Source organism: Miscanthus floridulus, chromosome 13 (genome assembly GCF_019320115.1).
Source record: "Miscanthus floridulus cultivar M001 chromosome 13, ASM1932011v1, whole genome shotgun sequence".
Lineage (NCBI taxonomy): Eukaryota > Viridiplantae > Streptophyta > Magnoliopsida > Poales > Poaceae > Miscanthus > Miscanthus floridulus.
Genome location: NC_089592.1, coordinates 6622402 through 6694490, shown reverse-complemented (window position 1 = coordinate 6694490; position 72089 = coordinate 6622402). Strand labels below are relative to the sequence as shown.

The window sequence follows — 72089 nt, the reverse complement described above, 5'->3', positions numbered from 1 at the left end:
CAGCGCAATCGGCGGCCTCCACCTCCACCCTCCTCGCGCGCACGCACAGCAACTCCTCCTGCCGCCCCGCCGCCCTCCTCCTCCTCCACGACTCCCTGCCCCGTGGTCCCGCTTCGGTCGCCGCCCGAGGAGCACAGGACTCCCTTCCGCCGCAGCCGCGCCGAGGGAGCACAAGCCTGCCCAGGAGACCCCTCCCTGCCTCCGTCGCCGCTCCGTCCGAGGCGGACAATCCCGCCCGCCCACCCGGCCCCTCCCTGCCTGCGCTGCCAGGTCGCGCTCTCCCCCTCTCGGCCTCTCCGGTTCTCCCCCAGTTTGTTCGTTTGGGTTCGACGTCCTTTCCTTCCAGAAGACGCGGTTGGTCGATTGATTGATTGCGTCCTTCCTTAGGAGCACCCGCAGTCGTGGTCGACCCATCGGAGAGAAGGATAGCCACCGACCTCTCGGCCCCGCCCTTGGCTGCCACCGCCATCGCCGCCTCCACGGCCATCACCACCCCGCCCTCGGCCGCCATCGACATCTCCACGGCCTACTTAGTGGCCGCCGCACCGTCCTCCCTCCGCCGTTGCGCACGTTGAGCCGGAGGTCGGAGATCTGCTTCGTTGAGCCGGAGCCGGAGGTCGGAGGTCAGCCTCCGCCTAGGAATCGGCAGCAGCAGCCAGCAGGTGCAAATCCGCCGTTTTTTTATTCAGCAACTCAGAATCTTACATCGTTTCTTCCCTCTCTCTCCTCAATTGCCTCTTGCAGTGGTTGATTCGATTCCTTGTGCCACTGATAAGCCCTAAATAAACCCAGCTAGCTTCCTTTTGATTGAATGTATCCCCGTTGTCGGAGGAGTTGGGGTTTCGGCAAATTTAACCCGTCCTTTCTCGACATTCGATTAGAGTTACAATAATAGCTGCGCATTTCATTGTTGCATACATGGTGCCCCAACCCATCTGCCCATTGTTCTGTTAGATTACTCTTTTTATGCACGCAGCGTTGGTCCATCACTGTTGAAGTGCTAGTGCAATTTTTTGGGTCCACTTATAGACAGTTAAACCCAGGCAGTGTTGTGCACGCTTGATTTTACCCGCATGAAAGGTCATGAACGCTGAAACGGTTTAAAGAAAACTATAAAAGTGAAACAAGTCAGAGGTGGAGAAAGACAAACTATGGCCTTGAAACTCATGGATGCATGATAATGTCACGTTATTACTTATTTAAGTTAACACGCCAAATTTTCTCTGTTTGACATTGAGTATTTGCTGACTGGGGCATCTTGAGAAAAATCGAGAGTTGGGCATGGTTAGATGATGCTAATATATGGTTTTCCCTGATGGGTCCTCGTAAACCAATTGGGCATTGCCCCAACTTTCCTGGATTTTATTTGTCCGTTCTGCTGTAGTCCCTGTATCCATTGTTGTCGTTGAGTACTTTTGCTGCGGTTTAGTTAGTTATGTCACTGCCAGTTGTCCTCCATCTTGAACTCCAACGTTACTCACACGTGATGTTGCACCATATTTTCCTGCATCTACTGCTTCCAATCCTTGTAAATTATTGGTTCCATTAAAGGCTCTTTGCATTGTGGCATTCATTTGGTAGTTGTGTATTTAGTTCAAATTTATATTAAGTTCCAGTACATTCTGGTTGAATACCCCATCCTAACTCTACAGGCCCTAAGGATTTTTATTTCCTTTTATACTTGTCTGATTCTATGTTTGCCCTCATTGCTGCTTCCTAAACGTGCAATATTCCTTTCAGGCTTTCAGTGACACTTTAAGTTCAAGATAGACTGCTGTAGACCGCAACGGCCACACAGATGATTGATGATGAGGCCAACTTCGGCAACATCCTTGATGCCTCAGAAGAAGTTCAGGCTACTGCAAAGTTCCGTCCCAAGCAACGGCCCAAACCCCGAAAAACAGCTCTGTCATCCAGATCTGCAGCGCCTAATCCTCCTGAAGAAACTGGAGATGGGAAAGTAGGAGCCTTAAATCAAGTCAATTCTTCTAAAAAGCTCACCAGACAAGAAAGGACATCCTTGACGTGCCCTGGTAGCGAGTCAGTTGATACTGTTGCTGGTTCTCAAGGTACTCTCGACACACCATCGGAAGATGCGATGACAGTTCCCCTGGGTCCTCTGGCTGGTGCTTCTGCTGCAGATAGGATTTCTCAAGATGGTGAGCACAATGATGATCCTTCTAAGTTAGCTATACACCAAGAAAACTCAATTGCTTCAGATATCAATGTGTCACCTAACAGTTCATGTGGCAATGCTGTTGATGATATAGTTGAATTTGGGGACATGTGTGATGCACAAGATGAAGAGGAAAGAGTTCCAAAGTTCCAGCCAAAGGCACAGACGAAGCTCCTTAAGGAAACAGCCAAATCTCGGAAGACTAACCAAAAGGTGGAAGCTTCCACTGTAGATGTGGTTACACAAAATGGAAAGGGCAATAATATTCAGACAAGACTCCATGACGATCAGGTACAGGATCCTAGAAGTCATGAAAGTGTGCAGATCCCAGATTCTGAAGGACTATTGGCAACTGATAATATTAAAAGTTGCAATTTAGCTAACCTCGACAGTGTCCTTGAGGAGTCAGTTCAAGAGGAAACAATAGCTAAGTTTCGTCCTAAATTGCAACCGAAGCCTGGGAAGGCTTCATCCAAGGTTGTTGTGACTCAAAATAATGTTGCTGCTGTTGCTCCAATGGTTGGAGTTTGTCTCGGCAACAATGATGTGTGCAGAGAACCTAAAGATCAAGAAACCATCACCGGTCCAGCTGCTTGGTCACCACAGGTTACATCTAGGAGGTTTCATTAAATTATTTTATGGCATTTCATATAATAGCAAAAAAGTTTTTACTTAATCAACTGCTATTGATAAAGTTTACTTAATGAACTGCTATTGATATTATAGGCTGTGCATGCTACTGTTGATGTAGACTATCACAACGAAGTAATTAATCCTCCTACCGATGGTACTCAATCAATGGTTGGCAAAGTCCCAGGTAACAGCTTTTACTGGTGGAACTTCTTTCTTTCGATGTACTGTGTATTCTATACTTTAAATGATTGCGGTGCGGGTGACCTCGTTGTTCTTTATATTTGACTATTTGAGGGCTATTTTTCATGGACGAAACATCTCACTAGAGTAAATGGAATTGAAAATACTTTTGTTAGATATGTGCTTATTGTTGCAATAATACTTGAGTATGAGCTTTGAGCTCTGTCATGCAGGCTTGTGTTTATGCACAGATGGTCAGGTCAATGATCACTAGTGCTATTTTTAAAGCCATGATTTGCATCTGTGCTGTTTTTAGACACCAGTGTTTTTTTGAAACACTTTTTTGAGGTTTAAACTAACTGTTTATTTAAATAATAGTTTCCTTCACTTGCTACCCAAATATTTAAGGATCAAGTCTATTTTACTCTCTGAAATTTCCATAAGTATGCATAGCCCCTTAACTATTTAACTAGATATCCTAGTGGACCACTTATTAAACTCTCTTTTTTCTCAAACATTTCATTAAGTTTAAGGAAAAAAGATATAACCAAGAGGGCATAAAGACCCTTGCTACCCACACATACAGTGATACAATCTACCATAGGATCGTCACGCACTCATAGATGCATATGACTAGCTCGCGCAGGAAAGGGACTAAGAGTCCAAGGTGAGCGACTTTAGGAGTAGCTCGCCTAGTCCCAGGCACCAGCTGAACACCACAGAGCACTCTCCTACTCTCCTTTGCCACTGTCTGTAAGACCAGTGAGACGCATGTGCTTCTTCTAACCAAGAATCAAATATGTATTTTGATTTCTCAGGACATGACAAAAAAAAGTCCAAACGCAATGAGACCTAGGTTCTAGTAGGTCAGCACAGGTGGCCTACGTGGTGTGGTGGGATTGTGTCGCTTAGTACCTACATGTCTGTCTTGGGCAGCACTGGTTTAATCTGGTGCGGTCTGTGGGTTCTCCCTGTACCTCTATACATAAATCCTCATGTTGTAACACTATAATATCAATTGTGCTTAGATACGTCAAAATGTAATTATATTTATAAGGATCAATTTCCAGTTAATTTTGTCCTTCCTTCATAGTTTGCTTAATCTAGCTAAGGAACCAAGAGATAAAGTATCACATGTTCCTTTACTATCAGTTGAAGCTTTTTCGAATTGAGTGATATTATCTGCATAGCCCTTATTCATATTGGGATGTATAGAAATAATTTTTGTTATCATGGTTAATAGTTCTGTACGAATTACCGGGGAATTAAGTTGATGAGCCATACTATGAAGCTATGGGAGAGAGTTATCGAGCATCGCTTGAGAGCAATAACGCGGGTCTCTATGAACCAATCTGGTTTCATGCCCGGAAGGTCAACCATGGAAGCCATTTTCTTAGTAAGACAAGTTATGGAGCGGTATAGGGAGAAGAAGAAGGACCTACACATGGTTTTTATTGACTTGGAGAAAGCTTATGATAAAATACCAAGGAATGTTATGTGGTGGGCTTTGGACAAACATAAAGTCCCAATGAAGTACGTCGGGCTCATTAAGGACATGTACAACAATGTTGTGACTAGAGTTCGAACAAGTGATGGAGACACGGATGACTTTCCGATTAGGATAGGACTACATCAAGGGTCAGCTTTGAGCCCTTATTTGTTTGCTTTAGTGATGGATGAGGTCATAAGGGACATACAAGGGGACATCCCTTGGTGTATGCTTTTCGCGGACGATGTAGTGCTAGTTGATGAAAGCCGGATAGGAGTGAATCAGAAACTGGAGTTATGGCGGGAGACTTTGGAGTCCAAAGGTTTTAGACTCGGTAGAACTAAAACTGAGTATATGAGATGTGACTTCGGTACTACTACTCGGGAGGAGGAAGATGTTAGTTTGGAAGGTCAAGTAGTGCCTAGGAAGGATACCTTTCGATATTTAGGATCAATGCTACAGAGGGACGGGGATATTGATGAAGATGTTAGCCATAGAATCAAAGCAGGGTGGATGAAGTGGCGGCAAGCGTCTGGTGTCCTATGTGACAAAAGGGTACCACAGAAGCTAAAAGGCAAGTTTTATAGGACGGCGATTAGACCTGCTATGTTGTATGGTGCAGAATGTTGGCCTACGAAAAGACAACATGTTCAACAGCTAAGTGTCGCGGAAATGCGTATGTTGCGTTGGATTTGCGGTCATACAAGAAGGGATCGAGTTCGGAACGATGATATACGTGAGAGATTAGGGGTAGCGCCAATTGAAGAAAAGCTTGTCCAACATCGGTTGAGATGGTTTGGACATGTGCGACGGAGACCTCCAGATGCACCGGTGCGTAGTGGAATCCTAAGTCAGGATAGTAACGTGAAGAGAGGCAGAGGAAGACCGAAGTTGACTTGGGTAGAGGCAATAAAAGGAGACTTGAAAGGATGGAATATACCCAAAGACTTAGCCTTAGATAGGAGTGCTTGGAAGACAGCTATTCACGTGCCTAAACCTTGATTGCTTCTGATGGGTTTCAACTCTAGCCTACCCCAACTTGTTTGGGACTTAAAGGCTTTGTTGTTGTTGTTGTTGTTGATGGTTAATAGTTCGCCTTTCATTGGGTAATATCCTCGGTACTTGTATTCTCATAAAGAGCAAAAATATTCATTACAGCTGTACTCACTTTTAAGTCTCAACCTACTGTAGGAAGAGAAAAGGGAAAATCAAAATCTGTATCTTTTGCTCTATCGGATGCTTCTGGGGTAGCTACTCCTACAGATACCAATTCTGAGATGGGTAACATCGGCAATTCCTGTAGTGACAAATTGACTGATGAAAATTTAAGTAACCCATCTCAGCAGATGACTGAAAAGGTCAGTATATTTCTGCTTAGAAGATGTAATGATCTATATTTACATGACTACTACAAGGTTTCTCATTACTCTCTTTTTCTTCTTTCAGCATTCTATTACCGAGGACCAATATTCAAATGATCAGGACCATGAAAGGGAGCCACTAGATCATACTGTTGAACAGCAACCAAATTTGGATGTTGGAGAAATAGCATCATCTATGAAACTACGTTGCAGGAAAAAGTTGCAAAAAGTTGGGACACCTAATCACACTGTTGATGACTATTTTGATGAAGACTGTGTTGAACCTTCATTAGCTGAAGAAGATAATGATAGTGGTGATGATTACACTACTGGTAATAAGCGTAAGGCTAGGAAAAAGTCAAGGGATGGTGTAGAAGAGTCACAACAGCAGAAAGTTCAAAAAAATAAAAGCAAGGTGTCTTCACGGGGCCGCAAAAGAACCTTGAAGGATGAATTGGCAGCGAAGCCTGAGAAGAAGCTAACCCACAGAATTCGTCAGAGGACACCAAAAGGTTGGTGGCTAAAAAAAAAGTATCAAAGCTTCACTTTTGCATAATGTGAGTTTTCACTCTTGTATATTGGGTATTTATTTTTTTAGAGATTGAGACTTTACTGGAAAGTGAGAAGATAGATCCCATGAAGCTAAGTGCAGCACATCTCAGGTTGTTACAAGAAGCTAGAGCGCGTGTTAATGTGAGTTTTGTGGCAATTTTTATTGTTATATTTGTTTTTTTTTTTTTGCTAATTCTCATGATTTTCTTGACGACTTCAGCCAAAAGAGACTCCATCTGGGCCATCCTCTAATACAGGGTATACTTCTTTTTTCTTCTATTTCTCTATGTATGATATCATCTAACCAAAGTAGATTTGGGGCATTTGGGTGGGCATAAATGAACATATTGGACCAGTGTACCACTCCCTACTTTCCAATTTTCCATCCAGATATGTCATCTAGCAAAATTATTTTTGCTAGCATGTTTAGATGTTTATTTTTTCAAAGGGGATATTTTTGTATTTCATACTCTCTCCATTCCAAATTATAAGATGTTTTGGCTTTTCTAGATTCATAACTTTTGCTATGCATCTAGATATAGTGAGTATAAGCTATTTCAAGATGAGATTGATGTTGCTCTTGCTGGTTCCAGAGTCATTATTTGCATTCTCAGTTTTTTGGACTGCATCAAAGCTTCTATCACACTCTGCTAGTGCTATGTATTCCATTCCTGACATTTTATTTCATATAATATACACCTGTTGAATAGCCAAGACCCTTCCGAAAGCAACTTCTGATTGTTTTGGCAGCATAAAATCCTTTTTATGCTATGTATTCCATTCCTGACATTTTATTTCACACCTGAAAATGCAGCTTAAAAGCCATGATTTTTTTTAAATGGCTGATTGGTTTGTCTGAATTTAAGTTGAAGATTAAAATATCTAAAACATCCTTGATCAAAATTTAAAATCTAAAGGTTCAAACTGAGTACTATAGTTTCAATTTTTTATTTGCATTTATTCGATTCTTTCGTTAATATGTTATCTTATGCACAGAAGCTTTGAACTAGAAGATATGTTGGACTACAGAGATGAGGAAGCTAGGTTCTTTGACAACGATGGAACAGAGAACCATGTACAAAATGCAACAAAATTGAACTACCAATCCTACATGAACAAACCAGCCCGAGGAAAATGGTCCAAATCAGATACTGACTTGTTTTACGAGGTTTATTTTTCTTTAGAAATTAAGCGCTTGGAATGCTATATGTAATTTCATATGACCTTAGATCTGATCTTCTGCTAATATGTTATTGTATTAATTTTGGACCAGGGTCTTCGACAATTTGGTAGCGATTTTGCAATGATACAACAATTATTCCCTGATAAGACTCGCCATCAGGTGCGGCAAAAATTTAAATCTGAGGAGAAAAAAAATCCATTGCTAGTCCATGATGCTATAATTCATCGCTCAGGAGGTGAGATGTCGCTTAATGAGTGGGTCAACCTGCATTTTTTTTCTAATCTTTCATCTAGCTTAGTGCTTGTCATTTACCAATTTCACTTTTCTCTGCAGATAATTTGTATTTCAAAAAGGTAATTAAGCAGCTCAACATTGAAGATGTTGTGCTGCCAGAGATTAACAATACACAAAAACAAGATGGTGCATCAAGTGAAAGAGGCCCTGGAAATGAGGTTTTTCTTGAACAGACATACATTATGTTAAGTTTATCTAATTAGATTTATAACTTATTTTCTTCGTTTCTAGAAGGTACTGGATGATTTCAACGAGGAGGAAAATAGTTCAAATTGGTCGAACGAAGAGCACGGCGGACAGATGGCTGATGTGCAAGAAGAGCATGATCTTGGAAATGGTGGTGATGATGATGATCTTGGGGATGTTTTTGATTGGTACTAGTTAATCACGGCTGGAATTAGGACTCATGATACTACAATTATGATTCTGCTAATGTCTTTAGGTATGAACATGGTTTGTGAACTTCTTTTAATCATAGTAATACAAATATATGAAGGGTGGGCCTGGTGCAAGCGGTAGAGTCTTACTGCCTGTGACCGGAAGGTTCCGGGTTCGAGTCGTGGTCTTCTCGCATTGCACAGGCGAGGGTAAGACTTGCCACTGACACCCTTCCCTAGACCCCGCACAGAGCGGGAGCTCTCTGCACTGGGTACGCCCTTTATAGTAATACAAATATATACTGATTTGAACAGCGCTGTTGCCAGGTTGAACTATACAAACTATTTCATTTTAGCTTGAGTATCTTTGGGATTTTAGTTTCTTCAATTCTGTGTTTGCGCTTTAGTTCCCTAGGTTGCTAGTACTCCCTCCATTTCAAATTGTAAGTCGTTCTGGCTTTTCTAAGTATATTGCTTTTGCTATGCACCTATGTATGTAGAAGAGCCAGGACGACTTACAATTTGGAACAGTATATTGTGTATAGCTCATCTTTCCTAGAAAAAACTATTTCCCAGCATTTGTTGTTTGTGCTGATGAATTTCCCCCCATACATTCCCCTATGGTTTCCATCATTGACATCCTTTGCTGTGTTTTCAATGAATAACAGATTCCACTTGATGTGTTTGTAGAGTCGGCACCATGCTGTTTATTATCAATTTATATTTCATTGACAATTGCTAGGTACATTGGTGGCTGGTCATGTTGTTTTGATTAGATCCTAGCGAGACTTTGTCGTGGGTTCTAGTCATTATTTTTTGTACTTGGATTGCCTCATAAGTAAATGGATGCATAAATTTTTGAAGGGCTCAGTGGGGGAATGGATGCATAAATGGGCTCTGTGCAATCATTATACCCCCAAAGAGGAACACAATGTGCACATACTGCCTTCTACGGCTTCCTGCAATCCTTAATTTTTAAGCAGGTAGATTCTTACATGTTTTTTTTTCTTTTCTGGATCAGGTACCTGACTTGCTGACTTTTGTGTTGTCACCATCCAAGTTGATTGCTAAGTAGAGGAAGTGACAGCCAATACTCCTTTTTTGTGTAGCGCTAAGAGTCAGATGGAAGGGGGCCCACATTTTTACAGCCAAAAATCTGTGAAATGGATAGTGTCCAATTGGATCAGCACATTCTTGGTGATTACTATCAGTAATAGTGGTTGGAACAGATGTGTTCTGGTTGTCAAGTGTTGCAAGCTGATGGGGAGTGCGTGCAACGAGTAGTTGATATCATCTGACGCTGGCATGTTAGATACGTCATATTTTAATTTGTACTTCAGTTTTTTATTACCTCCCACACAAATGTAGTGCTGATGGATGTTAGATACGTCATATTTCTCTTTATAGCAACTTCGATTTCCATGCTCTGTGACTTGGATATTGGTTTCTTTGAAAAGTAGTATCGGTTTCTGTAAAACCTTATTTGGCATCTCTTTGGTAGCTATCCTCCTGAGCAAGAATGCAAGAACAGTTTTGTCTCTTCGTATGGAATTGAGTGTTGTCTGATGCCTCTTTACTTAAGTTTACTAGTGCGTGGTGCCGAAGCTTGAACCCGTTGCATATATCCTTTATGTATCAACCCACCCTTTACATAACATAACACAGCAAATTTGTAATTGTAGTTCTAACAGAAAATCCGAGCTTTGGCACATGAATATATAGCACTCGAATTTTGATTTCTGTTTTCTAGTTATAGAAAGAAGTGACAAAAAACCAACTGATTTGGAATAGTGACTTGCAACACTCTGTTCCCATGAACATTATAGAGATTGATTGACGCGTCGTCTAATATCACCATTAAATTCTGAAATAAATCTAAAAAATACCAGTGTATTGGTATCAAATTGAATTCGGGTGAACATTGGGACAAGTGGTTTGTCAACCTCGCTCTTTGTTCCAGGAGGAAAGATGATGTGTGGCTACCGATTGTCGCCATTCACGCCACCATCCATCATGATCGATGCATGGTTAGACTGGCATTGCCTTCCTAGCCTATGGACTCTGGTTGTTTCTCCTTCCGTGTCTGGTTCTATGCTTGTCCACCGACGATACTGGTTCGGGGATTTTTTTTAAATAATATTTTTAATGAATAATTCTAAATCTAGTATTTGCTTAAAAAGAATTACAAATCTAGTAGCCTGTCAGCTGCTAGATAGCCGACCAATGGCCTATGGCCGACAGGTCCCTATCGGCCGTCCCGGAGGGGGCTGGCTAGTACGGTAAAGTGGGCCATATTGGGTCCAGTCGACTATCCGCTGATCGATAGGTCGTAAAATATCTACCTGCCCCGTCTTCCTCCTTCCCTCTCCCTCGCGCTCGCTCCCTCTCTCCTAGCTGCGCCGCCGGCCGCCGTTGCTTGGCCGCCCTACCATGCTGGCGGCTGCGCCCCCCCCCCCCCCCCCCCCCCCCCCCCCCCGCAGGCGCGCGGCGCCTGCTCGACCGGCACTGTGCAGGTAAGTTTTTTTAAAAAATTTATATTTCAGTTTTGTAGTTAGTTTATTTAGATTTTGTTAGCTTAGTTTGTTTAGTTAGATATGGTTAGGGTTAGACTAATTAGTATATTTAGTTTGTAGCCCTACTTTGGGTTCGATTTACTTAGGGTTAGTTGTGCCAACGTTATTTTTAGTTAGCAAGTTTTGATTTATTTAGGGATCAGATATGCAGTTTTTCGTGTTACTTTTGATTACGGCTAGATTAGTTAGTAGTTTGCTGTTAGGGTTAGTTTTGTTTTAGTTTATTTTGTTTAGTTAGAGTAAGTTTGCATGGTACTTCATTTAACTGACACGATACTTTGCACGATGTGACCAGGAATGTCGACCGATTTAGTCCCTTCCAGAATTTACCAAGGCAACGGTGAAATCAGATATGGGACATCGGGGTAGACCTTAGCGAGTTTTAGGACTGACGCAGAACTGAATTCACCGCTAGATTATAGCCGGAAACAAGTTTTAGCCTGGCTGCATAAATACTTAGGTGTTCCACCCTCCCAGCGTTTCAGGATTAGTATGTTGGTGCCTAAAAAGCGGGAGAATGGATGGAGGCCATGTACCAAGGGTACTTGCGTTGGTTCCCCAAAGCCACACGCGTCCGTTGCTTCCCCGTGCCGGCAGAGGCCGCCCCACACGAGGCTGAGATCACCGACACGTTCGCGATGGAGCCACCAGATGCTTTCCATGCACTGGTAAGTAAATTTGTAAACTTCTTTGTCCTTTCGTTACTTTACCAATGGGTCACAACAATTCATGCAACAATACATGCCTGATTTGCAGACAGATATCTGCAGCAACGTGGGCAACGAGCTGCTTTGGTATGCCCAGCGGTTTGAACATAACCCCCCAACGGTTGGTCGGATAGAGTTGGATGCCGCCCTTCAACGACTGGGGCAACGTTGCTTGGCGGGAGTACGTCGGGCATCGTGTCGCCACACCACGGACATAGTTGGTCACGTCCAGCAGAGTGACCCTGCAGCGCCACCTCCACCTCTACCTCCAGTCGTAGGATCTGGAGGACGTGCTTGTTCTTTGCACCCGACGGTTGGAGTCCTAGGTACTTCTGCGACGACCTTCTGATTTCTTCATGCATTATGTACGTAACATGCTTTACGTGACCTTACAATTTTTTGGTAGGTGGACGCGCTTCTTGCAGTGACTACACGATGGGTACTAGCAGCTTCGCGACCTTTTACACTAACGACACTCCTCCTTGGTTCGCCGATGAGGCCGGGGCCTCACAGCTTTCAGGCGCACCATTGCCAACTCAGCCGACTCAGGAGGGTACTCAGCCTACAAGTCAACCCCGCCGGCATGCCAGCGCCATCCTCTAGACCAGCTCACTTACCCTACGATGCAGATTCATCACCGAGGAGCACAGGCCATCAAACGTGGGCCTTGTGCTGGTTGACCTGTATTAGTCATATGATTGTATGGTTGCATCGATGTGAACTAATGTACTCCTGGATTTCTGATGCCTGTAACCATATTAGTCGCTTTACAACCATTTAATGGAGGCAACGCTCCAATAACTTATGACGTCTGCATTGAGGCAAAGGACAATTCAACAGACAAACGACATTGCCTTTGTAGGCTCGTACCATTTTCAGGGACAAACGACGTAGTTTTCGCATGGAATAGTGTAATTGGGAGCTGGATACCCGACATGCTCGTGGGCCACTGGAGTAACGACTGGCCTATCGGCCTGCCGAATGCCGATAGGGCATGTCGGCCACCTAGCAACCGACAAGTCTGCTATCAGGACCGGCATCCAGTGGCCGACAAGGTCCCTGTCGGCGGTCCAGTGGCCGATAGGGTGCCATATCTATAATTTTTGTATAACATCTACTAGATTTGCAATTATTCATTAAAGAAATATTATTTAAATTTTTTTCCCTTGAATCACCCTAAGCATAGAGGTAAGTAGGAGAGGGAGCCAGGCTCCTCGAGGTGTCGGTGGGGCGAAGCGGTGTCGTTGGGGCTGGCCCGAAGCTTTTAAACTTTGAAGAAATAGTTTTACAGGAATGAAACACAACTCTCATCCATGACAGATGTCCACAACGGTTACTTCCTGGACCAAGAGATCGAATGCCTCTTGACTTTTAAATCAGACGACCCATCACGTTTTTCTTATATCATTTGACTTTCCGCTGGTTTCAAAACGTTCCAGAGCAATTATCGCACTACATTAAACGTTGACAGACCAATTCACGATATATGTTTTCTTTCTTCGTTGAAGAAGAAGAAGAGGAGGAGGAGGAGGAGAAGGCATGGCTGCAGCACGTCTTTGGCACACGCATGCAGCTGGACGGACCTGGACCGATCAGGATAACAATACTCAGGCTGCTGAAGAGTATTCAGACACCGCCACGTCCACGTAGTGCAAGTGCGGCTCCTCCGGCGCTCAGAGGCCGGGACTAGTGGTTTGCTGGCAGGCAGCGCCGGTGTCTGCTAGTACTCCAGCACATCTCCTGCAACGGCCGGGTCGCGTCGACCGTGTGTCTGTGCGAGCAGGGTGGCCGTCGCGCTGCTCCCTGCTCGACCACGACCAGGACGGCAGCAGGACTTCCGCTACTACAGACTCAAGTGGAGACGTGCAATGGGAAAGCAGAGAGCAGAGGCCACGCCGCCGGGGCACAGGGCATGCCGTCCACCGACACCGTGGCTACAGTGTACAGTCAGTCAGCGTCCAGCGGCGCCTGCCGAATGCGGACAGGCCTGTCGGTAGTCCAGGACCAGCCGCTCGGTGATGCGCCGCGCCATGGGGCATCACAACTGGAGGTGAGTGTCGACTGATGTTTGAGCTCGAAAACTAGGTGAGTGCTTCCAAAGTGTTTGTCGAAATGCCTCATAGCCAGCAGAAATGCTAGTTAGCATTTTTGTTCCCCCTCCTTGATTTCTGGGGTTGCTTTCGTCTTAAATCACTACTGCTTCCAATTGGAGAATACTTCAATCGGTAAACTGGCAGAGGCATAGCCAGTAAAATGAAGCCGGCGTACAACTGACAGCGAGAACTGACGATTGCCTGTTAGAAACTAAGCATTGCAGGTTTTCACTGCGTCTTGGGTAGCTTGTCCATGTACAAGTGGACCAACCTAAGTTGAAGGCAACAAATTAATTACATCTTGTTCCAAATAAGTCCATTAAATGGTGCTATTTATAGAAATGTAGTTATTCAAAATTTGACATAACAAAAGAGGACTGTAGTCAGAGTTCTGGGGACCCTGCCTCAGTCCATATGCATCGCAAATAGGACCAAAATAAATATTAGTTTAAGGGTTCTTCAGACAAAGGCGCAACAACACATTGCGACGCTCAGCGTTTACAGGTTCCAGACAACATTCAGCTCAGCTTCTTAGGTCGAAGCCCTTACTGTAGTCATATATCTGTGCACATAACATTTGATAGGGATAAGCAAAACCAACCATTTCAACAGTAGCCGGTAATAAATACCAATAATACATCTAACGTGGTAGACTAGCTGATGATAGAAACTCTCGCTGTAAGCTAGAGTAGTTATAGCTGCGCTGAGGTGCTGCATTAGCCCCATTGTTCGATTCAACAGAGAAGGATTGCCGGCGAGAGGCTAAAGCTCTTCTTGTCACCATTGGCTGAATGTGTATTGCTCGTTTCCTGTATCAACATGGGAAGAGTTCATCCTTTCTGCTAGTAAAAGCTGTAGTGTTATGACTACTTGCTTCATTGTCGGCCTTTCTTCACCTCGCAGCCTCAAGCACATCTCCGCAAGGGATGCGACCTTTTCAATCTCGTCCTCTGTTGCTTCCTCAAGAACTTCAGCAGCTATTATCCCTGTGGTCGGCCTCGTCACGATCTCTGAAAGGAAGTAGTTACACAGGTTCTGCTTCGTTCCTGATTCAGTTGTAAAAACTGGTGGTTTTCTCAGAAGAAGCTCTAGAAGTACCACGCCGAAGCTGTAAACATCACTCTTCTCATTTAGCTTCCCAGTTTGGTAATATTCTGGATCCAAGTAACCAAAGGTGCCCTGCACATTGGTACTGACATGGGTTTGATCAATTGGGGCAGATCTTGAAGCGCCAAAATCGGAAACTTTAGCAGTATAGTTTCCATCTAGGAGTATGTTAGAGGACTTCACATCGCGGTGGAAGATTGATATCGAGGCAGCAGAGTGGAGATAGTACAGGGCTCCTGCAGCTTCTGTGGCAATCCTTAGACAATCATTCCACGGTAAGGAGGATCCACTACTTGAAGAATCAGCATGAAGAGTTTCAAACAAAGAACCATTTGGAATGAAATCGTATACTAGTAAGGGGACCTCACTTTCAAGACAACACCCAAAGAGTTTCACAATGTTTCTGTGATTTATCTGAGAGAGGATTGCAACCTCGTTGATGAAATCATTGATTTCACCATCCTTGATAAGCTTGGACTTCTTGATAGCCACCACATGTTGATCAGATAAGATACCTTCGTATACTGTGCCATGTCCTCCATGACCAAGAATACGTGCGGGATCAAAGTTATTTGTTGCGTTTTCTATCTCTTCTAAGGAAAAAATCTTTGTATTCTCACTTGCATTTTCGTCTGATGATATTAGTTGCTCTAAGAGAAGGCCTTGGTTCTTTCGGAAATACTTCCTTCTTAGTTTCTTCTGGGCATTTCTTTTCCATCTTCTAATGAGCACTACTGCACTTAAGCCTAGAAGAAGAATGCCAAGACCACAGCTCAGCCCAATTATGATACCTACAAGAATAATGCCCCAGTTTGCATATATTAAGACCACATTGTCTGGTGCAGAAATGACAAATATGGCACTCACCGGCGGACCCAGGATCTGAGACCAGGGTCTGGTAAAAAAATTTCATGTGTAATACTATAAAATCCAAACAAAAAGTTCGGCAAACATAGCTATAAATTAACCAAATTACGATAATACATTTAAAATGTTCAAAACTTACATAAATACTCCATACCGGTAAAGAAAGTCGTTTAGTATATGATTTAGCATACCCAGGAGTGATTAATTAAGGGGTATTTTTTCCTGTTTTCCCTTATTAAATAAGGTTGCGGGTATTGCCTATACAATCAACTTTCGTAGCTGGACTAGTAAGCGTGTTGCAGCCCGAGGCACGAGGTCTCCGGTTCGATCCCTCTCGGGCGCGTTATTTTTTTTGAAGAGCTCGTGGATTTGCGGTGTCTTCGGCCTAGACTGAGACGAGAGTGACCGTGGACCAGTTTCTGAAAAGTAGTAATAGAATTTTAGGCCAAATTTGTGGGTAGTCCTGGGCCTACCCATGCTACCTGCTGGGTCCGCCACTGATGGCACTCACCTAACATGAAGTTTTTCTTTGATGCTGGAGTGCACTGATTTGCACCTATATCATAAATCGTGTGGCGAGGACACTCAGTGCAAGTGAAGTTTCCTATGGTATTAAGACAAACTACACTTCTGCAAATGCCTGGCGACAGCTGACACTCATCAATATCTGTAGCCATATTCGCATATAAGGTGACATAAAACTTGCAAAAAGAATATGTAATTTTGTTACGAAATGACGCAAAAATATCATGGCTATACATATTACATAATAGGTCAAAGGGGGAGGTGTGGGAGGGAGTACCATAACATCCATCTTGGATGTACGGATTTCCTTTAAAACCTGGTAAGCATTTGCATCTGTAACCAACATATCCTTCTGAGGAGCTTATAACACTGAGGCAAGTGCTATGGTTACTCACACAAGCATATCCAGACGCATTCTGTTTTGCCAGTTGGCAGGTTAGATTAGCAACCGCCCACTGCAAAGAGGCTGATTCCAAAGGATCCACAAATAGGCCAGGTTCAGCCTCATCCAAAAGATCACTCCGCCAAAACCCCCACGCGCAAGTTAGCCTTATGTCACGTCCACCATCCCTGGGCTCGTCTCTGGAGACTGCCATGCGGGGGCGCACGGGGCTCGAGCTCGATCCTCCACCATGGCCTTACCCTCCATGGATGACGACGCGGCCCCGCAATAAGGCCGGGTCCGCAAGCCAGAGGAGGAAGCCCTCTGCCCCACATATCAGAGAGAAGAGGGGGGATTGTGACTCACAAAGGGGGCAGTTGGATCTGGAGAAGCACGAGGACGAGGTGGTGGTCGAGTTTTTCGGCCAACTCTGGGCCATTGACTCTCCGCCGCCTCGCCGTAACCCTAGACCACAAGCTCCCTCCACCAATCTCCTGAGTGCTGACAGTTTGTTCTGGATCCGGCGAGAGTTGGTGGATTCGAGGAGTTTCTCGTCCGCGGATTGCTACCCGGTGCAGAAATCGGATCGGTTGGTGAAGCCACCGGTGAAGGTCAGTTTCGCAAGGGACATTTGGGGGAGAGGGGGTGAGAAGGAGACCTTTGCTGAGGTGCTTCAGAAGAAGAAGATGGAGGAGGGGGGAAGATGGGTTTGGCAGCCTGAGCCACGGCGTCCGCCCCTTCAAAGGCCGGCTCGTCCTCCACCGCCACCACACAACGACCACAGGGGTCCGACCCAGCAGGGGAGGCAGGACCTCGGATGGAGGCAGCAAGGTGCTACTCGCCCACCTCCACCACCCCGTCCGCAACAACATCCACCGCAGCAGCTGCGACAACCACAGCAACCTCCACCTCGGAGAACACCTGCACAGGGGCGTGGACAAGGTACTCTGATTCTTCATCCGCCTTTCAGCATAGATCCCAGATATAGGAAGCTTACTTGTTATAACTGTGGAGAGCCTGGGCATTTTGTGGGTACTTGTACTCGTCCTAAGGTTTGCTTTATCTGTGGAGTTCCGGGGCACCATATGAATGTTTGTCCAAAATGGAAATCAGATCACCTTGTTGCAGCGTATGTGGGTAGTTCTAGTCTGGGGCTTGGTTTTTATCATTTAGATGTGCCAAGTGTGGAATCTACTCAATGGCTGAATCTGACTAATTGTGGAGTGGTTGGAGTTAAGAAGGGACAGATTACCTTGGCTGAATTGGAAGTGGAGTTATCTGACATATATAGTAAGGATTGGCCTTGGCAAATCAGAGAACTAGAACCTGGGAGATTTTTGGTGAGATTTCCTCCTCATAAGAGGGTTAGTGACATAAAGAATTACCCTTCCTTTAATCTGAGGAAGGATGGGGTTCAAGTGGAGGTGCTTGAATGGATTGGTGATTTGAAACCACACAGTGAATTGGAGGAGGTATGGGTTGAGATAAGAGGCATACCACCTAGATACTGTCATTGGAAAGTTTTTGCTCAAATAGCTTCTGGGTTTGTCTTACTGACTGAGGTTGATTGGTCCACAGTTTTCAAGACCTTTTATGAGGTCATCAGAGTTAAAGTGGCATGTAGGAATGGGATGAAAATTCCTAGGCAAAGGTTATATGAGATGGGGATGAAGCTGTATGTTATTGAGCTGATAGTGGAAGATGGAGCTGATGAAGGTAAAGCTGCTGATGACAAGGATAATGATGATGGTGGGGGTGATGATAAAGGCAACCCGGGTAATGATGATGAGACAGATGACTTGTATGACTCTGATGAAGAGATGAACCATCTGTCCAAGCCTGCTGAAGACACAAAGCAAAGGACACCAAAAACTTCTATGACCAAGAGTATAGGAAGCAAGACAGTTAATATGGAGGTGAGGACAGAAGATGCAATGAATCAGGAGTGTATTATGGTGCAGATGATGTCAGATCAAGCTAAGCAGTTAACTGCTCAGGATGCATTAAGGGTGCTGCAACCGAGTTATACTGATGTGACTCAGAGGGAAGATCTTTGCTTGAATATGAGGGACAGATTTAAGTCTGTAAGGAAGAACAATTTACAGACTGATTTGGGGTGTGTGAATTCAACTCAGTTTTCTGAAGAAAAATTTTAGAGCTCCCTTGAGGGATGTTCTGGTGTGAAGAGTTATGAGAAGGAAGAGTTTCAGAGTAACCTTGAGGGATGTGCTGAGATGGATGAATATGAAACACCAGTAACTATCCAGGTGAAGGAGTCTGAGTGTAAGATAGTTGGTAACAAGCTTTTGAGTTTGCTGAATGAGGAGTCACATCATTCCAAGTGGGAGGAATTTAGAAGAATGGCTAAGCAAGATATTGCAACTGAGGAATGCTCATCTCTGTTAAGAAAAATGGAGCTGGAAGTTTCTGAGGAGGAGGTGGAAGCCAGTGATACTGAACATATGGAAGAAGGTGAAGAATTGTCTAGTCTGCAAGAAGAGGGATTGTTTCAGAAGGAGTTGAATAGGGAAGCTATAACAATTAAGGAGCAGCTGATCAACAAGTGCCAGAAAAGGAAAAACAAGTGGGGCCCAACTCTTAGATGCCCCAGATCCAGAAGACAGCCGGAGGATGGGCGCACTATGTTGGAGAAAGCTCAGGATTTTAAGAAAATTAAGAATCTGGAGACAGGTACTAAACACAAATCTTCTTTTGCTTTTGAAAGCACTACGAATTTACTTCAAAAAGCTAGTATTGCTAATATATCTCTGGGTATTGATACCTGTAATCAATTAAAAAAATAGAGTTATTGAAGCAGAAAGAGTTAGCTAATAGAAGGGAGTTTGAGGAAAGTAGACCTGAGACTACTTTACCTGCAAATCTTGATAGTGTTTTAGTTTGTGAGGATTTCCCTCCACTAGTTTGTATTTCTGACCCTCTAAAGGATCAGTTAGATGGGAAGGAACAGTCTTGGGTGCGAGTAGCTTCTAAAAGCTGTGATAAGAGTCCATTTAAGTTGAAAAATGATAGGAGCTCTATGGAATATTAGAGGTCTTAATAAAGAAGGCCGGTTGCAATGTATCATGGATTTTGTTAAAGAGAATCAGTTAGATTTTGTTGGCTTTCAAGAAACAAAAAAAGAGACTTTTCAGGATTCTTTTCTAAAATATGTGTAAAAAGACTTTAACTGGAATTACCTCCCTGCGTAGGGTACAGCTGGTGGTATCCTTGTTGGCTTTAGTGAAAGAAAGTTTGAGGTCTTGGCCTGGAAGATAGGAGTGTACAGTGTAGCTGCAATAGTTAGAAATTGTCATGACAATTTTGTGTGGAGACTGATTACGGTCTATGGTTCACCTTATGATGAAGGGAAACAAGAGTTCATTAATGAACTTGAAACTTTACTTGATAATTGGGATGGTCCTACTGTGATAGGTGGAGATTTTAATTTAGTCTGTAATGTTAGAGATAAAAGTAATGGAGTCATTAACCACAAATGGGCTGATCTGTTCATAGACTGGGTTAACAAGTTTGGTTTGATTGAACTAAAACCTTCATCTAGAGCGTTTATCTGGACAAATAATCAAGAGCAGCCTATTTTGGCTGCTATTGACAAAATTTTCTGCACAACCAATTTTGAACTTAAGGTTCCTTTTGCCTCTGTGTCTACTAGATCTAGAGCAAGCAGTGATCATGTTCCTCTTATCCTTAATTTTGGCTTGGAGGAGAGAAGGAAACCTAGTATGTTTAGATTTGAGAAGTGGTGGTTACAACAGCCTGATTTCAAGGAGCTTATTGCAAATTTATGGAACACTTCTTGTGCTTTCACAGACCCGTTAGATATTTGGCAGTTTAAAATTAGATTGGTTAGAAAGAAGGTTAAGGGGTGGGCAGTAAATATTAATGCACAGGTTAGAAAACAAAAGTTAGAACTCCTTAAGGAGTATGATCTGCTAGACTTGAAATATGAGAACTTTGATATTACTGAGATGGAAAGAAACAGGATGAAGGAGATTGTTAAAAACCTAGAATCTATTTGGAAGTTAGAGGAGATTAAAGCTAGACAGAGAGCAAGGGATAGAAATGTTAAAGAGGGAGATAGAAACACATCATATTTTCAAGCTGTGGCAAATCAAAGAAATAGGAAAAAACGCATTTCTGGGTTGGAAGGCCCTGATGGTTGGATAGAGGATAATAAAGGCATGCTTGAGCATGCTGTTGATTTTTACAGAAATTTATTTGGTAAAGAAGAAGATAGTGGAGTTAAATTAGGACAAGATTTCTGGGGAGTAGATGAGAAAGTGACTGCCTTGGAAAATGAGCTGTTAGAGGCTCCTTTTACTGAAAATGAAGTTAGAGAGGTTGTTTTTAGCTCTTATGTTGAAGGAGCCCCAGGCCCTGATGGCTTCTCTTTCCTTTTTTATCAAGTCTTTTGGGATCTAATTAAGGGGGGTTTTATGAAGCTTATAAGAGTGTTTGAACAAGGGGATCTGAATCTTGACAGGTTGAATTACACCATGATAACATTGATCCCTAAAGAACCTGAGGCTAAGGTGCTGAAGAAATTCAGGCCGATTAGCCTAATTAACTGTAGTTTTAAAATTTTCTCCAAATTGTTGAATAATAGAATGGTGAGAGTAGCGGATAGGTTAGTGGCGAACAACCAAACTGCCTTCATTAAAGGAAGGTTTATTTTGGAGAGTGTTGTGGCTGCACATGAAATTATTCATGAGATCCATAAAAGAAAACAGGAAGGTGTGGTGTTGAAACTAGACTATGAAAAAGCTTATGATAGGGTCAGCTGGTCTTTCCTTGAGGAGATGTTTGAGACTAGGGGTTTTGGTGGAAGATGGAGAGGCTGGCTTAGACATGTTGTTAGAGGAGGTTCTATTTGTATTTGTATTAATGATGAGAATAGTATCTTTTTTAAGTCTGGGAAGGGCCTGAGGCAGGGAGACCCTTTATCCCCTTTGCTTTTCAACTTAGTAGCTGACGTTTTTTCTAGAATGCTTATGAAAGCAGCTAGGCATGGACTGATTACTGGGTTATTACCACAAGTGGTAGAGGGTGGTATCATCAGCTTGCAATATGCTGATGATACACTGCTTTTCTTAGAAAATAATCTAGGGAAAGCTTGTAATTTGAAATGGCTTCTAGTTTGCTTTGAGCAAATGTCAGGCATGAAGATTAATTATGATAAGAGTGATTTGTTGACGGTGGGTTTAGAAGAGGATCAGGCTAATGAGTTTGCTAGACTTTTCTGTTGCAAAAAAGGTGAATTTCCCATTAAATACTTGGGAGTTCCCCTTCATTATAATAAGCTTAAAAGGAAAGACCTACAACCTGTGGTAGATAAGATTATCAAAAGGATAGCTGGTTGGAGGGGTAGGCTTCTGTCTTATGCTGGGAGGATGGTTTTGTTAAAAGCTTGTCTGACTAGTATTCCAATTTACTTGATGTCCATTATAAAGTTCCCTAAGTGGGCTATCAAAATGATTAACTCTCAGATGGGACATTTTCTGTGGAATAACTCTGATGATAGGCATAAGTATCACCTAGCCAGCTGGCAGTTAGTGGCTCAAAAGAAAGAAGGAGGAGGGCTAGGTATCCCAGATCTGAGGAGCTTAAATTTAGCTTTGTTAGCTTCATGGATCTTTAGATATCATCTGCATAAGAACGCTATTTGGGTTAAAATTGTAGATTTTAAGTATAATACCAATGATCCGAACATTTTTTGCCGCCCAGATCTTGGATCCTCCCCTTTTTGGAAAGGGGTCCTCTGGGCAGCCCAAGCAGCTCATATGGGTGTCAGATGGGTAGTAGGGAATGGGAGAAAGGTAAGGTTTTGGGAAGATCAATGGGTAGGAAATACAAGTTTGGCCATTATGTTCTGGCCTTTGTATGTCATTAATGAACAGCATGGTAAGGCTTTAAGCCAGGTCTGGGATGGGCATGAGCTTATGCTCACTTTTAGAAGGAATGTTTCTGAGGCTCTTAGGAACATGTGGTGGGAACTATGTGGTGTGGTTGAGGATACCATCCTCAACGATGAAGAGGATCAGATAGTGTGGAGTTATACCTCTCATGGCGCTTACGCTGTCCAATCCTTGTATGCTAGGATTAATTGTAGAGGTGTGTTTCCGGTTTATATTCACGCCATATGGAAGCTTGTGATTCCACCTAGAGTACAGTTCTTTCTGTGGTTGCTCTCGCATAATAGAATTCTTACGAGGGACAACTTGCAAAAAAGAAGGGATGTTTTGGATCCCACTTGCCTATTTTGTAGTGAACAGGAATCCATTCGGCATGTTTTCTTTGAATGCTGTGTAGCTGTGAATGTGTGGAGTTTGGTTGCTGAGGTGTTAGGGGAGAATATCGGTGCTGATTATGAGTCTGTAGCTAAGTTGTGGGTTGCGAATAAGAAACATATGGTTACTAATGTGATTTCATCTGCTGTTTTGTGGTCCTTATGGAAGTTAAGAAATGAAATTTGCTTTCAGGGGGTGTTTTGGCTAGGTACAAAGATGGTGCTGATCAGGATCGCAAAGATGCTAAGAGGCTGGCTCCCAATGTTCAAGCAGGACACTGGAGTGTTGCTGGAGGACAGAATACTCAGGCTAGAAGAAGTGTCGAGGCGCCCGGCACAGATCAATTGGAAGGAGGAGTTGGCAGCGGACCTGGAAACCATGGTGGACTCAGTGAGGAGGGACCTGGAGAGAAAAGCGAGCCAGCCACCAGGGGACTGTTGGGATGGGGAAAAGAGATAAAGGTTGGAGACATTGGCATTGCAATCTTCGGCTCTGGGCTCCATAAATGTGATTCAGTCTGAGGAGACGCAAGAGAAGATGTGTAATAATTAGTGCGAGTGTTCTTTGGGTGCTCGTCTTTGACGTTTTGGCCATTAGGCTTTTCGTTTTGTCTTAGAACTGTAACTCTGGCGGGCGCGCCTGATACGCTGTGCTGAACGATGTGGAGTGCTTTATGCAAATAAAGCAGGGGAAACCTTTCATCTAAAAAAAAATAGGCCAGGTTCATTAGAATATATCTGCAAATCCAGTTCCGTAGTCAAATATTCCCAACTTAAGTTGAATTTCATGCTGACAAGGCCCTCACTCACATCTATGTATGTCACTTGAAGCTGGTCATTGTATTGAAGGACAGAATGTGCCGGGTCTGAGCAGTTGAGTTGGAAAAGTCTCCTTGCAGAGCAACCTTCTTCTAGGCCAAAAGGAAACGGGACAGTAATGTTCCCACAGTGGTGAGAACAATTCTCCTTTAGTGCTTTCGGATTATATCCTGTTTACATGAAGAAATTTAAGTTGCTGAAGTGATAAATATTAACATACGCAAGAGTTGATAGTCCTATCAGACAAATTAAAAGAACCATGCAATTTTGTGAAGCTGAATTGAATAACTATAGAAAAAGCAAACTATTTTTTCAACGAAGTGATTAATTTGACAGATAATAGAACAATGAAACAATTAGGGAAGGTGATCAAAATAAATCACTGGGCATTGCATATATGAAATCACCTTTATCATTCATGCAGCCATCATAGATATAAGGATTTCCCTCGTATCCATTGTTGCACTGGCAGGCATAACCATGATCCAAGAACATCTGCGTCCTGCAACCACTGTGTTCACTAACACAAGCTGAGTTCCTCCTGTCTTCATTGTTGCTGGGGCATCTTGTATCGTCAGTGATGCTCCACTCAATGGGAGTCTTAACAGTTATATTGATTCTATCCCATAGGATGCTCAAACTAGAGACTTTTTCAGTCCCCCTACCCCTTTTGTGAAGCACAAACTGAAATTCAAGAGCTCGAACAGGTATGTCAGCGAATATGAAGGTGCAACCACCCCCATCAGGATCCTGCCTGCGCATACAACATCTCTGCAATCGTTTTGTTGGGGCAGTTAACCGTGCTGATGACTTTAAAGGAACCTGTGTATTGATCTTTTAAGAGCACATCCAGGTCGCAGCCAACGATGCAAAGATCCAACATCACCACAATAGCAAAAGAATTTCCTGGAGCCTTCAGTGACATGTTGTAGACATCAACACCAGGCTTTATGGGGATTACTTGAGAAAAGGAGGCTCCAAAACTGTTGTAACCAAAATCATCAATACTAGTATAAACTTTGGTACCGTCGTGTAAGAATAGTTGAGGGGGCTGAGCGGTGCTGTTGCAGAAGAGCCTGAAGTCAGGACCCCTGAAGCAACGATCATCAGGTCCTATGCCAAATGGGTACTCAAAGCTCAGGTTGCCGCAGCTTGTTTGGCAGCCAGCAAGCGTGGCAGCTGAGGGAAGGCTGGTGTAATTGGAAGAAGTTGTATGGGCTCCATGGCCCTGTAGAGATCTAGCTCTAACCTTCTGACCATGGCCTTGTGGGTGATCAGATGGCTAAGAGACTCTGTTCTAGGACTCTCTCTGCTCCTTGCTACTGCTGAGGTCCCTGCTACTGCCGTCCATAAGGATGCAAGTACGAGCAAATCCAACATGGTGTTGGAGCAGTCCATCTCTCAATGTGATGAGCTCAACTAGGAGAGAAGTTTGAGAACTGAGCGTGTATTTGGACATAGTATAAACACATCACAGAGTCTTCGCACTGGTCATGGTGGCCTCTATTTTGACCGAGCATAGACCAAAGACAACCACGTGTCAATTTCAGGCTAGCAGCCAGGCACATTCCACACGGCAGCTGAGGAAAACACGATTTTTTTAAAATAATATTTTTTATTAGTTAATTGAAAATCTAGAAGCTGTTGCACAAAAATAGCAAGTATAGCATCGCGTTGGCTGCTGACAAGGAACTTGTTGGGTACTCAGAAGCCGACAGGTCTATGTGCCAACCACGCCCACCGGGACAGCCTGTCGGCGCCGATAGCAATCCTATCGGTAGTTGGATAGCTGACAGGCCTAGTCAGCTCCTAGTTGGCAGGCCAATCGGCCCCTAGTAGCCGATTACTCTATTTCATGATGTTGCTTCTTTTGCGGACACAACCATCACCTGATATGCTCCTCTTTTTCAGACATAACCTTCACTTGACACAAAACTAACTTTAGCACTTTTCAAGCAACAACTTTGCTCTCCTTTTCTGGACATAACCTGATCAACCATAACTTCAGTACTATTCAAGGAACACAAAACCTTTTGAAGGAACAAACACATTCTAATGTTAACCCAACACGCTACATGGACCAAACCTGCAATAATAAATGGCATGTGTGGAACTCTTGGTAGCTTAGGTAACTAGTCCCACCGCTAATACTAGCATGTCTTAGAGAAATTAAACGAAGCACGACTTGCAATGGCATGTGTGGAACTCAGTACTTCTAATGTTCAGAGCTCCACCACTAGTCCTCACATGCCTTAGGGAATATAACTTTGTGAGTCTATTACATTTTTCCTACTGGGTGTAGTGTGGTTGTTTCCCCTTACTCTCACACCTTGAAGATTGTTCTGCTGCACCCTTCTTCCTGTCACTCTTGTTCTTGAGAGTTGCCTCACGAGCTTGAAACTCTTCCTCCTGATGCTTGATTGCTGCTTCACGTAGACTTAACTGCTCCCGCCTCCTTGCAAGCTCATCCATCTTGCCCTTCAGACGGATTTGATACACCCTCAATCACCGCTGTCGGGGACCTAATACCGGGATACCCAATGAGGTGGGACTGATAACCATCAAACGTTGACACTTCCAGTCAGACAAGAACGCTTCTACGCTTCTTGCCCGAACGACGGAAGATTGGTTCCGCCTCGCCCGACCCCCGAGGGCTGGACTCCGCCTCGACCGACGGCTAAGGGCTGACTCCGCCTCGTCCGACGGCTAGGGGCTGGCTCCGCCTAACCCGACATCCGAGGGTGGGCTCCGCCTCGCCCGACCCCTGAGGGCTGGACTCCGCCTCGCCTGACATCCGAGGGCGGGCTCCGCCTCGCCCGACGGCTAGGGGCTGGCTCCCCTCGCCCGACGTCCGAGGGCGGGCTCCGCCTCACCCGACATCCGAGGGCCTAAGGGCTAGCTCCGCCTCGTCCGACGTCCGAGGGTGGGCTCCGCCTTACCCGACGGTTGCACCCTGCTCCTTCATGAAGACGAGCACAGGGTACGGCAGGACATTCGAGTCAACCATGATATCGAGGGCCATGCCCTGTGCGCCTGCAGGAAGGTACCATCAGAATATGATGGGACGGGTGCTTTAAGCCCTTTCCATCATAACAGTGCCCGAATAGTGTTGTGGGCGTCGACTTTTGTTCCACAGTGTAGTAGGCGCCGCCTTCAGCCCTCGGGCGTGGATACTAACACAGGCATATGACAGCCACTATGGTCCAAGATGGAACCCACATCATCTACAGTGATGGACGTATGGTCACTACCCTGATTACTCCCCGAGGGGTCACAGCTCGGCTCTCCGGCACATCGCACCGTCCACCGGCGTAGGATGGGACGAACCCACTTGCTAAAAGGGGCCTAGGCATGGCCTACGAGGATCAGCAAACACGCCACCTCTGACACGGTCTGCCATGTTAAGCAGGGCAGGCACAGGGAAAAAGGAAGACCCGGCTCCCTCGAAGGACCTTCTATACCTTCGGTATTTTCCTCTTTCTCCCATCTGTAACCCCTGCTCCCCCCTTGGTCTATAAAAGGGAGGGCAGGGCCCCCACTAAGGGGATCGACTTTAGACGGATAAGTTCAACACACACGACACTTCACATACAGCTGAGCAGCGACCAAGCTCTCGGCGACCTTTTCGACCATTCCATCAGAGACTTAGGACCCGTCCCTCTCTCGACTGTTTGTACTCCCTACTACGAACATTTTTCGGTACTAATAACACGAGCAGCAGCAGACTGGACGTAGGGACGTTCAGCCCGAACCAGTATAAACCTCGTGTCCTTTAGTGCACCATCCGGGCCTAACGCGCAACAATTACAAATTTACTAGCCGGTGTTTGTTCGAAACACCGACAACCGCTCTTGCTCATGTCACATCTGTCGTTCTAACTCACAAGCCTGAGTCATCTTGACAAAGTATTGTCCTTTGTTTTCCACCTCCATTGGGCGTGAGGGTGGCCATGCCGGCGGCACCCGATCCACCCATTCAATGTACTTGCAAGGCTACATGTGTAGATGTAGATGACATGAATCAGGTTGAGAGATGATAATGAGAAATAAAGGATTTAGTGATCATCGTTACCATGAAGTCATCATCCAGATCGGGACATGTGAAGTACCTACACTTGTATTTGTCTCGTAGAAGTCGATCCATCCAGACGCACAAGATCGTCCTAAAGACGCAATGGCACTTTGGCCGCTCATGCCAATCCGACACTCCAAATGGGTCAGACTTCCATGAAGACATGGTTGTGCAATAGAAGTTTGATGGCTTGAGGAGATGTAGTATGGAAGGCATATGAGGCCTTTATGTAGATAGGTTATTTGGTGCAGTGGGCATAGTCCATGGAGAGGACGACATGGGAATCTTACCGCTTTCAGGATTGCAGTGAAGCAATAAATCACCCTATGTAGACTTTTCAGAAGTTGTAGTCTTGTAATAAATTTAGACCCTAGCCTTTTCAGAGATTGGACCATTCAATGTAATTGGTACAACGTTCCACGAAATAAGTGCTACAACATAGCCTTTTCAGAGGCTAGTCATCATAATTTCTGAAACAACAAGCTATGGTGTATTGCAGGAATTATAGAAACACAAAGTACAAACTACAGATTCAAAGACAAGTGGTTTGTCAACCTCGCTCTTTGTTCCAAGAGGATGGATGATGTTGGCTACCGATTGCCGCCATTCACGCCACCATCGATCATGATCGATGCATGGTTAGACTGACATTGTCTTCCTAACCTCTGGACTCTGGTTGTTTCTCCTTCCATGTCTAGCTCTATGCTTGTCCACTGATGATACTGACTCGGACTGCTCTCCCCAATGCACAGCACAGGATGGGCAAAGAACATCAAGTGGCGAAAAACAAGATGGCTGTTGGTCTGGCATTGTTTGATTTCTAAAGCCTTCATGTAAAAACATTACTAACTAAAATGTTTAATTCATCCATAATTAGTGATACACTACAGCAGTCATACTAAAACAATAAAACCGGCAATGTCATACAAAGCATGGAATTAGAAAAATTTTCTATTGTAGTTCAAACTTGACATGGTAATTAGAACCATAAAAGTAGTGTATATTTAACATGGAAATCAATATGAAGTACAGCTTTAACACATTTTAGTTGTGGCATCTTTTTTAATGGAAGGGCATTCTCTCCCCCCCCCCCTCTCTCTCTGTATTTGCATTTGAATGGACGTTTCACTCTGTTTGTTTTTATGTGACTTATTAGGCATAAGACAACACTATAAAATCAAGAGTCCCCAATTAGATAATCTCTCCACTGTTTGCAGCAATGTGTAATGAACTATTATTGTCAATGTAATTAGACTTTTCAGTCACCAAAAGCCCTAGAATTTAAGCTGCAAATCCTTCTCCTAAACTGCTAGTTCAGTAGATGAGTAGAATTGGTAAGGAGTAATAGAAAGCAAATAAAGAGATGGATGCTCTTGACGTCATACAAAGCTGTTCAGGCTATGAATAGATCTAGCCCCAACAACAGTGAATGAAACATGCTTTTTTTGTTTTTCATTTTATATTTTTGCAAAGTAGTGTCCCTATGCTGTATCTATATTATTGTACTTTTTTTTTGCATGGCATCATGAGTGAGTCATCTGGTCCTATTTTCATATACTCTTTTTACCGTATTCCCCTTTAAAATTTCAAGCGTTACTCTGCGCTCTAAGTGACTTTAATCATGCGCAGGTAACAAGGGGAAGCCTAAGATTCCATTTGTTGAGCAGGGAAGAGCAGATTGGGAGCGGGGTGCTGACTAATGCAGGTGACATATCGTTGCTGACTGATCATTCTTTCCTTTTTTTCTACTGTTATGCTGATCATTTCTGTTTAGCCATTAAATAACTAGTCTGCCTTTTGTACAAAACTAGTTTTTTTGACATCGGCACCTTGCCTCTATTTGATCTGTATTTTTGCCCGTTACACAAACAATGCGCGTGCATAAAAAATGAAAAACAGAGCTATGTATTTTTCTGCAAATATCCCGGGGGTGGGGGTGGGGCCGTGGGTTGCAAATGAACACAAACACTAGACTTGCTTTTTTAGAATACATATATTATCTATTTAGGAAGACATTGTTGTCCAATGAATGATACTTAAGTTGCCTACAAAAATGCAATCCACTACAGTATTACCAGCAGCAACCTGCTCATCACCAATAGAGGTTGTCAGTCACCGGCTGTCAACGTTAGCACGAGCGACGACGAGGACGTGCATGTTTAGAGGATAGATTCTTAGTTAAAGCCTCCCACATGTGATAATGACTTCATTTCTCCCAATGGTAATTTTGTCTTTGCACGCACACACACCCATCCATCGCTAACAGATGATCCAATGCACTTGCGCTGATGGAAGCCTCTAGAAGCCGGCCTTATCACAAGGCTCCCTGTATTAATTGTCTCTCACTTATCTCCTCTCTTTCTCTCCTCTACCATGCGCTTGCTAGACACCCCCTCCACCTCTGTCTCCGTCGTTGTGGACAATGAGGACGTTAGTGTCGTGCATGTCTACGGCTTCGGCTGCTCCATGGAGTGGTGCATCCACATCTCCCTCTTCTACAAGGCAGCGACACCCTTCCACTTCATGCCCCCCGAGGCGGCCCCACTTAGTCACCCTATGCTCCGCCTCTCCATTGTCAGCACAAAGGTCTAAAATTTAGGCGATAGCTCAGGCATGAGGAGAAATTAAGGCCGATAGCTCATGAGGAGAAATGGGTGCAGGTAGTTCTAAAATTTAGGTGAGCAAGGTTAGCTGTAAAGGCGAGATCGGAGAGTGCATATGTGGCCCCTCTCAGTCGCTCGGAGGAGGACCTAGGATAGTGACACGGTGAGGAGCACCACACCAGCCGGATCCAAGGTCATGGAGCAGCCCAGAGCGCACAGCTACGCCATGCAAGTCTACTCCTGCAGCGCGACGCGAGGCTTACACTTGAACCGTGCGTCCACCTGGTCTAGCAACTCGTCAGCGGTGCCTTAGACCTCCGCGCTGACAATGGAGAGGCGGAGCACGGGGTGACTAAGTGGGGCCGCCTCGAGGGCATGAAGTGGAGGGGCATCGCAGCCTTGTATAGAAGAGGGAGATGTGGATGCACCACTCCATGGGGCAGCCGTCGAAGTCGTAGACACGCACGACGCTAACGTCTTCGCTGTCCACCATGGCGGAGATGGAGGTGGAGGGGGTGTCTAGCGAGCGCATCGTAGGGGAGAGAGAGGGAGGAGATAAGTGAGAGACAATTAATACCGGGGGCTTGTGATAAGGCCGGCTTCCAGAGGCTTCCATCAGTGCAAGTGCATTGGATCTCATCTGTTAGCTATAGATGGATGTGTGCACATGTAAAGACAAAATTACCGTCGGGAGAAATGAAGTTAATTCCTTTTCTTTTATTCATTTTGTAGTCTCACTATCGCTTACATTTTATGGATTTGAATAAATGAACTCATTGATTTTAGTTAATCCAAATTTTACACCTCATTACTGAATTAGTATGCGTTATGTTCAACATCTATTATGAATTTGTTAAAAGTATATTCTTATTGATTCAACAATTTATGAACCGTATGCACTAACTGTTACATGAAGTTTTATAGTTTTATTACAAGTTGAAATAGAATGTTCTGAAAGAATTAGTAATAGAAACATGAACATTTGATATCATTTTGTTGGATTAGTCCTAAATAAAATTAAACCATGGCTCGAAAGAATAACTTATGGTTTCAAATAAGTTTAAAACATGCACATATGGTCCCTCTCAAACCAGATCAGGTTTTGCTTAAGCTAAAAATTGCACGCTAAATATTTTGAAGTATAGATTATTTTGTGGTTTTTTGGCTCGTGGCTGATTTTTACACCCGTCTATTTCAGTTTTTATGCATAACTAGATTCTTTTAATCATGCCCAGATTTTTATACTTATGGTTCACTCCTGAAATCCCTGGAGTGGTGTCTCAACGAAATGTGTAACCTCGAATCTTGACTTATATTGCACTACGCAGTCCATTTCATTTTAGAAATTTTAGTTTAGGGCCCGTTTGGCATGGCTCCGGCTCGTGAAAAAACAGCTCTGGCTCGTATGGAAAAGCAGTCTTTTTTTACTTTGGCTTATTTTGTACGAAAACGTTTGGCAAAACGACTTCTCCTAGTGTAAAGAAGATGTGAAATGTCCAAAATACCCTTATATTTTTTCTTTTTTCTCTTTATTTTTCTTTCTTTCTTTCTTTTCTTTTTCTTTCCTTCTCCCTTCTTTTCTTCTCCTTATCGGAACGGCCTCACTCCTTACCGGCACCCACTCCCTCCATCCATCTCTCTCTCTCTCTCTCTCTCTCTCTCTCTCTCTCTCTCTCTCGGGTGTAGCAGGAGGCCGGCGGGGCGAAGCTCGAGGCCGGCCCACCGAGCAGGGAGGGGCCGACAGTGGGGCGGAGCTGGAGCTCGAGGCCGGCGGGGTGGAGCAGGGAGAGGTCGGCGGTGGGGCGGAGCGGAGCAGGGAGAAGCTGGCGGTGGGGCGGAACTCGAGGCCGACGGAGTGGAGCATGGAGAAGCCGGCAGGGCGGAGTTCAAGGCCGACGGGGCGGCGTAGGGAGGCGGCGTCGGGGAGGAGAGCAAGCCGGGACAGGATGAGTGACAGCCGGCCGAAATCAGTATTTCGCGTGGGAGGAACTGAGTCACCAGGTTTTGCGGGGCTTTCGCTTCTTGCCGCAAGCCGTCCTCCAGAGCTTCGCCCGAAGCCATCGAGGAGCCGCGCAAAGCCTGCAAGGGGCCTTAGTATCTACACTGTATTTCAGTTACTGGCAATACTTCGGCTCCTAGAAAGCATGTTTGAGTGCTCGGTAATTTTGTAGCAGCAGCAGCAGCAGTTCTGCAAAACATCAGCTGTCGTCATGTTTCTCTCTACAGTTTTTAGTTTACCAGCAGCAGTTCAGTGGACCGAAATTGATGTGCTTATGTGATCATTCCTTGCTCTCACTAAGATTTAATCAATTTTTATTCACTAGCTAGCTGCTGTAACTCGGCCTGCATTTTTTTAGTTTCAGTCTGCATTTTTTTTAGTTTCAGTCAGTGTTCTTAGCCTTTAGTGCCCAAAATTTCAGTTTTTCACTTCTCCCATCACATCATTTTGTGATGTGAACATTAAGTAGTAATAACTATTGCACGTTTTGTTGTAAATCTCTTTCTAGTTAGCCATGATCGGACAAAGTTGTCTACATGTACAGTGTCCGGATTGCACAATCTGGCTTAATTTGATAAAGTGATGTCAAGAATCAGTTGGTACTATGCATCATATAGCAATATGGAAATTGAAATAGCTTGGTCAGTGTACTAAAAAAATAGTTCAAAGTACAAAATTGTTTCTTTCAGGGATCAAACAATATGTTCTAACGAACACTAAATTCCCTAGTAAGAATAGGCTAAATTACAGTGATGTACCTTTAAACAAAAAGAGTTGGTCAGTGATCGACAAATATTGTTCATTTGACTAGTAAGAATAGGCTAAATTGCCTATTTAGGAAGGCATTGTTGCCAAACGATTGACACTTAAATTGCTTAATAAAATGCAATCTACTACAGCATTAGCAGCAGCAACCTAGGCTCCAGGAACAATGATGTCTTCTCAAATAGGCAACTTAAGATTTTTATTTTTTTAATATATGCATCTTTTTTTTTTGTATCCATCCAGCAACAAATTTATGACACATGTTATCCTCTTTTTAACATGAAGGAGGCCATGTACAGATAGGCAAGATGTAGGCCATGGACAGAGAAGACGTGAAAATGTGTGCTTTCCTAGGGACTAGATGTATAGTATTATGCTCTAGAAAACTGCAGATGCAAATGTGTACTTTTCTGAATACATTGTCCTTTTTTGAACTTAATACATGCAGTACCTAAAAGCGTATGTTTGGGGCTGATTTGCTTTTTTCCCATAAACTGTGGTCGGTATTTGGGCTTGGGCCGCGCAAGCCGTGAGTAGTCTAGTTTAGAGCAAGGTTAATAATACAGCTGGCTTGTTGGCTGTAAGGTTTCTTGCAGCCTTTTCTCAGTCCACTCATACAGTAGTTAGCTCTTTACAGTTAATACATGGCCCACGTGTCTCTCTCACATACTTTCTTAGTTCTTGTGCCCAAGCCGGCTGTAAACTTACAGCCCGCTTCTCCTCTCTCTCCTCCACCTCAACATTTAGTCAGCTTACAGCCTGCTATTATACTTGCCGTTACATACGGCGGGTATAGTTTTCTTCCGCGCGTTAACAAGCCAGCGTGATTAGCATCCTTGCTGAAAAAGAAATATAATAATTGCACTTTACTAGAAATGGCAAGGCCGGCTGGTCTATATTACGGCCGGCCGTGCGTTAGTTGCCTCCCTTAAAAATAAGGTGTTTAAAAAGCTGCTTTAACCAACCTATAGTCTTGTTGTTGCTCAGGGTAGTCCCAATGAAAAAAATTAGTAGTTTCTATAACATAGGATACTGTACAAAAAAGTACTGCTTTTCAACCCATGGTTTCTATGAGTAATAATTATTTTCTCTTTCTCTCTCCCAACTCTATCTTCTTCCTCGAATGGGAGTGCGACACGAGCTCCCTAGAAACTGGTGGTTTCTCCCCAATGACGATTTCATGGTTTCTTGGTGCATTGGGTCAAGAATAGACCTGATTTCTTCATGAAGAAACAATTTCTATGACTTTTGCTCTCTTTCTTCATTAATTATGTTGCCGTGTCAGCGTTTTACCTACGTGACAAGTCATTTAATAAGGATAGAAACCATCATCAATGTACCATTGGGACTGCCCTCAGCGAGTCAGAAGTATATATGCTTTAGTCGGCACATGCAGGGGAGCTGCATGCAATGCTGTCTGAATATTGTTCGCCACATTCAAAACTAGTGATCGCTCGCGATTTAGTGAGCCCGCAATCATCACGCCCACACCTACTTTTTTTTTTTTTGAGTGGACGCCCACATCTGCCTGCCTGCGTTGCTGCCTGCAGTCGTCCATGTCCGCTCCGTACGGAGGCCGGCCCACCAGGCCACCAGTTCTGTCTCTGCTTTTCGATCGATCCGGGCGCGGCCTAGAGAGGATCGGAATTCAGAGCCCGTGGACAGACAAGGCCCTTGATGCTTCCCTCCGCGGCAGGAAGGGTATCTTCACTGCTAGGAGTACTGTATCCAGCTTCCAGTGCCAGGCAGTTTCAGCAGGTTCTTTCCCAGAGTTCGTTGCTGTCATCTGATGACGTGTCCTTCCGAGCCCACTGATAGACATGAAAAAAGAAATCGAACACCAACTACCCCTACCTGCCAGCATGCAATGCAAGCTCAAAAACGAGGTGCACCTCAACGCTGCCAGTGAACAATCAGTACGTTATTACGTACGACATCACACGAGACACACAGGAAACAGTGTGTAGAGTAGTAACAGAGTAACAGACTAACAGCGAACATGGAGAATTTCTGATGCTAATTTAATCCTGGGGTGGGGTGATCCAGATCCAATACAGATACAGGGTACCAACTAATCCAGCACGTACGTAAGGTAAGGTAATAATCCAACACAAGAATTAATCGACAAGGTCGCCTAAATAACACACGCCTCTAGCACACTAGAACTGTGGTGGTAATACCTATTACACACACGCACACTCTCCGACAATGGGTGTTACAAAACCCTACCAGGTAAGGGGGGGTACAACACTAAGGTCACACGGCTACAGCAAATGCAGCTGTTAGTCTCTCCTCCTGCCTGCCTCATCATACAGCAACAATTAGGCCGCCCTAGTGCGAGATCTGCAGTAGACACATCTTTCACAAGTCAGGAACAAATGAACCAATCCATCCATCCTTCCATGATCCATCTTCCGGCGGGGACCTTGGCTCCCAGTCAGTGTGTGGCTAGCTCCGGCTGGGTTTCAGAGTGCTCATGATCCGGACGCGGTCATCTTCAGGTCCCCTGATGACGGCGTCCTGGACAGCTCAGCCATCGGCTGCTGCGCAGGGGATGCCCAGCTCTGGTCTGCACCATAGGCTCCTCCTGAGGTCATCCCTCTCTGGGCCGCGGAGCTCTGCTGCCCTTGCTCGCTGCTGTGGGTGTCCGCGCTTGAAATCGGGACCGCGGGAGGCGTCTGCGGGACGGTGGTGGGCGCCGCGTCCACCCGCGGCTTCTTGTTCTTCTGCTCCATCTGGTAGCTTGGCAGGAAGCTCCCAACCACAATCTGCCAAACGGACTCTTGACTGTCAGTTACACTTTGAGCTTATTTAGGCAACAGACAGACTATAGTTATTAGAAGGATAGATGGAACAGTTCTGGCCATAGACTGCGCACGGGGCATGCAGTTTTGCTAGATCAGCTGTACAATTGAGATTTATACTAATAGGCAGGCATTCAGATCTTGAAAAGCGGGCGAGCAAACGCATACCTGAACAGGACTTGCTGCCACCAGCAGGCCGGCAACTCCGCCACCGACAACACGGCCGTCTGGGCTCGCAAGAGGACACGCTCATCCCACCTGATCGACTTCGTGTTCCGCTGTTTTCAGTTGGCATAAAGGACCCAGACAAGGACAGCAACTCAAAGCGTCCCTACAACCAAAACAAGGCATCAGATAGATGGGGTTAAGTAGGACCACTCAGAATCCTTTGTCTGCATCCACACAGACATACATATGAAACCATGCGTGCAGTAAGAACTTTTGTGTGTCAATCCATGAAGGGAGTAAAAGTGTCATCCATGGCTAACCTCATAAGTTAACGTGCCACCAGAGGAATCAGGCTGACGAAGTGTAACGTTCGATATCACACCGTTTGCTGAGAGAATACAGATGGCTCGTGGTCCTTGTTGGGAAAATGATATAACCTTCATCGTCACATCCTGAACCAACAGAGAAAATACAGATCACTCTTTCGCACAAAGATACAGATCACTTCAGGAAAAGGAATAGTATAGCTGTAACCGTAAGTGGAGCAGGAATTCAACATGGAAAATAAAGGCAGAATTCATTTCAATCTTTGATAAATTCAACAGGGATGCAAAATAAGATGTGTTCACCTCTCCTTATCTGATAAAGGAATGGAAAGGAATACTGAAATAAGAGCATTTTGAGATCATGACTTGCTTTGGTTAATCATGTAAAAGCAAAGCATATAAAGCAGAGTGTGCAGTCCTTCGATCTCTGTGCTCATCACATCACTTGGAAGTGATTATATATGAAACAAAAATGTGTGAACACATATAAAATGATATAGGTGATCAAATCAAAATTTGAAGGGAAAAACGTGTTATAACTGAAGATCCAGAAAAATGATATTTCAGGTAAGAAAGATGATGAAGGTACATATACTGACTGTCTGGTCAGAACTCAGAAACAGTCTGAACCAGAAATCACCAAATGAGATGAAGTGTAAACGGCAGCTGTACACATCATAGATAACATCTAGATCCATACCTCACCAGGAGCGACGGTAATTATATGCGGAGTGAAATTAGCACCAGCAGAACATGACACCATGTCACCTGCCAGCACATAGCACGGTTAAGAAAGTAATGACAGATTACAGCAGAACAAACTGACCAAATGAAAGGACTACAAAGTGCCATTTTGCTCGAAAAAGATAGTTCACTCTATTACGAATCTATGATAGTGAACCCATCAAGAAATCAGGTCTGTGCAACATCGGGAGAAAGATTAGCGTCTAGCTACGCAATTGCGACAACAAAAGATGATTCTCACTTCTAGAAGTACAGAATCCCATAAATATTTCATTCACTGTGAATGTTCAGTCCAGCCATACAAACTTTTACCACCGTATCGTTTGGATGACGAAATTTTTGGCGAAATGCAACTGTAGCATTTTCGTTGTTATTTGGCAAATAGTGTCCAATCATAGTCTAATTAGGCTTAAAAGATTCGTCTCGTGGATTTCGTCTAAACTGTGTAATTAGTTTTATTTTTTATTTATATTTAATGCTTCATGCATGTGTCCAAAGATTCGATGTGACGGGGAATCTTGAAAAATTTGGCATTTTGGAGTGGAACTAAACAGGCCCCTAGTATCCCCAAGCATTCACTCTACATTCTCAGTCCAGTCATACTGTCACCACCTACCATGGAAAACAGATATGTCTGAACATATACATGAGACCATCACCTTCAGACCTACCAGAGACCCTAGACACAAGGATGACAAAAGGGCAGGCACCACGGTAGAACCTAACAAGGAGGATCTTCAAATGATTTGTATCTCCCATACTTTGTTCCAGGACTGGACTGTTAACCACAAGCACGGCAGCACCACCATGGCAAGCATCCCCACAACGGGGGAAGAACCCCACCACAGAACACCAAGAAGCCCTGAGAGCAACCAACAAAACGGGGGTCGGATTCAGACAGGAGGATATGCCTCCATCTGGCCCCCACTTTGCTCCACGGCCGAGCCACGAATCTTGGAACCCAGCGCACCAACCAGCCGCATGAGTCTGCCTGCCTGAGGTCCCTGACCATGCGAACTAGTAGTATCTGATCATGCAGTGCAGCACGAGCTGCGTAGAGTGGAGAAGACAAGAAAAATTCGGATAAGAGAGGGACAGACACAGACAGAGTGTCATGACAAGGAGTGAGCGGGTGACGCCGCCACCCAATTACTGCCATTGGCTCCTCCCCCGCCGCTCATCCATCCATTCTCCTCTAGTCGAGGAATTTGTCGGGAAAAAAAGCGAGAGTGAAAATCCAATCCTTATCTCTGGAATACGATGTGGATTATGATTATCCCAAAAAAAAAATAGATTTTTGAGGGTTTAATTAATCTACTATGTATCTAGTAGGAGGAAAAAAATAGAGGGGAAATGAATGCGATGCGAGCGAGAGATTTGGAAGTACTCGTACCTATGGAGTTGAAGTGGAAGCCGAACTGCTGCTGCTGCTGGTGTTGGTGGTGGTGGAGCTGGTGGTGCTGGGTATGGTGTTGCTGCTGGTGCTGCTTGGCGGCGGCGGCGGCGAAGTCGAGGGGCCGTCCCCTGCCGCGCTTCATGGCGGCGCCCACCGCGGAGGCCGGCGTGTACTGCCCCGGCGCCACGGCGGTGGGCATGGGCGCGGACGCCGAGATCGGCGTGGCGTTCAGCGGGCGGATCAGGCTCCCGTCCGGCCCGTACTTGCGCGGCCTCCCGCGCTTCTTCGGCACCTTCATCAGCACCGGCCCGAGCGCCATCGCACCGCCTCCTCCCGCCGCCGTAGCCAGAGGCGGCACCAGCACGGCGCTCGAGCTACCCCTCTCCGCCGCCGGCGCAGGCTGCTGAAAGCTCACCGTCGCCTCTGTTGGCGCCGCCGCGGTAACTGGTGCTGCCACCGCCGCCGCCGCCATAGGCGGAGGCGCAGAAGCAGGAGCAGGCGCGGCACTCGCTTCCCCCGGCTTGGCCTCCATGCACGCAGCACCACGCACGCGCCCGCCTGCTCGTAGTCGTCCTCCTCCTACTAAGCTTCCCGCCACGTGCAGTCGCCATTGGAGCTCACGCACACTCTCCCCATCTCCCCTCCTTTCGCAGCACCCGGGCGCCTCCAAAAAAAAAAAAAGAAAAAACCAAAATTTCGCCCCACAAAAAAATCCCCCAAAAATCCCGAAATATTCCTCGAAAAATCCGTGCACCAGTGAAAAAAAAATCGCCAAATAAACCAGGAGCAGCAGCGGGAGGAGGAGGCGGACGAAGCGGAGGTCGCAAGGCGAGAGGGGGGAGCAAAAGGGGCGGCGGAAATGGGGGCGAGTGAAATAAAAAGCCAAAACTAAATAAAAGCAAAAAAGGCAGGGGAGGGGTGCCGCCGCGCTGGGCGAAATTGCGGGATTAAAAAAATGAAATAAATTAGGTTATCAGGGGAATATTAAATTATTTAGCCACCCCCGCCACGCAGTAAAGAAACGGGGGCCGAAATTGTCGCGCTTTAAGAGCGGGGGGCGCGGGGCCCACGTGCTCGTCCTTGGTTTTTAATGCGGGAACCCGAGACCGGGAGTTGCCCATTGCTTGGCGCCGTACCATGAAGGCGTGAACCCGGGGGCAGAACCGGGAACGGAAAAGGCGCTTGGCGTCACGCGGGCTAATTAATTAATTGATTAATTAAGCGCTGTTTATTGTTACGGCAGATGGGGAGGTGGATTTACGGTTGTGCCACTGAGGGTGGGGTTGACTGGTCGTCGGCTTGTCTGTCGCATGCGACGCGGGCGGGAGCTGCTGGCTGGCTGGCTGCTTCCCGCGGGTCAAGCGTGTCAAAGCGAACAGTGACACGTCAGACGCAGCACAGGCACGGTGAAACAGCTCGGATCCAACGGGGAGGAATTCAACCGGTTTTCGCTTTTTTAGTTTTTTTTTTTGCACCAATCCGCAGGGAGAAGAAAAAGGGGGTTTCGCCTACCTTTTTATCTGTGGACCAATTTCAATTGTCGAAATCGATAAATAGTGCTGTAACTAATATTTTGTCGCGTACTACTATCTTGATTTATAGCTAGAATAACTAAAATAGTACCCTATAAAAAAAAACTAAAATAGTACCCTCTAAAAAAATAGTACGAAGCATTTTTTATTCTTTTTAATAAAATATAACAACCCGTTAAGATTAATAATTTTGTGATCCAATTAGTTAATTAGATAGTTAATCCTCATCATTAGCAACTACTAATGATGGTTCGTATAGAGGCACCTTTTGGATCCTGTAGAGACACATTTTGGCCAAAAGGCAAGTGTCCTTTGGCTCATAATATATACCTTAAATCTGATCCGTTTCTTTTTTCATCTCGAACAGTGTTTTTCTCTTCACAAATTCCTCCAGCATTCCTCCTAAACCATCCAAATTCCTCCAAGCGAACAGGCCCATACACTTTTCATCATCAATAGACATCGGTCATTTTTTTCATCCAACACTTTTCACTCATAATACATTACCAGACACGTTCGCTCACCACTGACGCGAATAAGAGAAGGGAAAGGAGAGAGTTCGCCGGACAAGGAAACACTAGCGTCGCTGCATCCAAAGGTAGAAGATGATGACTCCTGTACCTTCCATGAATGCGATGGTCGATTCCATCACCGACACCGTGGAGAACGCCATCGCCCGCAGCAACCACGCCGGAGGCCTTCGCCGCTTCATGCTGCAGGGCGCCGTCCGTCGTGCCCTCCGGGACATCTCCGACCAACGCATCCCTCCTCGTCGCTTCCGCGGAGTCCGCACTGGAGGGAGCAGTGTCCGTCATTCATCGCCGTGGTTGTCGTCACCGCTGTAGTTCGCCCCCGGCGTTGGCCCGACGCTTGGCCCAACCATGTTCGTGAGGCGCGTGGGGGCGCCGCCAGGGACACCGTCAATACCGTCGTTGCTGCCGATGCTGTCGATGCTACCGAGACCGCCGGTGACACTGCTGCCGCCACCACCACCGACGTCACTGGCCCCACTCGCGCTGCCATGGAATGGAGGCGGTGGCGCCATGGAATGGAGGCGGTGGCTCCATGGCCGCGCACCATGGCGTCCCTCCGCTCCCCAACCGCAGCGCGCGGTGCGGAGATGTGGCCGACCGGCTTCGCCTACGACGTTGACATCGCCCTCCCGCCGCCACCTCCACCAACCGAACCACGTTCCTACGCTGACATGGCAGACAACCACCGCCATGTCCTGCACCAGAACGCCCTCCCGCTCAGAAACGCCCTCGGAGTCGTGTTCGTCTCCTCCTCGGCCGAGGAGGGGGCTGGGCCACGCCTGGCCGCTGGCGGGGCCGCCCTCCCCGCCTGGGCTGACTTTGCCCTGTTTTGATACCTAGAAATTTTATTTCTTAGTTATTTTTCTTTTTAACAGTAGTACTATTAATTAGCATATGGTTTAGCTAACTTCATTTTATGCAAGAACATCAGTTATTTGTATTGTTTGATGTTGCTCTGTACCTGCTGTACATTGTCATTGTATATATATATATATGTGGTTTGGCTTTATTATATTACAATGCAATATATGATTCTATTATATTTTGGAGTATGTTGGTGCATCCAAACCCAATTTTGCACCACATACATATTACACTTATGACTTTGATTATTAAATTGGAATATGTTGGTGCACCTAAATCCTCTGTTTTGCACCAACATATATGTTGCATTTATAATTTTATAATAGAATTGGGTATGTTGGTGCCCCCTAAACCCCTTTTTTTGCACCACATACATGTTAAATTAGCTAGTGACTTAGATGCAATTTAACAAAGTTATCCACAGAATTAGAAAACTATAATTACCGTAGGTTTAAAATTGCAATATATATCTTGATTGTTTTGGTTAATTAACATAAGGTAATGGAGTCTATGACATTGGCTGCATTTAATTCCTTGTGAATTATCCTGCCTATAGACCATGACATAGCAGTGATCAAATCACCCGTTACTAAGAGGTCTACATCATGTTTCTTTGAAACTTGATGATTACCTACATTGTGTTTTTACCCAAAATAATGGTTTTGGATTGTTATAAATGGTCTACATCCACGTGATGATTACCATTTTTATCATATTATTTTGCTATTACACAAGATGGTAGAGTCCTAAGCAATGGCTGCGTTTAATTCACTTGTGAATTATCCTGCCTAGAGACCGTGCTTAGGCAGCAATATATTTACCTACCATAAAGATCTACTCTTTGTCTTGACTTAGAGACTATATGTCTTATGCATATAAAAAAATTATGATGATTTGTTGTATGGTCTATACAATTTTGTGATTACATACAACACTCTAAAACTATGATAAGATATAAACTTTAAAAATATTGCATTTAGTATTACAACATTACCATATTGATTTTAATTTACCATACGGTAAATTAATTAATCCATGGTTGTCCACATAGGATCATGGCCACTAAGGAGTTCGAGGATCTCGCATTAAATGGTAGCAATAACCCTACATGGGCTTCTGATATCAAGATAGCACTTGCATCTCGTAGTCTTTTAGCTACTATTTAGGAACCCCAAACAGGGGTTGTCCTGCAAGATAACCATACCTATACTGCTTTAGCTTTGCTAAGGTTTTATATTCATAAGGACATTAAATCTGAATACCTTATGATTGAAAATCCTCGTGAATTATGGGTCGCTCTTAAAGAGCGATATGAATAGCAAAAAGAACTCTTTTGGCCTGAGGCCAATCATCAATGGAATTATTTATGTCTCCAAGATTTAAAATCTATGGTAGACTATAATAACGTTGTTCATAGGATTTGTTCTAAGTTGAAGTTTTGTGAGAAAGAGCCAACAGATGTAGACAAGATAGAGAAAACACTCTCCACTATGCTTCCATCTGATAGAGTATTGCAATAGCAATACAGGGCTTATAATTACCAACTTTATTCCTAGCTTATTCATACATTGACTCAGACAGAAAAACCTGATGAACTTCTTCTGAAGAATCATCATAAGCGCCCTGTTGGTTTGGTGCCTCTACTTGAGGTTCATAATGTAGAAAAAATACTAAGAATAAGTTCAATGGATCTTTTCCAAAGAACAAAGCTGGTAAATGCAAACACAACAGGAGACAAAAGGCATGTTTCAAACAAGAGGAAGAAGGACAATGCGAAATCCAAAAATGACAATAAGTGTCATAGATGTGGAGATTTTTCACATTTTGCCAAGAATTGCTGTGCACCTAAGCATCTGGTTGCTTTATACCAAAAGTCATTAAAGGAGGGCAAGCCAGCAGGAGACACAAGATATGAGGCACACTTCAATCTTGCATGTGAAGTTGTCCTGAAAGAGAGTTGTTCTAATCAGGTCCCAAAAGAACAAGTGAACAACAATTCTCTTAACATTGAAGAACACCTTTTGTCGACAGACAACATGCTCCTAGACTTTGGTTCTGGAGACAAGTTTGAAGATTTGGAGTAATCTCGGTCCAGCACTGATATCTCATTAGATACATATATTGTAATAGTTTAAGTTATACAACATATAGTTGTTTCGGGTTGTATTATTTAGTGTGCTTGAGAGTTGTACAAACTTCTTTATATTATTGTTAAGTTGTACCAACTCATAGATATTGTAATATCATACTCTTGTACTTGATATTCAATATATTGTATGTATAATTCTATATGTTACATTTGAGTATTTTAATTACATTTGTTTTACATATAGATGTCTGTTGATCTCAATCCAAAGGAGGAAGAATTATGCCTTGCGGACCCATGCACCACAAACTCTATACTTAGAGAAATGAAATATTTCCAGACTCTTAAGAAAAGAGAAGAACATATTATGACCATCGCTGGTCGCGATGCGTTAATAGTTGGTTCAGGGAGAGCCACTATTACTCTCCCTATGGGTACACAAATTATGATGGAGGATGCCTTGTTGTATCCCGACTCGACTCATACCCTTCTAAGTTTTAGAGACATCCGTAAGAATGGTTTCCATGTGGAAACACATATGGATAATAAAGAGGAATTTCTTCTCTTTACCAAACTTATTGGATATGGCAAATAAATCTGTGAAAAGATTTCTTCACTCCAAACTGGATTGTACTTTACATACATAAAGCCCATAGAACATGTTGCTTATAAGATAATTTTCCAAGATGTTGATACATTTTGAAACTGGCATGATCGACTTGGGCACCCTGGAATAGGGATGATGAAGAAAATTATCGGTAATTCCATTGGTCATGATATGGAAATGCAAAATTTCCCCAAAATAAAGATTTTTGTTGTACTGCTTGTGTAACTGGGAAATTACTTTTAAGACCATTGTATCTTAAAATTCGAGCTAAATCACTCAAATTCTTTGAAAGAATTCAAGGAGATATTTGTGGTCTGATCCAACCATTGTCGAGGGCGTTCAGGTACTTCATGGTATTGATAAACTCATCTACTAGATGGTCTCACGTGTTTCTTTTATCGACACGCAACCATGCTTTTGCCAAAATAATGGCCCAACTTATTAAGTTGAAGGCACATTATCCTAAACATCGGATTCAATCCATCCGAATGGACAATGCTGCTGAATTCACATTGCCAAAATATTGGGAATTCAGGTTCAACATTCCGTTCCATATGTACATACTCGAAATGGTTTGACTGGATCATTGATTAAAAGAATCAAGCTCATTGCAAGACCTTTGTTGATGAATTACAAATTGCCTACGTCATGTTGGGGTCATGCAATTCTACACGCTGCTGACCTAATCCACCTACGACCAACTGCATATCATGAAACATCTCCTTTGCAGTTAGTACGTGGGGATCCTCCGAGTATTTCCCATTTGCGTAAGTTTGGGTGCGTAGTATACGTACCCATCTCACCACCTCAGCGGACATCGATGGGTCCTCATAGGAAATTGGGGATCTATGTGGGATATTCATCTATGTTGATCATTAAGTACTTAGAACCTCTAACAGGGAATCTATTTACAGCCTGGTTCGCTGATTGTATTTTTAATGAGGATCATTTCCCGACATTAGGGGGAGAATTGTATCGAAAGGAATGCCAGTAAATTGATTGGAATGCAGAAGGCATTTTATTTTCTGATCCATGTACTACAGAAAACTGAACTATAAGTTCAAAGAATTATTGATTTGCAAAATATTGCAAACAATCGATCAGACGCTTTCTCCTATTATAAAGGTGTTACAAAGTCTCTCCATCCTGCAAGGAATGTGTCTAAAAGAGTGGAGGTACCTAATAAAACCACTCACCCCCAAATTGGCAAAAGAGGGGGAGAAGCACTTCCAAGAGGCAAGATGGGGTTGCTGGCAAGCAAAACAAGACTGTAAATGCAACTCAACCTTTGGTTGAAAGACACCTAGGGGACATATAATGTCCTATGGATAGAAGTGATCCATAATCTAGCTCAGCTATGCACATGAACACTGAGGCTAGAACATCGAAAGACCCTAGATCCATTGTTTCGAGAAGTCATGATGAATCTTTAAGGGTAGATGAAATCGCTATAAATTTCATTGAAACTGGAGAGTCTTATAATCGTAAGTCCATAATAGTCGACATTTATTTCTCTAAACAAATTACAAATATCCTTCAAACTGATTCAGATCCTAAGTCTATGACTAAGTGCAAGAAGCACTCGGACTAGGATAAGTGGAAGGTAGCAATTGAAATAGAGTTTGCCTCGCTTTATAAAAGGGAAGTGTTTTCGGTTGTAATGCCAACACCCCCTGGTATCTTCCCTGTGGGATACAAATGGGTTTTCGTCCGTAAGAGGAACGAAAACAATGAAGTGGTGAGATATAAATCAAGGCTTGTGACACAAGGTTTTACACAAAGGCCTAGCATTGATTTCAACAAAACTTACTCAATCTCCAGTAATGAGCGGAATAACGCTCTGATACTTAATATCGTTGGCAGTACAAAATTGTCTATCTATGCAGTTGATGGACGTAGTGACCGCATATTTGTATGGGTCATTGGATTCTAATATATACATGAAAGTTCTTGATGGAATCAGTATACTGAATCCCAAGGCAAATCGCAACATGTATTGTGTCAAGTTGCAGAAGTCATTATATGGCTTAAAGCAGTCGGGCCGAATATGGTACAATCGGTTAAGTGAATTCCTTAAGGTGAAGGGATACACAAATAATGATGACTGCCCCTGTGTCTTTATTAAAAAATCATCAACAGGATTTTGTATAATATCGGTGTACGTTGATGATCTCAATATCATTGGCAATGAACCTGATATTAATGAAGCACATCATCATTTAAAGACGGAGTTCGAAATGAAAGATTTGGGTCAAACCAAATTCTGCTTGGGTTTACAACTTGAGAATTTATGTTCTGGTATATTTGTATACCAAGCTACCTATGTCCAGAAAGTATTGGAGAAATTCAATATGGACAAGTCATATCCAACAAAAAACCCAATGGTAATGAGATCCTTAGATATTGAGAAGGATCTTTTTAGACGACGAGAAGAAGAAGAAGAGATATTAGGACCACATGTCCCATATCTTAGTGCCGTTGGAGCACTTATGTATCTTGCTAATAGCACCCGGTCGGATATTGCATTCGCAGTAAACTTGCTGGCAAGACATAGTGCTGAACCTACCAAACGTCATTGTGTAGGAGTTAAAACCATTTTAAGATATCTCAATGGCACTAGAGATCTTAGATTATTCTATAGTAGAAATCAAGATCTAATTTTGTTAGGATATACAAATGTTGGTTATATATCAGATCCCACAATGGCAGATCACAAACAGGCTTTGTATTCTTGCAAGGTGGAACAACAACAGATTTTGGTGTCTACTTCTACCAATCATTCTAAAATAATTGCTTTATATGAAGCATCACACGAATGCGTATGGCTTCGCAGAATGATAAACGACATAATACAATCATGTGGTATTGGTGCACTTGAGACACCAACGATTATCTTTGAAGATAATTCGGCATGGGTTACACAAATGGAATCAGGTTATATTATGAGTAATATGACTAAGCATATTATTCCCAAGTTGTTCTACCCCATGAACTCCAAAAGAATGGAGAAATTGAAATCTTGCAAACTAAGTCATGTGATAATCTGGTAGATTTATTCACAAAATCTCTACCATACTCCGCATTCCATAAATGTGTTGGGGGCATTGGTATGAGAAGACTTAAAGACTTGCAATAATCAGGGGGAGAATCCCTCTAAAATATAACCTGATTCAACATTACATTACACTCTTTTCCCTTTATATGAGTTTTTACTCTTCTAGAGTTTTCTCACATAAAGTTTTTAATGAGGTAATGTTAACACATACTAAATGTCATGTTATCTATTTTTTTCACAGAGTTTTTTTTAAGATAATATTTATGACATATTGATCTCTGATCAAATTGTTTTTAGACTATGTCTTTGGGGACACCTAAAGGATCTATTAACATTGGAAGTAACATATATATCATGGTGTTTTTCCTTATTTTTTTCCAATGGGGTTTAAGGAGTTTTGCTTAGTATATTGATATACTTTGGTTTTTTTCCCACAGGGTTTTCCAAAGCTTCAAGATGATGACCGATGAACAAACATAAACATCTACATGAACCAATTGATCAAGGGGGATGAAAGGATCAAGATGCCCAAGAGGGGGGGTGAATTGGGCTAATTTTAAATTCTCTTGCAATAATCAAATCCTACGGATAGCCCAATTAACCCCTTGTGCCTAGAAAAGTGTTTGAATCAAACTAATGCACAACAACCTCTCAACCTATGTTCCAAACTTACTCTAGCAAGCAATTCTATGGATGTAAAACAAGTATTGAATTGCTCAAAGTAAATACTCAAAGTAAGAGCTCAAAGTAAGTAGAGAGAGAAAGGAACGCGGCGATGTTTTGCCGAGGTATCGGAGAGTCGCCACTCCCCACTAGTCCTCGTTGGAGCACCCGCGTAAGGGTGTAGCTCCCCCTTGATCCGCGCAAGGATCAAGTGCTCTCTACGGGTTGATTCTTCGACACTCCGTCGCGGCGAATCACCCAAAGCCGCTCACAACTTGAGTTGGGTCACCCACAAACTCCGCCGGGTGAACACCAAACTCCCAATCACCACCAAGCCGTCTAGGTGATGGCGATCACCAAGAGTAACAAGCACGAACTCTCACTTGACCACGCGAAGCCTAATGAGAAGATGGATGCACACTTTGCTACTCTTGATTTGCTAGTGAGGCTACTCTCTTGGATTCTCAAATCACAAACACCTCACTAGGATCTTGCTCTTCTTGGCACTCACAAACGTGTTTCTCAGCTGTTGGAATGAGCAAAGGATACTCCACTCACGAGTGGAGCTTCTATTTATAAGCCAGCCTGAAAAACTAACCGTTATGAGCTTCTGCGGGATGACCGGACGCTCCGGTCGTGATGACCGGACGCTCCGGTCAGTTCAACCCGCGAACCAGCATTCAAGTGATGACCGGACGCTGTCAGGGTCCGGTCAGTACCGACCGGACGCGTCCGGTCGCTCTTGGATGCTTATTGTAAACGACCGGACGCTGGATACTCAGGGTCCGGTCACACTGACCGGACGCGTCCGGTCACACTTTTCCAAGTCTGGACCCTTACTGGAGTTGACCGAACGCTGGCCCTCAGCGTCCGGTCACATGACCTTCCAGCGTCCGGTCACACCAGACTTGATCTTCTCGGTCAAATGAACTGACCGGACCCTGCGGCCAGCGTCCGGTCGCACCGGAGCCAGCGTCCGATCAGTATTTGACCCTCCATTCACTTCCAACTTCCGAACATATGTGAATGAAGTTTGCTCCAAAGGATCTTAGGCATTCATAGGAGCTACCTAGAGCTAGTTTTAACAAGTGTGCACCACACCTAACTCACTAGACTCAACTAGGTCAAGCTACCCGTTCATACCCCCCTTCATAGTACGGCCAAAGGAAAAAAACAAAGTCCTAAACTACTCTAAGTGTCTCTCCAACTTCAATCGACACTTAGAACTAGTTATCCTTAACCTTGTCGTCCATCCTTTGAAAACCGAAACGATTTCCATCGTAGGGGCATGACAACCTCGATTGCCCAATCGATCTCCATTACCATGACCTAACTTACTTGTCTCTGCAAAACACACGTTAGTCATAGTAATCTTTGTATTGACATTAATCACCGAAATCCAACTAGGGGCCTAGATGCTTTCAGGGGAGTGTTAAGATTAATAATTTTGTGATCAATTAGTTAATTAGATAGTTAATCCTGCCATTAGCAACTACTAATGACGATTCCTATAGAGGCACCTTTTGGATTCCGTAGCAGGCAATTGTCCTTTGGCTTGTAATATATACCTGTACACTTTTCATCATTAATAGACATCAGTCATTTTTTCATCCGACACTTTTCACTCGTAATAACAACTAGTAGTTGTTCACCTCATTTTCCTCTTTTGGAAAACTTTTTTACATGGTTCTGTCTAAAAAGCTTTGGCAATTTTCAAGAAATCCATAATAATATGTATAAGTAGGTTTTATTTTGTGAGTGGGTGTTCTGGTGGTGTTGTTGGATTTTTTTTCCTAACTCAATTGGGTTTTATATATTTCAAATGAAGATTTCCTTCCAATCTGATGTGTTACTTCACTTGTTCAAAGAAATGCATCTTTTTAGATGTGGGTGTACAAAAATACAAGCACAACATACACTTTACCAAATATTTCCACTTTTCAAATAAATAATAAGAAACAAAGGATAACTAACGCCACAACATGAATGTGTTAGGTGCAAATTCAATACGAAATGAATACATATTATTATGGATTTCTAACGCCACAATATTATGTGCGCTAGCTAGAACCACCACCTTTTTACTCTTTTCTCCTGGCACAATTTGAAACCAAGCATATCCTCCCCTGCTTTCATCCAATATCCAAACATATACAAGACAAAACCATGGAAAAATAAAATAAAAGGCATGCATGCGCCAAACTCCCCACCTACAAAGAAAAACAATACAAGTAACTGGATCTTGAACAAAGCTATAAATTAAATGTCATCATCATGTCTCACCTCATCAAATGGGCATCCATAAACTAATACAAACAAATAAATAAAACCACTCCCCCAAACAATGCTAGATATGCATAGGAAAAATCAAGGGACAATCATCATGTTAAACGAGGCTAGTGTTTTATGTTTCCGCAAAAAAAAAAGTTTTCACGTATCGAAATCCATAAATAGCACTACCCCTACCATTATTTTATCATGTAATAATGCCTTTTAATAGTAAATAACCACTACAATGCGAAACATTTTGGAATATGAGTCACGCATATTTTTTTATAAAACAAAATTAGTAGTCGCTGTCCCAAATGATGCTAAGCTCATTTTTCCCTCTGTGAAAATTTCTTTTGATCTGGCCATGCAACCTTTTTTTTGCAGCTTCCTCTATTAGTTAAAAGGGGTTTGTGATAATGATATATGTTTAGTACTTGCTTACCTTTTCCATGTTCGAAGATCACTCTATTTCAATCCAACTAAAAAATATTGCTTCCATTTATGATTTAAATCAGAGAGATGTTAAAAACATTATTTTGGATTGGATACTTTTTAAAAAACTGCAAACACAATCTTTATGAAATACTTCCATCTTTTGAGATAAATCAAGAAAAAAAATAAAGAAATAAAGGCACACCACTTGATGATGTGCTAGGCGCAAGTTCAATGTGAACGGAATATATATATTTGGTAGCTAGAACCACCACCTTTTTAACCCTTTTTTTGTGGGCACAACTATTTATAAATAAGTGAAACATACCCATCCTAGCTTCCGGCCAATAATCAATCTCCAAACATATACAAGACAAAACCCGGGGAAATCAAAGCCATGCCAATTGCCAAACTTCCCACTTACAAAGCAGACAATAATGCAAGTAGCCAGTAGCTGGATCTCAATCAAACAAACAAACAAAACTACAATTGTGGTCCTGATCTCTCACCCATAAATAAACAACAATTATAATACAAAAAAGGATATATCCGAGCTCTCCCTAAAACAATGCACAAAACCATGCTGGAATGGATATGCTAGCTCCTACTCCTATAGTTGAGATGAGTAGACACAGGAGAAGCCAAAACACAGCAGCAGCAGCAGCAGCAAATGGCTGGCTTCTCTTTTACTGGTATTTTTTTCTACACCCTCAGAGTGTGGTTATTAGCTGGAGTAGATTAGCTTTGTTTTTTTTTACCACCTCCGGTGCGTGGGAACGTGTCCCAGTAAAGCTAAGCAGTGGCGCGCCGCACGGCACATGCATGCAGACATACTAGCTTGTCATGTGCATGTATGCGTACATACATGCATCTCTGGAAATACCAATACCAATGCGCTACTGCAATGCACGCGTGCATGTATACCGTATACGGATTGGACTTTACCGTGACTGGGCCCAGACGACCAGACCGTCTTTAGGTCTATGTGGTAGTGCTTTTTCTATTTATAAGTTTTTTTTATAGAAGTTGAAAGTTGTTTAACTGAAGATGTTTGTTTATGCATATAGTGACTAGTATGGACTATGGAGTAAGGGTCTGTTTAGATGCACCGGTTAAACTTTAGCTGGCTAAATTTAGCTACTAGCCATTCAAACAACTTAACTAAAAGACCAGCTAAAGCTAAATAAAATTTAGTTGAGTCTATTAACTGTAGCATCCAAACACTTCAGCTAAAGTTTAGCTGGGAAACTTTTAGCTGAGTTTTATTTTAGTTGGGTGCAACCAAGCAAGCCCTAAAAGAAGCTTTTTTTTGCACTTCTAGTGTATTTTAGAAAATTACTTTCCAAAAGTAATATAGATTCATTTTTTAGTAAAATTTATTTGAGAGAGCTACCAGATAAACCCCGCATCTGCATGTGCATGCGTATATGGATGGCATGCAGTGCGAAGCGTAGCTTTTACTGGACGTATATATAGTACGTGCGTGCTGGAGCTTGGAGCTGGACCGCAGCGCAGAACAGTCATCCGTCGGTGGTCAAAAGACTCGGCGGCCGGGCGGACCAGACACAGACGTAGAGTACGTAGGAGTACAGCCCCATGATTGATTGGGAACACACCGTATCATGCGTGAGACCATGTGATTGTGTGTGAGGACTTTTTTAAATCCAGGAGGTAAAGTTACGAAGGTGTTATATGGGGTATTCAGATATTAATAAAAAAATAAATTACAAAATCCATCAGTAATCCGCGAGATGAATTTATTAAATCTAATTAATCCGTCATTAGCATATGTATTACTGTATCACAACGTTGTCAAATCATAGAATAATTTGGCTTAAAAGATCGTAAATTAGTCGCAAACTATATAAATATTTATTTTTTAGTCTATATTTAATATTTTATGTATATATTAAATATTCGATAGGATAGAGAATAAACCTTATAGGAAAGAACTAAAGTGTGAGAGACACTGGAGAGTCACCGAGTCAGCTCGCTATCTCTCTCAATCCCAATGGAAAAGTCGTCGTCTCTGTAAAGTCCTCTGCTCTGCAGATACAGAACACGGATCTATGCCCTTGTTTAGTTCCACCCCAAAATCCAAAAAGTTGCTACAGTACCTGTCACATCGAATGTTTGCGGCCCGTGCATGGAGCATTAAATGTAGACGAAAAGAAAAACTAATTGCACAGTTTGGTGGGAAATTGTGAGACGAACGTTTTAAGCCTAATTAGTCAATGTTTGGACACTATTTGCCAAATAAAAACGAAGGTGCTACAGTAGCCCCAAAATCCAAATTTCGCGAACTAAACAAGGGCATATATATGACCGGATCCTCGGAGGCATTGATGTTATTATTATTATTATTACCGTGGCCTCCTCTATCGTCCGTCCTCCCGCACGCATGTGTACGTACGGATGCCATCTCGGACTGTACGTCTCAATTTCAGCGCATTGTGAAGGACAAAACCCTCCGTTGGACTGCCTGTGAAAGTAGCAGCCGCTGGCTGTCAATACAGTGGCATGTGATCGAGAGGCAGCAGCAGCAGCCCTAACGGCTGCGAAAACAAGCTGGTGTTTGTTGCCTATTGTGCCACTCTCAGTAGAGGCTTTATAGAGATCTTTTAACTCATTATTAAGGGTGTATATCAATTAATGTATATATGTATGAAATTAATGTGTGTATATATATATATATATCAATTAATGTATACATGTATAATTTTTCCTTAGAAAAAAAATCAATTGTGTTATATTCTGATACCATGCATGTGGCCTATACCCTAAACCCTAAACCACCCTAAACCATAAACCACCCTAAACTCTAAACCCTAAACCACCCTAAACCCTCCCCGGCCACCGATGCTGGCCGGCCGCCCCGCGCAGGTGTGGCAGAATCGTCTAATCTAATGCCTCACAGGAGTGCTCGTCTTCCATTAGACACTAAGCACTCAAGGGAGAATACTAAATTACTCGGTTCCGTCGGGCACACCCTAGGGGAGAACCCGAAAATCCACATTTTTGCCATCAGGATCACAAATGAGAGAACAAAGCTTACATCATTCTTAACCATTTCATACATCCCTTTTAGCACAACATTAGAGTATAATAGTTATTGTGTAGTAGTGGAATGTAATCATATTATCAGAGTTATAAATAATTTAATCTACAGCAGAATTTAAACATGTGATCAGAATTATAGCGGAAATAAACATCTATTAATGATATGATGAAGTATTGATATATAAACTACTACAACAGATTATGAAACTTTCATTTATAAAAACATTTGGTGAGAGTTATAAATAAAAACTACGATCGCGACGTAAAGGAATCCTCGTTGAGCCCACCAGGAGGAATCCACACACAAGGGTCAGCTCTAGCATCAACCTATCACCTGCAACAGGGGAAATAAAACCCTGAGTACTCAATTGTACTCAGCAAGACTTACCCGACAGGAGAAAAGAAAAGACTCCAAGGATATGCAAGGCTATCTGGCTTGTGGGCTGCATTTGCAGGAAGCAGTACTAAGCGTGCGTCCTTATATTTGATTTTTATTAAAAGCCGCATTGGTTCATTAACTAACCATTCTATGTAAGCACCTGTGCTACTTTCAAGCAGGTGGTAAGCAATCATATTTCCTTTTCCATCTTTCATCTTTAGTTCTTACTACGATGCTAAACCGCAGACAAGCCGTACCGGATAGCCCGGCGATTCGAGAATCAATGCCCCCAGCTGGGTACCCCGAAAACACACGCCCCGCTTGTACCCCAGGCACAAGCAGGACCAACCCATCACTCTCCTGTCCCGGGTGTCCAGGTCCCCGTCCAAACTGGGACTCCAAGCCCCCGCGCCTGAGTCCCGGACTCAGTGCGGTGCAAGGACCTCCTCCACCAAAACAAACCCTAACAGTCGGTCCGGAAAGAGCCGGATCCGCGACAAGAGAGCAACAAGTCTTTCAAGCGCCCATACACAAGTATGTGCTCGGGATAATAAGTCTGTGATCTGCCTAGAGTCATATGCAACGATCGGTCCTTAACCGACCAGACAGGGAAAAAATAGTGTAACCAAGCTATGCCCGTGTCCACGGCGACACAACTCCTTACACTCACCAATACCCAAACCATATCCCTGCCCGGTCACCATTTTCCTTTCCACCATTTTGATATTTTCCAAGTGATAGCAATCCAATAATATATTTCCTATCTCTCGCGAGTGACAGGTAATCACTCGACTTCTACCGGAGTCCTGTAGCATAGCATTCTACACGATCCTGTCATACTAGTAAGACTCATAGGAATAAAGATATATATGCAAGTGGGTTTCATTCAACTCCTTAAACTTAATGCACAAATATAATTTAAACTGCAGAAAAGTAGAGGTTATGCACCGGGGCTTGCCTGGGTAAAATATAACCAAAAGTTAGCATTCCATCTTCGTGATATGATCACCATAGCATCATCTTTCAGCTACTCCAGTTGATATCATCGATCCACCGTCGTTCCTATTATGATATGTATTGATGCAAATGCATAGTTGTAAATAATCAACGATAGCCGAAATTCTTAAAAATCCAATCACGCTTCCAAAAGTACCATTTCTCCAGCAACTCCCGATGACTCCACGATCCATCGACGTCCCTCCGTCGGCGTCGAACTCACGGTACTCGGCAAACAGACACAAATAAATATTCACATAAATTCAACCGCGTTCCAAAAATTATGAAACTTTATAGATAGGTGGGGTTCGATTTTAGATGGATTTAGGAAGAAGAAGTGATGGAATCGGAGTTAGCATAGTGGAGATATTAATTGTGCAAGGTGGCCGCTAATTAATCACAAGGAGAGAAAATGAAACGTGATAAGTGGCCACGAGCTGCCGTTGGTTATTAGAAAGGGAAAAGGAATAAAGAAATTGGTGGAGTGGATTAATGGCTCATGACTCTTGACTTTACGTGTATAGGAGCTGAGTTGGTTCTCGGCTTTGCTACAAGCACATGGCATATGACAAGCTACTGTTGTAGACTTAAACAAAGAGCAGAGTGGGTATACGGCTAGGATTCTTCGAGAGAGACACAGAGAGCACCGAGCGTTTGTGCACCTCAGCTCGTCCACCATGGACAGCTGCTGGACTTTCGCCTGATGGCGATTCTGGCCATGACTTCCAAATCTAAGGGCATGGGGAGGTAGAAGGGAGGTAGGGGATATATGGGGACTATCTACCTTGGTCTATTGTAGCTCGAGGAAGAAGATCAACAGAGCATAGCCTTCCCAGGCAAGAACAGAGAAACTCGATTTAGAGAGTAAGATGGTGAGCGGTGGAGTGGGATGGCTTGGCAGGCTTGGCGTGTCCTTTATAGGCAGGAGACGCGGGGCTGGAGGTGGAGCTGGCATCTGGCTAGCTAGTCATGTGAATTAGATTTCACGTGATGAACTTGGAGTGGGTCTTTGGTCATGAGTGCATTAATTCAAATGATAGACTTTGAGTGGTCTTTGGACTTGACGAGCACATCAGGACTAGAGTGTGCTTTGGGCTAAACGTGCTTGGTGGTGAGGTGCCGATTCATTCATGCAGGTCAAGGAATTAATGGGGAAGGAGACCGCAAGTCAAGGAAACATTAGAGAATGAGAAGATCAATTGCAGATTAGCTACCTCAGCTGATTATTGCAGCTCGAGAGAAATCGATAGACGCAACTTTCACGGACAAGAACAGAGAAACTTGATTTGAGAGAAGCAAGTGAGCAGTGGAGCGGAACAGCTCGGCGTAACCTTTTAAAGGCAGACGACGTGAAGGCGCGACAGCGACGCGTCGTAAGGTTAGCGGCTAACTAGCTTGCTTAAAGGTAATAAAACGTTGCTGCGAACGACGGGATGCTTCGGATGAACAGTGTTTCCATGCTGCTACAGCTACCATGTTTTTACCGGGCTTATTACAGCAGATGGTGACTGCCTGACAGTAGTCGTCGTCGGATAGTGAGAGAAGCTAGCTAGGCTGAACAACTATCTGCTTGCATCGATAGTCCCCAGCTCCCACACCACTTGCTTATGTGTGTGGCATACTGCTCATGCATCATATTCTTTTCCTAATAACACGTCATAGACTTGACTTTGGGGACAGCTAATTAATTCATGGGAAACTTTGGTGCTTGAGCTAGTATACTATAGCAGGAAGACATGACTTAGTTTGCAGGTGCATACTAAAGATAGTCAAGAGCTGTCAGAGGTCATGGAAGTCATGGTTGTCTGCAGGAAGCCGTGTTTTTCTTCGTGATACAGTGTTTTCTACGCGCCACAGTGATTCCCGCGACGCTACAGTGTTCCTCTGCGGTGCTGCTGTCCCGGCGTGCACGACGTGCCAGCTACAGTGAAGCATGTTTGATTTCAGACGAGTATGGTGCACGCTGAAAAAATAAAACGAAGCTGCTGCGCTCTCTTTCTCGTCAGTTCATGTTTAACAAAATAAATCCGTGAGTTTATATATATGTATCGTTCTATTTATTAATGGATTTTATTTTATTTATAAAAGTTGATTTTCATGCTTAATCTAACCGAACAAAACGTTCTCTAGAATCGTCGTCGGACATTCCTGAATATTTCTACGCACTGCGTAATTTATCTTGAGCGTTGATTTGAGTCCACGAAACTAAGTCACACGGGATTCACTTGTCGCAGCAAGTACGTTTTAAATTAAAAACCCGAAAAACTCGTTTCGGAAATTTTTCTTAGGCCTAAATCGCGGTGCTAAATAAACTCGTAACACCAGGGGTGTTACAACCAACCCCCTTAAAAAGAATCTCGTCCCGAGATTCAAAGCTAGAACTAGAAGGGAAAAACGTGATTATATTTCGTAGATCAGAGATTACACAAAATATTACACGACTTCGAAAACTCAACCACACGGGGATCTAGGGATACATGGTTAAGAGCAACCTGGTATAACCGAGACTTAATCTAGAAGTCGAGACAGACGAGGGCAATGGAGAAACATCAAGATAATGATTATCCAAAACATAGCGTAGCACCAACAGATCCAAAAACAGTCGACTGAGAAGTAAAACATCGCGAACCCTAAAATTGAACTATCCAAACGAACTTGAACTTCTTCGGCGAACCAGATCCTTTCTTCTTCTTAGATCACACCATCACCTCAGACAGGCGAACCTAGCTTCACAACGTCGACTGGATCTCGTAGCTATGCTCCGAATACGGGGGAATGTGGATGAAGAAGAAGAGCAAGAACCAAGGGGATTTTATAGTGGCAAATGGAGGTGGAGCGCAAATCACTGGCAATGGAGGCGGAGTGGATGGGATACACAGACAGTTCATGCTGTGGAGATAAAGTCGGACATGGTGCGCTTCCTATGTGAGCGGCAGAGGGGGAAATAAAGGAGAGGAGAGGGGGACGGGTCTGCTCGACGAGGCAGGCGTGCGGCGGTCGTGTCACCAAAAGAAGAGAGAAAGGAGAGGGAAGGAGAAATGAGGGGGGGGGGGTCCGGTATGGGAAACGACGGTGCGAGGTAGAGAGCCGACTGGACGCCAGGAAAAGGAAAAGTGCACAGTGCACAAGGACAGCGAGTGTGGCACAATGCTGCGGCCACGCGAGAAAGGGAAGCTAAAGGGCCTGACACAGACGGCGTTCACAGGGCATGCAATGAAATAACCCGGCATACATAGCGTGGTCAACTAAACACAGGGCTTGGGACATGACATCCACTCAGGCTTTTACAAGCACTCCCTACTGCTCGAGACTATCCTTCCTTACTACTCTTCTTTTCTTTCCTTTACTCGACCACGTCCGTCTTTCATGTAGACTAATACCATGCCATACTTTCTTCCTCCAAAACCACCTCCTCTTGCTTACTTTGAGAGGACACTAATTCATCGACCCGTTGTGGATTTCCTATTTAAACACCTGAACATTTACAAGGAGAAATTGTTTAAAACAAAATGGTACGGCGGTGTAACTCGGCAAAGGTACTTGGCCAAAAACCTCAATACCAGCGCGTGCCGAGCAGCGTCACATGTGGCAGCTGTTCCACAGGGAGCCCTCGGTTTCGTCGTGGCACCATAAGCTTTTAATCAGGCAACTATTACCAACTTACACACCATGAAGGCGGTGGGGTCATAGACCACAGAGTAAGGGGGTATCGCAAGGGAAAAATTCAACAACAAAGGTTTCCCTCCACAACAAGGGACAAGGAATTCAAATCCAACGACGGATTTTTTTTAAAGATTCAAGTGTTCTGTTGGGACATCCACAATTAGCCGATACAGTGTCCTATATTATCCAATCACGGCTGATCTGCTGGTATCTGAGTGACAACTTCTCTTGTAACTCACTTAACATCGCCCTTGAAAACTTGGAGCACATCTAACGAGACTTTAAAGTAAATGAACGTAATAAACACAGCGAAATAATTAAAATGCATGTTCCAACGACCTTATATGGGTACAACGTACAGGCATTCAGGCTCACATTCATGGCATAGCATTCACCTACGGTCAGACGATCTCAACAACTACGGATGACAACAACGGCAAGAGTACAATACGGGGGACAGCAACAAAAAACACTACTACTACGGGTACAACATCCCAAGACCACTAATCTACATCTTCTCGTGGCAATGGCTGAGTGAGAGGAATTAAGGGCTCTACTTCTGACACTTCTGAGGGTGGAGGTGCTGGCAGCACTGCCACATCGGTTCTCCTTCCTTCAGGCGAGTGGATAGGGATCCCTTCCAAGATCGGGGCATCCTTCCTCTCAGCAGCCAGCGTCCTCTGCTTGGCCCTAGTGACAAGATAGGCCTCGCGTAGCTGATGGACATGCCGGTCTTCAGCCTCCTTCAGAGCTTCCGACATGGCAGTCTCCCGGCTCTCAGCAGCTGCAGCACTGGCATGCGCTTTAGTGAGCTGCACCTCGAGCATTCGGGTGAAGATCTCGGCTTCCTCGGCTCGACGGAGGCAGATCCTTAGTTCCAAGGCTTGCCGGTCGTACTGCTCATCTAGAGCAAGCAGGTACGTGGTCAAGTGCACCACGGTGGGACTATCCTCTTGCGCATCCCACCCTTGCAAGGCCTCCATGCGAGCCCTCCATGCCCGCTGATTCCTGTCCAAAGGTGAAAAGAACTGCATGGGGGTATGGGCAATGGGCTCCTCATAGATCTGGCAGAGGTACCGCAAGGCTTTGCGGGCCACAACCTGGTAGGTGTCGGTGAAGCGAAACCCGATTGCGGTCACACTCTAGGCTTCAGTGAGGTCGGGGAACTCCTCACTCTTCCCGATGTAGACGGTAACCTCACACCGCTCGGTGCCATGCTCCTCATACTCACGGCCCTCGTACTTAGGACGAGCTTTGACTCCGAGCTTTTGCAGGCTGGTATGCAGGATTTTGGGAAAACCCTCAATGTTCAAGCAGTAACTACTAACCCAGGCTCCTGCCATTTCTAGTGGTGGTTGCAAGGAAGACTGAGAGAAAAGAAAGGCTAGCTCAAAGGAAAAGCTAAGCGAGCTAAAGTGCGTCGAGTGGTGATACCAATAGCTAAGTCAGGCTCTGCTTATAAAGGCGGAGCGCTCAGTGGTCCTGGCACAGTTCACCAGGGTTCCCGCGTGAGATCACTATGACGAATCGACCAAATTCCACGCGTTCGAGACGAGCGACGTCCGAGGCCATTACTGACTAGTACGACTATAGGGCAAGGGTCCGACAAGAGCGCAGAAAAGGGGTACGGGGAGACGTGGGTCATGATAGGCGTGAAACCATGAGCGAACACAGAACACAGAGCCACAGTGCAGACCTAACTATGGAACAGGAACGAGTCAATCGTGACACCTATGGAGGGTGTATCTACAAGCAATACGAGTGCTACAATGCACAAACAGGATATGCATGAATGCACATCCTATACATCCTTCCACTGTTGCCAGCATATAGGGCAACCGTTCTCAGATTTTTGGCACATCGTTCTCTCCTTGTAGCTAGTCGATACTATCGGACTATGCTCGAGTCAGTGTACCTGCAGAAAACTTGATTAAGCCTATCTAAGTCAGCAGAGTGCCATCTATCCTGGATACATAACCATAGTAATAGGGCTACTTATATAACTTCGCATGTAAACGTCCTAACTTTTTACAAAAACAGGTTGTCAAATTTTAGCTTAGAAAAGGTTATGAAAGCTTTATTTCCTCATTTATGCTCTGATACCACCTGTGGCAGAATCGTCTAATCTAATGCCTCATAGGAGTGCTTGTCTTCCATTAGACACTAAGCACTCAAGGGAGAACACTAAATTACTCGGTTCCGTCGGGCACACCCTAGGGGAGAACCCGAAAATCCACATTTTTGCCATCAGGATCACAAATGAGAGAACAAAGCTTACATCATTCTTAACCATTTCATACATCCCTTTTAGCACAACATCAGAGTATAATAGTTATTGTGTAACAGCGGAATGTAATCATATTATCAGAGTTATAAATAATTTAATGTACAGCAGAATTTAAACATGTGATCAGAATTATAGCAGAAATAAACATCTATTAATGATATGATGAAGTATTGATATATAAACTACTACAACAGATTATGAAACTTTCATTTATAAAAACATTTGGTGAGAGTTATAAATAAAAACTACGATCGCGACGTAAAGGAATCCTCGTTGAGCCCACCAGGAGGAATCCACACACAAGGGTCAGCTCTAGCATCAACCTATCACCTGCAACAGGGGAAATAAAACCCTGAGTACTCAATTGTACTCAGCAAGACTTACCCGACAGGAGAAAAGAAAAGACTCCAAGGATATGCAAGGCTATCTGGCTTGTGGGTTGCATTTGCAGGAAGCAGTACTAAGCGTGCGTCCTTATATTTGATTTTTATTAAAAGCCGCATTGGTTCATTAACTAACCATTCTATGTAAGCACCTGTGCTACTTTCAAGCAGGTGGTAAGCAATCAGATTTCCTTTTCCATCTTTCATCTTTCATCTTCAGTTCTTACTACGATGCTAAACCGCAGACAAGCCGTACCGGATAGCCTGGCGATTCGAGAATCAATGCCCCCAGCTGGGTACCCCGAAAACACACGCCCCGCTTGTACCCCAGGCACAAGCAGGACCAACCCATCACTCTCCTGTCCCGGGTGTCCAGGTCCCCGTCCAAACTGGGACTCCAAGCCCCCGCGCCTGAGTCCCGGACTCAGTGCGGTGCAAGGACCTCCTCCACCAAAACAAACCCTAACAGTCGGTCCGGAAAGAGCCGGATCCGCGACAAGAGAGCAACAAGTCTTTCAAGCGCCCATACACAAGTATGTGCTCGGGATAATAAGTCTGTGATCTGCCTAGAGTCATATGCAACGATCGGTCCTTAACCGACCAGACAGGGAAAAAATAGTGTAACCAAGCTATGCCCCGTGTCCACGGCGACACAACTCCTTACACTCACCAATACCCAAACCATATCCCTGCCCGGTCACCATTTTCCTTTCCACCATTTTGATATTTTCCAAGTGATAGCAATCCAATAATATATTTCCTATCTCTCGCGAGTGACAGGTAATCACTCGACTTCTACCGGAGTCCTGTAGCATAGCATTCTACACGATCCTGTCATACTAGTAAGACTCATAGGAATAAAGATATATATGCAAGTGGGTTTCATTCAACTCCTTAAACTTAATGCACAAATATAATTTAAACTGCAGAAAAGTAGAGGTTATGCACCGGGGCTTGCCTGGGTAAAATATAACCAAAAGTTAGCATTCCATCTTCGTGATATGATCACCATAGCATCATCTTTCAGCTACTCCAGTTGATATCATCGATCCATCGTCGTTTCTATTATGATATGTATTGATGCAAATGCATAGTTGTAAATAATCAACGATAGCCGAAATTCTTAAAAATCCAATCACGCTTCCAAAAGTACCATTTCTCCAGCAACTCCCGATGACTCCACGATCCATCGACGTCCCTCCGTCAGCGTCGAACTCTCGGTACTCGGCAAACAGACACAAATAAATATTCACATAAATTCAACCGCGTTCCAAAAATTATGAAACTTTATGGATAGGTGGGGTTCGATTTTAGATGGATTTAGGAAGAAGAAGTGATGGAATCGGAGTTAGCATAGTGGAGATATTAATTGTGCAAGGTGGCCGCTAATTAATCACAAGGAGAGAAAATGAAACGTGATAAGTGGCCACGAGCTGCCGCTGGTTATTAGAAAGGGAAAAGGAATAAAGAAATTGGTGGAGTGGATTAATGGCTCATGACTCTTGACTTTACGTGTATAGGAGCTGAGTTGGTTCTCGGCTTTGCTACAAGCACATGGCATAGGACAAGCTACTGTTGTAGACTTAAACAAAGAGCAGAGTGGGTATACGGCTAGGATTCTTCGAGAGAGACACAGAGAGCACCGAGCGTTTGTGCACCTCAGCTCGTCCACCATGGACAGCTGCTGGACTTTCGCCTGATGGCGATTCTGGCCATGACTTCCAAATCTAAGGGCATGGGGAGGTAGAAGGGAGGTAGGGGATGTATGGGGACTATCTACCTTGGTCTATTGTAGCTCGAGGAAGAAGATCAACAGAGCATAGCCTTCCCAGGCAAGAACAGAGAAACTCGATTTAGAGAGTAAGATGGTGAGCGGTGGAGTGGGATGGCTTGGCAGGCTTGGCGTGTCCTTTATAGGCAGGAGATGCGGGGCTGGAGGTGGAGCTGGCATCTGGCTAGCTAGTCATGTGAATTAGATTTCACGTGATGAACTTGGAGTGGGTCTTTGGTCATGAGTGCATTAATTCAAATGATAGACTTTGAGTGGTCTTTGGACTTGACGAGCACATCAGGACTAGAGTGTGCTTTGGGCTAAACGTGCTTGGTGGTGAGGTGCCGATTCATTCATGCAGGTCAAGGAATTAATGGGGAAGGAGACCGCAAGTCAAGGAAACATTAGAGAATGAGAAGATCAATTGCAGATTAGCTACCTCAGCTGATTATTGCAGCTCGAGAGAAATCGATAGACGCAACTTTCACGGACAAGAACAGAGAAACTTGATTTGAGAGAAGCAAGTGAGCAGTGGAGCGGAACAGCTCGGCGTAACCTTTAAAGGCAGACGACGTGAAGGCGCGACAGCGACGCGTCGTAAGGTTAGCGGCTAACTAGCTTGCTTAAAGGTAATAAAACGTTGCTGCGAACGACGGGATGCTTCGGATGAACAGTGTTTCCATGCTGCTACAGCTACCGTGTTTTTACCGGGCTTATTACAGCAGATGGTGACTGCCTGACAGTAGTCATCGTCGGATAGTGAGAGAAGCTAGCTAGGCTGAACAACTAACTGCTTGCATCGATAGTCCCCAGCTCCCACGCCACTTGCTTATGTGTGTGGCATGCTGCTCATGCATCACATTCTTTTCCTAATAACACGTCATAGACTTGACTTTGGGGACAGCTAATTAATTCATAGGAAACTTTGGTGCTTGAGCTAGTATACTATAGCAGGAAGACATGACTTAGTTTGCAGGTGCATACTAAAGATAGTCGAGAGCTGTCAGAGGTCATGGAAGTCATGGTTGTCTGCAGGAAGCCGTGTTTTTCTTCGTGCTACAGTGTTTTCTGCGCGCCACAGTGATTCCCGCGACGCTACAGTGTTCCTCTGCGGTGCTGCTGTCCTGCCGTGCACGACGTGCCAGCTACAGTGAAGCATGTTTGATTTCAGACGAGTATGGTGCACGCTGAAAAAATAAACGAAGCTGCTGCGCATCTCTTTCTCGTCAGTTCGTGCTTAACAAAATAAATCCGTGAGTTTATATATATGTATCGTTCTATTTATTAATGGATTTTATTTTATTTATAAAAGTTGATTTTCATGCTTAATCTAACCGAACAAAACGTTCTCTAGAATCGTCGTCGGACATTCCTGAATATTTCTACGCACTGCGTAATTTATCTTGAGCGTTGATTTGAGTCCACGAAACTAAGTCACACGGGATTCACTTGTCGCAGCAAGTACGTTTTAAATTAAAAACCCGAAAAACTCGTTTCGGAAATTTTTCTTAGGCCTAAATCACGGTGCTAAATAAACTCGTAACACCAGGGGTGTTACAGCAGGCACCACCGCCCCGAAATGTGTAAGAAATGTCTATGAAACCCTAATTGCATAATTATTGTTTTATAATTGTTTAGGCTCTCTATGGCCGACCTGAGAGACGATGACCTGGAGGCGGAAATGATGGATATTATAAACGCCGACACTGAACATTGTGCCGATGTTGATAATGACCAGCAGGAAGACGACGGGAGTCAATACTTGAATCTCGATCATATTGTTGAGGAAGTTGTTCATGAAGATAATTCCGGCGAGGTATATATTTCTCAATATCTAGCTCTCATTTATTTATTATGCATACATGTAGCCCACTAGATCGACCTTCGTTTTATAATACTTTTTGTGTTTCTATCCGTACATAGTCGTCTGGATCGACGACGACGACGGGGAACACAAAGAATGTTCGAGGGGCCAAAAAGTCGTTGGAAGGCCGCTACATCATCTCAGAATTCAACGTGGCTACAGGCGAACCACTAGGACAATATGCACAGAAATTCGTGTACCACTGTGGGTACCTTGTAAGGGACAAGCTCCCGATCAATGCCCGTGAATGGAAAAAAAATAACAATGCTCCTCATATTAGTTATGTCTCTGATAAGGACAAGGAGCTGATTTGGCAAGATGTTCTTGCACATTTCACACTCCAAACAGATGATTATCATGAAGACATCACCCACGAAAGGTTGACGGAGCGAGTTAGGCACTGGTCAATGAAGAAGATGGCCACCCAATTCCAATCTTGGAAGAAGCAGCTGTACAAATCATACGTCAAGAAGAACAAGACTCCAAATTGGAACGATAAGGGCCCAATCGCGAAGGCAAGGCCCTACTGGGAGGAATTTGTACAGTACAAGACATCAGAAGAGGGTGCGGAACGGGCGAGAAGGAACCAAGAGAATTCCAGACAAAAGCAATACCACCATAACATGGGATCAGGTGGCTACGCGACTTCCATTCCCAAGTGGCAAAAATGGAAGCAGACCTTATTGCCAAGGGGGTCGTACCTGAATCAGCACCGTGGCCTGAACGCACAAAGCGTTGGTTTTTAGGTCATGGGGGAGGATTGGACCCAGTCACCGGGAAGCTCGTCCATGGCACAAAACTCGAAAGAGCAACAGAAAGGTTGATTCAAATTCTAAAAGCTAGAGATAGTGGACTATTTCGGCCCAACAGAGAGAAAGATGAACAGACATATTCCATCGGGACTGCTGAGCATTGTGGACGAGCTAGAGGCAAAGGGGCCATTCCGTGGGTGCAAGGTTTCCCTGAATGGATCGATTCGTAGTGCTATACAAAGTAAGTACTATATACCTACCTTAGTTCAATTTCCCTATGCTCGGATGATGATGAATCTTTTTCTCGTAAAGTGGGTTCTGCTGCAGCCCCAGGGGACCAATCTCTGTGGATACTATGTTTGCGAGTTCATGAGAGTGTGCTAAAAAAGAACTAGTCTAGAGCAAAAAAGGGTAAGTGTACACATATATATATATATTCTTCATACATATATTTATATATATATATATATTCGTGATAGATACAATTTATTTATCTTATTCTTGATATATATATATATATATATATATATATATATATATATATACTAATATACTTTTTCTTTATCTTATATCTCAAATTGAAGACTCGTTGGTTGAAGAAAAAAACCCTGGATACACACCATCTCAAAGCAATCCAAGAGACAATAGGTGGATTTCTGAATGATCAGGTCTTAACTCCTGGCGACGAGTTTTACTATGACCCAAATATGTGATGATGAAAGCCAAATTTCATATTGATCCAAAGAACATGTGATGATGAAATGTACAATTAATGCAAACTTTACATGTGACGATGAAATGTAATATTATGTTTTAGTTTACTTTTACTTGTGTTGCTTGCGTGCATTGATCGAGCGAAAACTTTACAGTACGCGCGCGTATACGTATATTACTTTGCAGCGAATAATGCGTATTCGAAAACCAAATTAAAATAAAAAAGAATCATCAATTGAAATAAGCAGGAAAAAAAGATCCTTTAGTCCCGGTTGGTAATACCAACCGGGAATAAAGGGGACAGCCCAGGCGCTGGCGTGGCTACCTTTTTAGTCCCGGTTGGTATCATCAACCGGGACTAAAGGTCCACTTCTATTCCTGGCTACTAAACCTTTATTCCCGGCTGCGTAACCGGGAATAAAGGGGGTTGACAGCCCGGAATAGAAGCCCTTTTTTTACTGATCTATATATGACCGGATCCTCGGAGGCATTGATGTTTTTTTTTTTGATTTGATAAAGGTGTGTACACGTTGACGTCTGTGCAAAATTGATCGATGGTCGGAGACGACGAATTGAAGCTCGTGTCAGCCTACGTACGTGGCCTCCTCTATCGTCCGTCCTCCCGCACGCATGTGTACGTACGGATGCCATCTCGGACTGTACGTCTCAATTTCAGCGCATTGTGAAGGAGAAAACCCTCCGTTGGACTGCCTGTGAAAGTAGCAGCCGCTGGCTGTCAACACAGTGACATGTGATCGAGAGGCAGCAGCAGCAGCCCTAACGGCTGCGAAAAGAAGCTGGTGTTTGTTGCCTATTGGGCCACTCTCAGTAGAGGCTTTATAGAGATCTTTTAACTCATTATTAAGGGTGTGCCACATGATAAAAAATATTGACATGGCAACAAGTTTATGAGATACAAGATATGGATTTTATCACGGTAAAACTGGATATACATCATTTCCCCGCAAACTATGTCCAATCGTAAGCACCATATTAAATGCTATGAGTAGCTTTATGAAACTACAAAATAAAATTATGTACTAAGGCCAGTGTTAGTACAAGTTTCATGTGCGTTTTATCTGCATTTAATAGACTGTTATGTAGGCATTTTAATTTTGATGACATGTCAACATAAGAGAGAGGAGAAAGTGATATTGCCATGATTACTAATATCTACGAGAGTTATGAAATTAAATGCCTATGAGATCATATAATGATACTTTTCATTTAATTTGAGAGTGGCTGTTTCATTCATTTTTTTATTTCATTCTATATAATATGACAGTCTTGGAAACAACGCCACAAAACTTCTTATTGGAACTGGCCTGGGAAAATTTATTTATTTAACATTATGTCCCAAGTTTTTTAGGTGTTGTGACAGTCTTAGAAAACGTAGACTAAGTCAAAACTTGGTACTCAGAAGAATGGCCTTAGGCACCGTGTTGGTCAAGAGTTGAAGCACAACCCAACTAAACTCTATGTTTCCTGCTGAAGATAGGTGTTGCTGAATGATTCATTTTTTTAGATAAATGCTGAATGATTAATTAGTACTAAGAAAACCAAAGTAAAAAACCGACACTACCCCAGATCTGGACATCACTGTCGGTTCAAAACCCCCCCTTCACTACCGGATTTTGAACCGACAGTGGCATACCAGCAGTGATGAGGGGTTGACATCACTGTCGGTTCTTAAAAACCGACACCGATCTGCAGGAAACAGTGTCGGTTTTTGGCTCCACCCGACAGTGTCTAGTTGAACAACACTGCCGGTTTGTAGTCCCAACCGACAGTGATGGTTGCTTCAAGAGTGTCAGTTCTTGGCTCAAGCCAGCAGTGTTGAGCAAGCCTACACTGTCGGTTCATGGCTCAAGCCGGCAGTGTTGATCTAGACAACACTGTCGGTTGATGGCTCAAGCCGGCAGTGTTGAACAAAACAACACTGTCGGTTCATGGCTCAGGCCAGCAGTTTTGCAAGACAACACTGTCAGTTTGTTGATAACCGGTAGTGTTTTGCAAGACAACACTGTCGGTTCGTGGCTAACCGGCAGTGATGACCCATTCGTATTTTATTGTTTTATAATTGATTTTAATTTATATTTTTCGTGGAATCGTGTTTCGCTTTATATACGCTACGTAGACGACAGGTCCATCAATATTAAACATTACAGATGTTACGGTTACAGTTCAAATGTTCTTATCCAGATCCCGATCCCTAAAAAAATTGTTCTCGAACTTCACAGATTGTGCAATGCTTCTCGGACTTCTTACAATAATCTGGTGAGCCGCTCTGGGCCATACTGGTCCTTGTACCTCACGGATTGTGCAATAGAAAATACTCTATCTTTTTCCAATACCTCGGCTAAGATGAATTTTGTGAGCTCCGATTGCAGTGCGACGATCTCCATGTCTAATAGCCTTTGGTGGTTATATTTCTTGCGCTGTCGTTCAAAAAAGATGATATCCAAAGAGGAACATTAAATCATTTTATTGAATTATTAACAAACATAAATGAAATGTGGATTATACACACCAACTTATTGGCTTCTTCTGATTTCCCGCCGATGTAGCGAAGCATTGCCCATATTACATAAAACCCGCATTCATTGTTTCCCGCTGGCTACGATAGGTACTTCCTCTCCATTTCAACAACCTTGAATGGGTCCGGCGTCCCACCGATATGTCTTCTTCGGACACTGAGCAACATTAAAGGGAAAAACATTAGAAAGCGATATGTGTGATTAGAAAATAATATGTTATTAGAATCGCTTACTAATTCTGCACTGCCACCAGTGCATCTAGATGATGAAATGGTTTTTTCTTCGAGTCCCACACCTCGATCAGATTTTTGGCAAGATTGACACAAATAAAGACGAAATGGTTGCTATAATCATAGAATCCTAATTATCGAATAATCTTAATGAAAAAAGAAGTATAAAATTAAAAGCCGAGAACACATACTCGCAATTGTAGGCTAGAAGTATGTGGGTTTTCTTCATCATCGTGAATTCGTCGAAAACAACAATCAATCTCTGTTTTAGGTCTTCCACGTCATATCCATAGAGGCCTAGACATGTCCTCTCATTGACTCGCAAGGGGTCCAAGAAGCCTATGTAATCCCATTTGCTTTTTAGAATGCAAAATTTTGCTATACACCTACATAAAATCATGGGAAGTGCTCAAAAGTTAACAATTTGTCTTAAGAGAGTAGTTAATTGTAATATCGTGCGTGTAGGGTACTTACATAGTCCACAACGTCAACATCTGAACATCGAGAGAGCGTTTCTGGTATAGTTGAAACAAGCACTCCCACTCGACATCGAACTTCTCTTCTTCAGGATAATAGAAAATATATGGTGAACGGATAATAACCTCAAAACCAAAGTCATCCGTCTCTGTTGCTTGAGCCATGTAATATTCATGCAACTGGCGTATATATGTTGTCAGATTTTTATACTCCTCATCGGGAACCAAAAGATTATCCCTTTGATACTTCATTGCCGGTGTTGCCGTCGCTTGTACATCATAATAGATGGTTGCGGCCTCTTCCATGGTTAATCCTAGGTTGTCTTCGACATACTTCTGTATGTTCTTTAAATCTTTATTGTGTATTTCTTCATCTCTTATTGTAGCGTATTTATTCTGTGTTTACCTTTCGAATTCAGACTTCAACAAATACGAAGGCAGTGAGGCATAGAGATTGAAGAAATTAACACAATCTTCCTTTGAGATGTGTGCTGTAAATTTTTCTTTCATCAAGGTGGTAACGCTGCCACTGAACGACCTTTTTCTTTTCTATTGGCCCACTTTAGGAGCATTAGCGACCGAATCCAAGGACCTTTTCTACGACTGTGAGGATGTCCTTGATCTTGTTTTGGGCTGAGGTGGAGGAGGAGGAGGAGGAGGAGGAGGAGGATGACGAGAATTCTATTTCCTGACACTGATGAAGATGGAGGAGGAGGGGGAGGAGGAGGAGGAGGAGTCTCTTTTCCTGGGGCTGATGAAGATGGAGTCAGACGAGGAGGAATAGAAGGAGACCTCTATCTTCTCAGGGGTAATGGCTCCGGATGAGGAGGGGGGGGGGGGAGATGGTGAGTGATCATCGTGGGTGGGCGAAGACTCGTAGTCGTCCTCATCATCAGAGGACAATTAATGGTCAAGCTTAATGAAGCGCTTGTGCCAGGGCACTTGAGAGCCCTTGTTTTGACCAAGTTTTGGCCTGTCTTCCGCTACGGGGTACTCAATGGATATCTTGTTAAACTTCTTATCAAGTATTCTATCAATGGTGACATGAGCGTACCCTAGTGGAATTGGGCAGCTATTAATTGTCACGTCTCCCACAGGCCAGGCCTGGCCAAGGGCCACCTTGTCCTTTGTCCATTCCTGACGGATGTACAACCTGACATTGATGGGTTCAGTGATGTCGTCCACCGGATGAGGCACATTCACCTCTTCTTCATCGAGCGGGGTCGATCCGCAGCTGCTGCGACCCCTAAACTGTGGGCTAAAGGCAGTAGGAGTAGGGGTTTTTGGTACTACTAACCCATTGGACAACAAAATTTGCTCGACTCGCGCTTCAACGGTCGCCTCAATCCGTGCTTTCATTCTGTCTTCCATCTCTTTTAGTCTCCTCAAATACTTTGCCTCCTGTTCCACTCTACCCCTTGAGCGGCTCCGGTAAGTGTTAGATTCTTGGGGGAATGCTAGTTTCCAAGGAACAACACCGGTTCCTCTAATGCGACTAGGGTGCTCCTTAGTTCCGAGTGCTTAGGTGAGCACATCTTTCTCCCTATTAGAAGCGCGAGTCCCTTGCCTCACCTCCTTAGTTACCTGGGAGATCCTCAGGATGAGTTCACTCATGGGTTGATTTGAGGAGCTAAAGCTCCCGTCCTCGGCGTGTCGTACATTTCTCCCCATATAGTATCATACCGATCTAGGCTCCCAATTGGCGGTCTCAACCTCAACGCCTTCCTCAGTAAGGCGATCTATCTTTTGAAGTTCTGCTTCAAATTCTGGCATCTTTTTGGCATAGCCACAAGAGCCGAGATGATGAGGATTCATCGCTTTCTGCGAATTCTCCTTATTCTTCCTGCTCAGTTCTAAGTACTCCTCGGATAACCTGTATTCCTTGAAATCCTGCCAGAAGTCTTTCTGCTTGCTAAACTATCCACCATCGAAATCTGGTTCTTTATTTTGGAGGACAAAATTCTTGTACAATGTCCCCTTAAAATTCTTGAAGCATGTCCCCATGATTTCTTTTGCTTTTTTCTTGACTAACTCCCTGTCATACTCGGCTGGGAAAGTGAAATACTCTAGGATCTTGACATCCCATATGTAGTCCTTCTCGCTTTCAGGAACCCTCCACCGATCATCATATTTCCCAATCCACTTCCTGTACTTAATTAGGATGAAGTCTCTAACAAGTAACCCGAGGATAGTCTTGTATTTGGTCAAAGCTATAGGCGGTGAGAGTGGATCCCCGAATTCATCGAACTCAGTAATGTGCTAGTGTGCATTCCTACCAATAGGAATCTTTGACACGCCTCGCTTGGATCTAGCCTTCCTGCTACCCAAACCCTCTGGCTCCTCAGCCGGCGGAGGCTCCTGCTAGAGACACCAAGTAAGTTATGACCCTCTCAATTGATTAGCGTGTGTGGCTACATAGTCACATGGTACCAAAGT

General features: G+C 43.8%; 3 protein-coding genes across 9 annotated transcripts in view; 1 reads left to right on the top strand and 2 right to left on the bottom strand.

The window, feature by feature from the left end:
• LOC136499164 (transcription factor TFIIIB component B''-like) overlaps window positions 1–9795 on the top strand; it is a 10417-nt gene extending 622 nt beyond the window's left edge. Inside the window, exons 1-13 of one of the 5 annotated variants that reach the window (XM_066494860.1) lie at window positions 524–662; window positions 1741–2159; window positions 2271–2782; window positions 2903–2993; window positions 5670–5836; window positions 5925–6351; window positions 6438–6532; window positions 6612–6649; window positions 7388–7559; window positions 7665–7809; window positions 7908–8026; window positions 8100–8310; window positions 9267–9795. In XM_066494860.1, the coding sequence (XP_066350957.1) occupies window positions 1799–2159; window positions 2271–2782; window positions 2903–2993; window positions 5670–5836; window positions 5925–6351; window positions 6438–6532; window positions 6612–6649; window positions 7388–7559; window positions 7665–7809; window positions 7908–8026; window positions 8100–8249 (2277 nt within the window). In that variant the 5' untranslated portion in view covers window positions 524–662; window positions 1741–1798 and the 3' untranslated portion in view covers window positions 8250–8310; window positions 9267–9795. Of the gene's footprint in view, window positions 1–523; window positions 663–1740; window positions 2783–2902; window positions 2994–5669; window positions 5837–5924; window positions 6352–6437; window positions 6533–6611; window positions 6650–7387; window positions 7560–7664; window positions 7810–7907; window positions 8027–8099; window positions 8311–9266 lie in introns of those variants that run through there. The other 4 variants (XM_066494859.1, XM_066494858.1, XM_066494856.1 and 1 more) reach the window with 4 other exon arrangements.
• A 4251-nt stretch (window positions 9796–14046) lies between these two features.
• LOC136501238 (wall-associated receptor kinase 3-like) lies at window positions 14047–25118 on the bottom strand. 3 transcript variants are annotated; one of them, XM_066496735.1, is made up of 3 exons: window positions 24030–25118; window positions 16104–16259; window positions 14047–15516 (listed from the first exon to the last, which is right to left on the bottom strand). In XM_066496735.1, exons 1-3 carry the CDS (start codon window positions 24382–24384, stop codon window positions 14396–14398), a joined length of 1632 nt encoding a protein of 543 aa, XP_066352832.1. In that variant the 5' UTR covers window positions 24385–25118; the 3' UTR covers window positions 14047–14395. The 3 variants fall into 3 exon arrangements, 2 of the variants coding, with proteins under 2 accessions (XP_066352832.1, XP_066352833.1); XM_066496736.1 differs by lacking the exon at window positions 24030–25118 and adding an exon at window positions 16395–16612; XR_010770205.1 differs by lacking the exons at window positions 14047–15516; window positions 16104–16259 and adding an exon at window positions 23521–23792 and having other exon boundaries at window positions 24030–24167.
• A 9914-nt stretch (window positions 25119–35032) lies between these two features.
• Window positions 35033–39496, bottom strand: LOC136500521 (AT-hook motif nuclear-localized protein 1-like). The gene is given in 6 exon segments (XM_066495891.1): window positions 35033–35828; window positions 36033–36104; window positions 36106–36195; window positions 36353–36484; window positions 37059–37126; window positions 38496–39496. Coding segments are annotated over 6 exon segments (1191 nt in total). The 5' UTR covers window positions 39031–39496; the 3' UTR covers window positions 35033–35534.
• Window positions 39497–72089: the final 32593 nt, after the last annotated feature.

Bases quoted from the DNA above. Each gene is read 5' to 3' on its own strand.
- LOC136501238 (XM_066496735.1), bottom strand. From the start codon at position 24,384: ATGCGCAGGCAGGATCCTGATGGGGGTGGTTGCACCTTCATATTCGCT. The intron at 16,260-24,029 runs GTGATTTCATAT...ATATGGCTACAG, and splicing joins TGGCTGCATGAATGATAAAG to ATATTGATGAGTGTCAGCTG. The intron at 15,517-16,103 runs GTGAGTGCCATC...TTATTCTTGTAG, and splicing joins AAAGAAAAACTTCATGTTAG to GTATCATAATTGGGCTGAGC.